The sequence below is a fragment of the Anolis sagrei genome, chromosome 3 (assembly GCF_037176765.1).
Source record: "Anolis sagrei isolate rAnoSag1 chromosome 3, rAnoSag1.mat, whole genome shotgun sequence".
NCBI lineage: Eukaryota > Metazoa > Chordata > Lepidosauria > Squamata > Dactyloidae > Anolis > Anolis sagrei.
Window position 1 is genome coordinate 79,425,075 of NC_090023.1, and position 72,089 is coordinate 79,497,163.

The window sequence follows — 72,089 nt, forward strand, 5'->3', positions numbered from 1 at the left end:
CTTCTTTCCATAGCCAGGATTTCACCAGCCTCCTGAAGGACAGGAGCAGATCTGATCTCAATCAGGAGAGAGTTCCATAGCCAAGGGGCCACCACAGAAATGGTCCTGTCTCTCGTTTCCGCCAGACGTGATTGCGAAAGTGGTGGGACCAAGAGCAGGGCCCTACCAGAAGATCTTAATTGTCTTGGTGGTTCATAGGGGAGAATACATTTGGACAGGTAAACTGGGCCGGAACCGTATAGGGTTTTGTAGGTTAAAACCATGCACTTTGATTTGTGCTCTGAAGCTAATTGGCAGCCAGTGGAGCTGGCACAACAAAGGAGTTGTGCGCTCCCTATAGCCCGCTCCCGTTAGTAATTTGGCTGCCGAACGTTGGACAAATTGCAGTCTTCAGAGGCAACCCCACGTAGAGAGCATTGCAGTACTCAATACGGGATGTAACCAGAGTGTGGACCACCGTGGCCAAGTGAGACTTCCCAAGGTATGGGCGCAGTTGGCGCAGAAGCTTTAATTGTGCAAAAGCTGTCCCGGCTGGGGTTCCAGGCTCAGCAATGATTCCAGGATCACTCCCAAGCTGCAAACCTGCGCCTTCAGGGGGAGTGTAACCCTGTCAAGCACAGGCTGTAACCCTATGCCCTGTTCAGCCTTATGACTGACCAGGAGTATCTCTGTCTTGTCTGGATTTAGTTTCAATTTGTTCACCCTCAACCAGTCCATTACAGCGGCCAAGCACTGGTTCAGGACTTGTCTAACCCACAATTATATGATCCTATTTTGGAAAATATAAAGAAAGTAGAAATAATTAAATATTCCAGTTTAAAAAAATATAAACATGATATCTATACTATAATTTAAAGTATTTGCCTGCTTGTTATGTCACACGAATTCACATGCTCAACTACAGAGTCACTAAAGTGTGTGGCCTGTTTAGATTATTGCAACATGCTGTATTTGGGGTCACCTTTGATGATGGTTCAGAAACTTCTGCTGGTCCAAACAGTTGCAGGCAAATTTTTAACTGGTGGAAGCTACAAAGAGCTCAAAATCCTCTTGTTGCCATGGTTCTGCTGGCTACCAGTTTGTTTCTGGGCACAATTTAAAGTGCCTATAAAGCCCTATATGGTTCAGGTACAGGCTATTTGGGAGACTGTATCTCTCTGTATGAATGAATTGTTTATTGTACTAACCATAGGCCATGACATAAAATATACAACCTTTAAAGGTACAATAAGAACTTTCCAATACAAATATTAAAACAAGTTCCGTATACTAGCTCTTTAAAATTATAGTAGTGACATAATAACAATTATCTCTCTGTATGAACCTGCCTTTGCTCTGAGACCCTTAGGAGATGCCCTTTTCTCGGCCCCACTATCATTGCAAGTGAGGTTGGTGGGAATGCAAGAGAGGGCCTTCTTGGTGGCTGCCCCTGCGCTCTGGAATCCCCTTCCCAGAGAGATCGGAATGCCCCCCTCCTTTGTCCTCCCGTTGACTGGTTCAACCTTTTTTTATCCAGACAGGCCTTTAAAGCAGAAAGGGCAAGGGATACTGTATGGTGTTTAAATTATTTTTAGAAGTTTTGTACTTATTTCTTTTTATGCTTTTCTTAGTAACAGGGCAGCAACCAGAAAGTAAACAAACCAGAGATTACTTTAGCAATAAAGCAGTAAAGAAGCAGCATTACAACTACAAATAGTTAATAATAGATAGGAACATTTTTGCTAAGGTACAATTACAGTAGCAATGTATATTTTGAATTTCATTTTTTCTTTATTTAAAAATAAAGCACATGTAGAGAAAATATACATTTTTCCTCAGGAATAGCACTTAACAATGAGTGCCACAGAACATTATCTCTGGTACTACTAACACATTCTCTCTTGGCTATTATAATAACTGTATCAAGTCATACCATTATTGTATAGTTTCTTCAGATATTTCCTGCATTCTCTTCCATAGATTCAGGGCATGCATTCAGTACAGAGATTGTCCATGGCTTTTTATGAATGACACTGGAGAAAGTTTCAAATATTTTTGTATTCCTACAGATAGTTAACTTCCTTGTAGGAAATCATGTTTATTCAATGCTGGATGGTTCTGTGGGTGTAAATTAGTATGGTAGAAACCACTGGTATACACTACAGAGAAACCTGCTTTATATTTGAAATTCAGCAAAGTCAAATACTTCCTCCCATTCCTTTGGAAGAATCAAGGGTAAAATATAACTCCCACAGGATCAATGCCTGTGGTGTCACCTATCAACGTCCACATCTCCAGGAATTTTCTAGGCCTTCCAGTTGATTCTATCATATGTTGCTAGTATAAGTTTCCATATAGACTTGCTGGAGGACCTAGCAAATTCCTAAAAAGGGTATTACTCTAGGATTTTTCTAGCCTCCCTCCCCCATGAGACTCTATGGTAATTTCTGGTGGAAGTTGTTTATTTCAATGAAGTTTGCTATTATCCACAGGTTCCTATTCCAACACATATCCTCTGCAAATACAGGTGTCATGCTGTATATTGAGGATGATGTCTTGATTGTAACTGTAACAGTTAATATGAGGTACCACCTCATCACAAAGGGCTAAAATCAGCAGCATGTGCCATTTTTAGCCTGGGTTACCCACGGAGTCAGCTGGCTCCCATCACATGATGCCACGCCAGCTCTGTGGGTGAAGGAAGACAGAGCTGGCGCATGCCACTGGCAGCTCCCGTGTTGCCATAGAGTTCATGGGAGAAGCTGCACACACCACACACACTCACACTTTGCCCCATCTGATTGTCCTCAGCTGGAGTCAGGCAATGTGAGGAGTATGGTGCCAGATTCCTCATGCCCCTTTGTGAACTGGAGCAACCTTGACGTCCGTCTGACAAAGTTGTAAGATATCACCCATTTATATCCAGTTGTAGGTGAGAAAGCCATATATGCCTATATCACAGACAGGGATGCTGTAAAAGAATCTGTTGTCTAGAGGACATGGTTGGACATTGGGACCAAACATAGCTTTGGGACAGAATGGTATTTCAGAAAGGTTTATAAAGCCCCCAAGGTTTGTGAGACAGATGTGGATCCCATGCAACTCAAACTTACTGATCCTACAAATTTATCTTAAAGTGATTGTGGTATCACCTTCAAAGTTGCTTCAATGCATCAGGGATAACAGTGGCTCTTCCATCAACTAAATCTTTGCTGGAAAGCTTTTGTCAGCTAATACATGACCACTGTCTTAAAGCAAGAGTTATGGCAAGAGTTAAGGCTAAGAAAACCAAATTGTATCGAGACTTCCAGTGTATCGACAACAGATCTCTAATATCCTTTTCTAAGGGGTTGGGGACATTTAAAAAAGCATGTCCCTTGTGTACTGTATCAAAATACTTAAACAGAAGGCATGTGGAAATGCTACTTTAAGCAGGCATTTTGGCTGATGTTAACAAAACAGATGGCTATGATATCTGTCCACATGACCATTCAGGTTGGCTTGGCTGGCAACTTATCCAATAGCAGCACAGTCTTTATGTCTAAGTGTAAACATGGAGCATTGGTATCTGCACATCTTTCAGTCAAATCATAGGTTCTGCCATTCTTCTGCAAAGAGTGGCAGAAGGGAAATGCCATACTGATAAAGCTTATCAGTTAGAGAAGAATTCTAATATGAAAACTTATTTGCATTTGTTCTGAAACAAGTGATTGCTTGTCCCATTGTTTTCATAATTAGTTTCATCCTGGATGCTTCTTCCTCCTCCAATGATTCAGGGTGCTAATAATTTTGCAACAGATCATCAACTCAAGGCAGTAGGAGATGTCCTGCTAAGCAAGGGGGAAGCATACAGAGTGTACCCAGAGCCTGCTGCCAACTGCACTTTAGGACAGTTTAATTCTAAAGACATAAACAGGACAAGGCAAATACAGCCCTTATGCCAGCTCATATTTCCAGAGAAAATAGATTGCCACTACCAGGAAGGTGGGCTGTATTGGTAATACGGCTCCAGCTTTCTGGTGAATCAGTGTAAGTCCCAGACAGCTATAGGCAAAACTTGCCACATTCAAATGAATTGCCACAACAATAAAAGATGGAGCCATAAGATAGTCCAATCATATTCATAAATCATTTAATTACCTACAAACACTGGGACTACTAGTTGACAACTGTCTGAATTAGGTTGTTAACAATGGTAGACACCATTGTCAATAGTAATCTTTTTTAGTAGTAATATAGACCTCCATTGAGCACATAGTAGAATATAGGCGGTTTATATAATATAGTAGGAAATAGACAATTTATAATGTGGTTCATCTGAAATATGTGTTGGGAGTAGGGATTGTTTCCATTATTTGAAACAAGTTTTCCCATCTTTGAAATCCAATTCATGGGTTTACGAGCCATTCAATCCAGCACTAATTTAGTAGTACTGTATATGCTTGTGTTGAATTTGATGAGGCATGAATGGAGAGTGAAAGGCAGAAACGTGTCAAGAGGAAGGTGCGTCAAGCCAACCTTTGTTGGGACCACCTTCCATCTGGAAACCGATGTCCTCACTGTGAAAGAATATGCGGATGAAGAAGAGGTCTCTATAGTCACCTGCAGACCAACCCACAAGACCCTACACTTGGAAGGCAATCGTACCCATGAGTGATAGCCTATGATGATGATGATGATGAATCAAGACAAGTTTGGGGCCAAAAGTTTGGATTTTGAAATGACCTGTAGATAAGCTGGGGTTTATTTTTGCAGAGTGAGAGCGGAAAGTGCCAGTGCTGGTTTAGGGTGTCATTTTCCCATCCAGGCATTCCAAAAGATCTTTCATCACTCTTCTCAGCTTTATAAACAGCACTCTGTACATTACATATTATCCTTATCTTATTTGCTGTTCATTGCTACTTTCTTTGCTGCATGGGCCACAAGCCATGGAATACCATTTCTGCTATTTGTCTCCAAAATATGTACATCTACAGTGGCATCAAGATACAGAACGTTTTTGGTCAGAGCCTTAAACTGGTCAGTAAGAAGTATCTTGGGAATCCGCTTTGATTCCCCCTAGGGGTGAGAAAAGCAGTATAGAAATACTGTAAATAAATAAAATAAATAAATAATCCGCTCTATTTTTTTCATTTAGAAATAGAGAGCTGAAACAGAGAAATTATTGGGTTGTTGTAAGTTATTTGCGCTATATGGCCATGTTCTAGAAGCATCCTCTCCTGACGTTTCGCCTGGATCTATGACAGGCATCCCCAGAGGCTGTGAGGTCTGTTGGCTTGGAACATGATTCCGGCCATGAAAGCCTTTGACAATACATTGAACATCTCTATAGGGAGAAACTGTTCCAAGCCAACAGACCTCACAACCTCTGAGGATGCTTGCCATAGATGCAGGTGAAATGTCAGGAGAGAATGCTTCTAGAACATGGCCTTACAGCCAGAAAAGACATTTCTCTGCACAGATTGTTGCAACTCTTCCCAACATGGACAAAGATAATTTAGAATGTTTCCTCCATCTTATAATGAGATGCAAGGGTTTTTTTTTTTTAAGTCTAGCACAGGCAGGAAGAAACTGGCATAAAATTAACAGAGGCAGATGGAAGAAGGGTCATATGCCAGATGAGTAAAACACATTAACTGTATGATCTGTATACATCCTAGCTTCTCTTTCAGGCTTCTTTGCTTTGTAATTTGTTTGGGATTGCACAGATGCAGGGATAATATTGTTATAATAATTATATGTTATTATTACCCTCATTATTTGTAAATCACTAAAAATGTCATTTCTCTGGGTGACTTGTAATTTAACAAAACGGCACAAAAGGATACAGAATCAAATGGGGAAATTGATATTTTAGGAATTATTAGTTCGATGTGATAAAGCTGAAGATTCTCTAGAAGAAGATGAAGCTGGAGTAGACAAAGGAGGAGGAGGAAGAAGAATAGCATAAGCAACTGGGATCCCTTTAGTGAATCACAGCTGTAAAGGAATCTTATTTTTGTTGAATAAAAAGAACTGTGGGATGATCTCAGAGCATTCCATTTGCTGTCATACTTACTTTTCTAGATAATCTGGGTATGTGAGTGGGCAGGAGAAAATGATAGCTCTCTGCTGATTGTAGAATGGAATTAAGCAGAAGCACTTTGCTTCACTTAGGCGATCCCTTTAGCCCGAGGATGATGGCCTTCCAAGTGTAGTGCCTTGGCGGTAGGTCCATAGGTGGCTGTGGAGCCCTATTCTTGATCCGCATGTTCTCCCGCAGTGAGGACATCGGTTTCCAGATGGGAGGTGGTCCCGATCAGGGTTGGCTTGATGTGCCTTCCTCTTGGCATGTTTTTCCCTTTTGCCCTCCATTTGTGCCTCTTCAAATTCTGCAGCACTGCTGGTCACAGCTGACCTCCAGTTAAAGTGCTCGAGGGCCAGGGTTTCCCAGTTCTCAGTTTCTATGCCACAGTTTTTAAGGTTGGCTTTAAAAGCATCTTTTAATCTCTTTTCATGTCCACCAACATTCTGATTTCCATTCTTGAGTTGGGAGTATAGTAACTGCTTTGGGAGATAGTGATTGGGCATTTGGACAATGTGGCCAATCCAGTGGAGTTAATGGCGTAGGAGCATCGCTTCAGTGCTGGTGGTCTTTGCTTCTTCCACCATGCTGTCATTTGTCCGCCTGTCTTCCCAAGATATTTGCAGGATTTTTCTGACGCAATGCTGATTGAATCGTTCCAGGCGTTGAGGGTAGTGTGAAGTAGGAGGGAGTGATCTTCCCTTTGCAATGTAACAATTCCTATACCCCAAAATCTGCTCCAGGGAACTGAGAATGTCGCTAGTAGCTGGTTGTTAGCCAGCTTTGAGAACTGTAGGGAACGGAAAGGAAAATCTTGTCTATAGCCTGGGCACTATCACTGGCATCATGTTGGAGTTATGCCAAGATATTAGGAGATATCATCATAAATCAAAAACTGAAACAATGTTCTGAAGCTAAGTAAAAATTTCAATTCACAAACTCCAGATTTTTTTAGTCCAGGCATGAAAAATGTTACCCTCCTAATTTTATTGATTACAGTTCCCACCACTCTCAGACCTCATGCCCAGAGCTGAGGATTGATGGAAGTTCTACAGTATCCCTTGAGCGACATTCCTGCACCTCCAATTTGCCCAGTTTGGCAAGAACAGCCCCAACTGAAACCCTGCCACCCCACTCTTCCAGCTGCATTTAAAATATTCCCGTTTTTCAGGTTTTTTTTTTTACTTTTCTGCTTTGCTATGAGAGTTTATCCATTGCTCCAAATTGAGTTCAAAGTACCGAAGTAGTTTATACTCACTTAATGGGAGGAAAAGAAGAAGAGAGGGCAAAATCTTGTCCTTCCTGGCAGACTCAAGTGAAAGCAAAAATGCTGCAGCTTCTTTCTGTAATGAATTTTGTCATCTTGACCACATTTTGATGTTGCTTGGCCACATTTTCCAGTTTTCATCTCTGAACTGTCAGAAGTTATACATTCCCCTACATTATTTATTTGCTTCATTTATACATGTATATTCTTGCAAGTTTTTATTATATCCATTACAGGTACAAGGTTTCCATAACCCACATGTTTGCTTCTTGACTTATGCTTCTTTGAAGGAAACCCCACATTTCTCATGGTCTGTCTTCGAGACAGTTTGATGTTGTTCTTATTATGTGCCTACAGGTGGGTGCCACCCTATCCTAGGGTTTTCTGGGCACAATTTATTCAGGGAGTTATTTTCCTTTAAGCGTGAAAGGGCATGACTTGCCCAAAGTTACCCACCCAGTAGGTTTCAGTTTAAAACTCATTGTCCCAAAGCTCTAGTCAAAAACTAAAACCATGGTACTATACTGGTTTTTTCAGGCTTAGGTAAAGATAAAGGTTTTCCCCCTGACATTAAGTCCAGTTGTCCAACTCTGGGGGTTGGTGCTCATCTCCATTTCTAAGCTGAAGAGCCGGCATTGTCCGTAGACACCTCCAAGGTCATGTGCCCAGCATGACTGCATGAAACACCGCTACCTTCCTGCCAGAGCAGTACTTATTGATCTACTCACATTTGTTTTCAAACTGCTAGGTTGGCAGAAGCTGGAGATAACAGCAGGAGCTCACAATGCTCCTTGGATTCAAAACTGCAATCTTTCAGTTAGCAAGTTCAGCAGCTCAGCGGTTTTACCCACTGCGTCACTGGGTGCTCCCAGTGGAGCAGCAACCAATACAAGGCAATTCAGGCTTACAGCAACCAATACAATTAACCTAGACTGGGAAAGAAGGTGAATAACCATAAACATTACAAAAATATTTAGAAAAACAAGCATGTTTTAAGCTAGCATTTCAAAGATGAAAATATCTTCACATACAACTGTATTATATAGCTGGGGATTCCCTTACAGGGAAGATCTTGTCCCCAGTTGCCACTCACTTAACACTCCCAATACTGTCAAAACTGTTTTATTAAATTATTCTAATCCCAAGCATTTGTATTTCCAAGTCAGACTGCAGCTCTTTTATATCCTAGCTGCAGTTTGTATTTAGTGTTACCTAACTGCTGAAATAGTCATAGGGACACTTTGTCATGTCCAAGCAAGTTTTATTCCCCAGATTTCAAAATATTAACCTGAGTAAATTACAATTGTTCTTAGAGTAATAAAGAACATGTTCTAATGTGTTTAAATCTTTAATCAAGTACCACTGAGTTCAATAGGCATTGCTCTCGGGAGCATAGGACTATAACCTTCAAGCCCTGAAGGAAAATCCTACCCATTATCTGGATAATTAGAACAACTTGGTGGACTGGAATGGGTTGTTTTTTATTAGCTTTTTCACTGTAAGCTCTTTCCAAACACTGAAACTGAGAGGTTAGTCATAGAGATTGAGTATCCAGCAGTGTCTTTTGGGATTGTTTTATTTCTCTGAATGTTGGACTACCTGAGTTTGCCTGTGTATCTCAAAATGGGATCTTAGAGATAGGGCCTAAACAAAAAATGCATTTATGCTTCATATACACCTTATACATATACCCTAAATGTATTTTCATACAATATTTTTAATGATTTTGTGCACAAATCAAAGTGTTTACACTGAACTATCGGAAAACAAAGGTCTCATTGTCTTAGCCACCCATGTGGATTTTTAGATTTTGGAGTAGTTTGCATTTAAAAATTCCAAATAAGAGATGCTCAGTGTGTATACATGACTGTACAGGTAGTCCCCAAGTTACAAACAAGATAAGATTCTGTAGGTTTGTTTTTTAGTTGAATTTGTTTGTAAGTCAGAACAGGTACATTTGGTAAGTGTAACTCCATATATCATATTTCTTTTGCTGTCTGTCCCCTATTTAGAAGATTTCGCTTCACTTTTTGTCCCTGTGATAATTGGATTTTGAAAAATTCGACTTGTGGAAGCAAGGATTGGTGAAAAAGCTTTAACTGAGACACCTTTTCCGCATGATAACTTTTTCAGGAGTGATTTTCTCTTCCGGGGGGTAGATTTCTCTCACTTCCTGTTGTCCCCCCCCCCCCCGTTCTTAACTATGAGTCATTTGTAAGTCAGATGTTTGTGAATCGGGGACTGCCTGTACTTGCTTATGAGATACATTAACTCTCACTCCTAGTTGACAACCACTATCCCCAATCCAAATCTCCAAAATCTGTGAAACTGATTTATTTTTTAAGATAAATCAGAGAGGTTAACATGGGTTTGTCTGAGAAAAGGATAATAAGCAAATACCAGGTATTTTTTAATAGACATCTAATCTAACCCTCTCCCATACAGAATACACAACTAAAGCAGCTTTGAAAGATATCCATCCAACTCTAAGGTTTGTTTGTGGCAATCTATTCCATTGTCAAATAGCTCTTACAGTTAAAAAAATTCTTCCTAATGTTTAGGTAAATACTTTTTTTCATAGTGGGTTCTGGGAGGATTTGGAAAAAGAACATAATACTCCTGAGGTACAGAATTGCAACTGAAGGGTGTTATTTGTTTCTGAGGGCCCTTCTACACATGCACTAAAACCTGGAAGAAACTGGGGGAAAGGGGGATGGTGCCTAAATGACGTTTTGTGAAAGAAAGTGCATGCGTGTTGTATCCCAGAGCAGGAACACCTCTGTCCTTAAACACCACACCAGTATAGTAAAATCAGCAAGCCGTTTATTGAAGAATATATGTAAACAAAGCAATAAAAATGATCGAAACAGTATAGTCCAAAATAGTATTTTCCAAAGAGTACAGATAGTCAATGAACTTCAGGGTACAAAGATCCAAAGATGCAAAACCCAAAAGAACAAGACAGCATGGAGATCCAATACAGCATGGAGATCCCAGAACAGGAACTTGGCAAAACTTGAAACATGAAACTAGAAATCCACTTGGAAACAAGACTGTCATGAAAATCCAACTTTGACAAGACTGAGCTAAAATCCTTTCCTCGTTTCATATAAAGCTTTTTCAGACCCATGAACTGAAAGGAAAGCATTCCGTTTGCCCTTACAACCAGATAAGGATTTCTTATCCCTCTTTTCTCGTAGAGAGACTGACCTTTGGCGATCTTGAGAACTTTGTCTTAAGCCAGGGAATTCTCCAGATTTTCAGCAAAACTTTGGAACAGTCATACACTCCAGGTTATCATGGATGGTAGACTTGTGCACGGATTCGTTTTGGCCATTTGCCTTCAGCTTCTTCACATTGTTTGGCTTGTCTAGATGGTCATAATGTTTTTAATGCCCAAAATGGCCCACATGGCTGCCTATTGCAGATACCTTCTCTTCTATTCGAGAGTATGCGGCACGCGGAGAGGCTACTGCAGGCTTGCACAGGGTTTTCCTGTGAGCACTGCCTATTGGGCAAATCAGAGTAGAAGAACGCTGTGACGTGTCATACACAAGCTGTTTCTATTTAATGGGGCAAGCACCTCTATTGCTCAGTTGCGTCCTAGCTCTGAGAGGTGCTGCTTCAGTCCATCCGATTGCCTTGCCATGCCTTCCCACTTGCACACACCTCTGCTTTAGCTTTTTGCTTGGCTTGGCTTCTAGCATTCAATCTTTTTTAAATTTTCTTCCCTTTATTTTCTTGATTCTTTTTATTTAGTGGGACTAGAAGTCGGAAAGTATGGGTGGGTAGGTGCGCATGTTTGAGGACCTGGGAGAAAACAAAGAACACATCTTGGGTGGGTGTGTTCTTAAAAATAAATATTAGGGTGGCTCTGAGCCTTGAGTCACCCTTTAGATTCTCCTCTCCTCTCCTTATATTTTTCTTCTCCCTCCCCTCCTTTAAAAAAACATTTAAAAGACTAATAATAATAATAGTAATAATAATAATAATAATTCCAGCAAACAACAAAGCAGAAAACAACTATCTACCTACCTAAACTTACCCAAACATGGCTGGATTTCCCAAAATACATTTTGAAACTCTCCCCCCCCCCCCCAAAAGTGGATCATATAGAACTGTTTTTCTAATAAGGAGACATGCTGCTTGCTTGGGGATGGTAGGCTGCTGGCCTCTTCCAGTGTGTTGTGAGAACAAAAAAAAAAATGCAAATTTCAAAAGCTTTGGAAGAAGTTTTTTTAATTAGTAAAGAAAGTGTAATAGTGGGTGGGCTGTGTGAGGTGGAAGTGCATTTCTGACATTGGACAGGAAAGAATGGTGCCCTGCTGCTGCTCCTGGAGAAGTTACAGGGTGGGGACAGCAGGGAAAACCTTTTTGAGAATCTTTAAAGGAGATATTATTTCTAGAAAGAAAGAAGTTCCCAAAAATCAGGGGATGACTCAAAGTTATGAAACTTGGTAGGCAGCAGGGGCAGATGTGTCCTCCAAGTGTGACCATTTTCATCCTGATAGCCCTGAAAATGATGGGAAGGGGAGGCCGTGAAGCCCCTCCATTGCCACCAAAGGGCTGAATCTAGCTGGATTTTCTGGCTGCGGACTGAAAATGGCCCACTTGTTTTTGGGAGGTGCCCAAAAACAAATAAACAAATATGCAGATTCCCCTGAAATCCAGATAGCAGAAATGGCTTGAGATTGAGCCAAAATGCACAAACCTAATGGATATCTGAACTAGCTCTAATTCCTGCTCTTTGGTACAGGAAAAAGCAGATATATTGAAGCCATATTATTCCTGTCACAGCAACAGCCTGTGAATTGCTTTGGAGAGCTCCTGGCTGTCACCAAATTCCTTTTGTTGACATAATTGCATGACCAGGGAAATGGAGGGTAGCAACAGTGGCAACAGGAACAACAGCCCAGATCTGAACTCCACTTCTCCCACTGCTGTGGTTAAGGAGCAGAGTGTCTGAATTTCTCCAGGTCCAGTATGAAGCTGCAGTGTTCTAGGCTGGCCCAGGATTTTAGTGACCATGTAGATGAGCATCACATAAGATCTTGATCTGATAGAGCTGCAGCGTTTTGAGATGCTGTTGTTTTAATTTCAGTAATGTATTGGCCACTGCGTAGTGCATCATTAGATAGAGCTCTGAGATGAAATCTCACCTCAGCAAATAATGAGAGCAATGTTTATTTGAGCAATGTCTATGTAACTCAAAGGAAGAAAGGCAACCTACTAGAATTTAAAAACAGCAGCAAGATATAAGGCAACTAGTAAATGGTGAAGAAGGCATTACTGACAGAAGATTGAAATTCCAGCTCCTATTTCCCACTCTGTTCTATATTTTAGATTGTGGATTGAATTTTAGATTGTAAACCACTTCAAGGAGGAACCTTTTCTCTTATATTTGGTATACCACCATTGAATTAGATAACACTGTATTAACAACAGCAAAAAGGAGACAATCCCAGCAATCATTCATTGTGTGGAAACAGTGTACATCTTCCAGAGGCAGAAACCATACAGAAATCTTTTTTTAAAAAGGCAGTCATTAACTTTTTGAATTTCTTGGTAAAGAAGCACAGAAATACAGAATAAGAACGCTTATGGGAAGAAGACATCTCATTTGGTCTATGAGAATGCTTTATAAGGGGAGGGCAGTTCATTTTAATATTTCCTTTTAAAAAAATCTTAAGACGGTCTGATGGATTTAGGAAACATCACTAGCAATGTATCAGAAGCAGCAACCTCCCTCAAATGAGGATCTAATTTAGCCATAATCAGATAAAAATGATATTTTCATTAATCCTAAGAACCTTAAAGGCATTGTCCAGTATGCTAGAAAAGAAGGTAAAGATGTTTGAAAAAACCATTAGATTCAAAATGATATTTAGGATATGCTTAATGAGTTTTAGCTAGCACGCTCAATAGAGAGATGTAGATAATTCAAAAAACTTAATTTAAAATGAAAGTGCCTTTTAAAAAGCATTCAATTGGGGGTTTTTTAAAAAAGAAAATAGGACAAGGGTACTGCAATTAATGCAATGTGGGAACTGTAGTAAAATTTAAAAAACACTTTCAAATTCCATTCTGCATAAATTCTTTGATATATGTATGCCAGTATGTGATGTGTGTGCAGCTCAGAGATGTAAAAGGTAAAGGTTTTCCCCTGACATTACGTCCAGTCATGTCCAATGTTCATCTCCATTTCTAAGCTGAAGAGCCGGCATTGTCCATAGACACCTCCAAGGTCATGTCGCCAGCATGACTACATGGAGCACCTTTACCTTCCTGCTAGAGTGGTACCTATTGATCTACTCACATTTGCATGTTTTCAAACTGCTAGGTTTGCAGGAGCTGGGGCTAACACTGGGAGCTTACCCTGATCCCCAATTTGAACAGCTCAGAGAATCACCTGCCAATTTATCTAATTTATCTGCCAGAATTGACCATTATTTTTAAGAGCAAAATAAATACTTTGAATCACTCATTCATCATTTCAGTCATTTAACAAGAACAAAACATAAAGAAGAAAAACACAGTGGGTGATATTACCACAAATCTTCCAAAAGTGCGTTGTTAAAACCATTCTCTTTGTGCTTATGAAGAAAATTTACATATGCATCAGTTTAGTCATTTCTCTGTTGCCTCATCTGTGTCTGCCTGATCAGTGGTAGTGGTTATTGCAGTGGTCACGATGATGATGATGATGATGACAATTATGATTATATAAAGTGATTTGGGCGGGGGGAGGCTATATCTCTCACAATCCCACAACTGCTAGTCACATTTGCTGGTGAGGATTCTGGTGGTGATGATGTTAATTATAATAATGCATAATTTATGCACATTCTTCATTATGAAAAATGAATGGATATGTCCCTGCCTCAGCTGGAGTCCCCAGGATCATTTCAACAATAAAGGCTTAGGATATTCTTTTTAAAACTTTGAGATCTTGCAAGGGAAGGGTGATTAGACCTGAGTTGGAATATTGTTTGATCCCCGTATAAAGCATCCACTTTAGGAGTGGGAGAAGAAGTCCTGTATTCAATATTAAATGGAGAAACCTCAATTTGATCACAAGATACACTTTATCATGACCATTGATAACCCATTGCCATGGTGTGATGGGTTAAATCCTTGTGCTGCTGAACTGCTGACCTAAAGGTCGGCAGTTCAATCCGCGAGACAGGACGAGCCCCTATGTGTCAACTCCAGTTCCTGCCAACCTAGCAGTTCGAAAACATGTATTTATTTATTTGCAGCACTTCTACCCCGCCCTTCTCACCCTGACGGCGACTCAGGGCGGCATACAGACTGGCAACAATTAGATGCCACAACATACATACATCAATTAAAAACAGTTAAAACACATAATAAAATCCATATAAAATCAATTAAACTATAATAATTAATGTCTTCCAGTTCAACTCCTTATCCTTTTGCATCGTAATGTGTGAGTAGATAAATAGGTGCCACTTCAGTGGGAAAAGGCAAAGAGACACTCCAAGCAAATCTTGCTGTCCACACAATCAGGAGATGACAACACAGGCTGCTCAGCTTGAAAATAGAAGAAAGCACCTCCCAGAGCCAGAGATGAACACTGTCTCCAGAAGCCGGAAATGAAAAAAGAGAAGCCTCTGCCTTTGTTTATATTTGTGTGTCTCATTGTTTATAATTGTAAAGGCACTGAATGTTTGCCTACGTATATAAATTGCTGTAATCCACTCTGAGTCCTCTAGGGGAGAAGGGCGGAATATAAATAAAGTGTATTATTATTATTATGTGCTTTCAAGTTGACTTATGGCAATGCCGTGTATTTCTTTAGTTATGCAAAGAATACTTAGAGGTGGTTTTGCCAGTTGCTTCCTCTGAAGCATGCAATTGCTGGCCTCCCAGCTAAGTAATAACAAGAGGTGACTGGTGCTGTTAGGGTATTTAAGTAGGCCAACCTGGCTATTATCACAGTCAAATCCAACTTTGCCCATGGCTGCTTCCATCACATACATTGCTACTGGGCATGGTACAGTAGGCCCTTGGTATCCACTGGGGTTTGGTTCCGTCCCCTGGATACCAAAATCTATGGGTGCTCAAGTCTTTACAAAAAATAGCAAAATCAATAACTGCTTTTTGTAATTTTTTGTTTGTTTGGATTTTTCCAATTCTTGAATGGTTGAATCCGTGAATACACAATACTTAGATATGGACAGCAGACTCTATCCATCTACACTCCAAACCACATAGCAATAGACAGGAGAAAGGGCAAAGAAAAATAAATGGTTAGCTCTTGTGTGTGAAGCAGCCCAGAGGAGGAAAGCTTTTGACAAAGGAGAGATTTGTCTGGATTACTGATGGAATCTCTTCCGACATTATGTTTCAATAATTCTAACATTCTTTTGCTGTCCTTTTCACAACACATTTTGCCTCCAAGGGTTTTTTTTTTTTTTTTGGTTCCTTCCAAACAAAGCTTCGCTTAAAATTCTTGAAACAATGAAGGCATTAAAAGGAAAATGTCATCCCCATCAATAACATGTCACTGTAACTGTGAGAATATAAATGCCCATGATGTCACCACTGGGAACAATTTTAACATTTCTCTAAGGGTGCAGAAGAAAGGGCTGATGAGAACAGAACCATCTCTGTTTAGTAGGGGGGTATCTTTAAGGAGAACTGAATTGGAAAACAACACCACTAGACATCCCCTCCATCCCTCCCCCCAAGAATCGTAGCTGAATTTGGAAGCTATAAAAGAAGGCCCTAATCCCACCCCACAACTCATAGAAATGTTCAAGATGGCACTTCCCTGAAACAGAGTTTAGACTACTCAAAAGATATGTTCACTCATGTTTTTAAGCATCTCCATCATACTTAATATTTTTATGTTTTTCTTCTTCCTCCACAGACAAACAGGCATTTAGTTCTTTTCCTATACAGAAGCAGGCAGACACCCAAACAATATCCCATTCATTTTAATATGCAGATTTTCCATCAGATAGACAGTGTGTTAAGTTGCTTAGTACCTTCAAAAGGACCCATCTCCAAAAGTAGCATGAGGCAACAGGTTGTTGCTGGGAAATTTAATTTGCATCGTGTTTTTCAGAATAGCCATAGTGTAACCCCCCCACCTTTGTAGGACCAATGTTCACAGTTTCATTTATCCACATCTGACAGATATGTCATCTCTAGGCATTTTGTAGAGCCCCCGGTGGCACAGCGGGTTAAACCACTGAGCTGCAGAACTTGCTGACCAAAAGTTTGGTGGTTCGAATTCGGGGAACAGGTGAGCTCCTACTGTTAGCTCCAGCTTCTGTGAACCTAGCAGTTCGAAAACATGCAAATGTGAGTAGATCAATAGGTACCACCCTGGCAGAAAGGTAACGGTACTCTATGCAGTTATGCTGGCCACATGACCTTGGAGGAGTCTATGGACAACGCCTGCTCTTTGGCTTAGAAATGGAGATGAGCACCACCCCCCAGAGTTGGACACAACTAGACATAATGTCAAGAGGAAACCTTTACCTTTACTTAGGCATTTTCTATGTCCTCTAATATGACTCAGTGATATTCTTAGGCCAGAAGTCCTTCATTTCAATAGGGTTCATTTCACATATCCATCCATGCAAAATCCACGAACACATCCCTCATGGATTTACTTACTTTTCTCCATTGATGACTTGTCATTTCTTCAATGTGACTGGTATCATAACTGACACAAATTGCACCTCTTCCACCCTGTTCTTGTATTCATAGTTGCTGTTTTCAAGAGGTCAATCCTCACTATATTTAGAGTGGTCCTTGTATGTCATACATGCAGTGCACAGCTTGATAAAAATTGGCAGCATGTCTTTTAATAGCCCAGAGTGTTCTCCATGCCATATGTGGCAAAGTAGGATTTACTACAGTTAGATTCTGTGGGAAAATACAGAGTAAATGGTGCTTTTGTTTGCGTTAAGTGCTGGTTTAGGTGTTTTTAAAAGCGCGGTGGTGGTAGTAGTGAGAGTGTAGGTGTGTTGTTTCGTGATGTGTGCTGGGGAAAGCATTTTATTTCATTGTACAATGTATAATGACACTAAAGTTATTCTATTTTAATCAAGCATACAATATTTCTCTTGTCACAGAACAAACGTGAATCCCAGCATGAGCAGCTACATTATGTTCGTATCAAAAGGCTGGGTGGTTTTTTTAATTTCAAGATCACGGCAAAAAAAACAAAACAAAAAAAAACCCAGAACAAAAACAGAAGAATTGTAAATTACACAATTCCAGTTTAAGGACATCCCTCCTCCTCCTCAGATGGGAGCGGGGAGCACAGGGCCTTTATGCTAGAACAGTAAGATTTTTGGAATATGCTTCCCTTTTTAAAAAGGAAGATCCATCCAGGCTTCTACAACCAATAGTGAACAAAGACATAGGGCCTAAAGGCATTATATCCTGTGAGAAACTAAACAGGCTCAGACCTGGTTAGTACTTGGATGGGAGACCACCAATGAAGATTAGGTGGTGTAGATTGAGATTTGGTTTGGGGTGCTGATTCAGAAAATTGCATTGGATAGACCACATTAGCTCTAGTTTCTGATACAGAACATATGGCAGTGACAGGGGAGGAGCAGAAATAAAATAAATAAATTTATTTATTTATAATTCTTAGGCCAGAATTAATAATTTATAATTAAAATTTATTTATTTATAAGGAAACTCACAGACCAGATTTTCATCCTCACAGCCCACTGGTGGTCCGTGGCCTACAGGTTAAGAACCACTGCCCTAATTTGAGGACCTGCAGATCTGCTTGAAAACTGAGATGCTTTGTATAAAGTCAGACCAGCACCTTTGCTAGCCCTACCTGGAATGAAGGTAGTGATGTGCTGGAACTGGGTATTTTGATATGCACACAGTATGCAAACTACCATACTTTCTACCTACCACTCTACTCATCCCCAGACTGTATTCCCAGGCATTTTAAGGTGACGTTTATCTCTGAGCATGCATGGATATTCAGTGCCATCTGTCATTTGTTATCCCATATTTTCATGTTTTCTATTTGTTTTTATTATTATACTATTGCACTATACATCATGCCATTATATTATGCAAATGCTATAATCAAACATTTCTGTTAGAGTGAAAAAGAAATTCAGCCCCACTCAGGTTGTTGTTGTTCATTCGTTCAGTCGTCTCCGACTCTTCGTGACCTCATGGACTAGCCTACGCCAGAGCTCCCTGTCGGCCGTTACCACCCCCAGCTCCCTCAAGGTCAGTCCAGTCACTTCAAGGATGCCATCCATCCATCTTGCCCTTGGTCGGCCCCTCTTCCTTTTGCCTTCCACTTTCCCCAGCATAATTGTCTTCTCTAGGCTTTCCTGTCTCCTCATGATGTGGCCAAAGTACTTCAACTTTGTCTCTAGTATCTTTCCCTCCAGTGAGCAGTCGGGCTTTATTTCCTGGAGGATGGACTGGTTGGATCTTCTCGCAGTCCAAGGCACTCTCAGCACTTTCCTCCAACACCACAGCTCAAAAGCATCAATCTTCCTTCGCTCAGCCTTCCCTAAGGTCCAGCTCTCACATTCGTAGGTTACTACAGGGAATACCATGGCTTTGACTAGGCGGATCTTTGTTGCCAGTCTGATGTCTCTACTCTTCACTATTTTATCGAGACTGGACATTGCTCTCCTCCCACTCAGGTACCTTGCCAAAAAAGCTGCTTTATTTGCAACTATTCTTTGCTTGATGGTATTGGTTTTGTGTGTGCTCATTTCTTTAAAATAACAAGCTTACCATATTTAAGAGCAAAGGATACATGAGCTCAATTATGAAAGATAGGCATCATTTTTCATGATAATTAAAAGGAAATCATAGGTTTGGCATCTTTATAAATGACTTGAATGACAGAACAGAAGGCATGCTTAACAAATTTGCAGATGACACCAAACTGGGAGGGATAGCCCCAGAGCATAGGATTAGAATTCAATGTGATTTTAACAAATTAGAAAGCTGGGCCAAAACTGACAAAAAGAATATCAGCAGAGAGAAATCTAAGATATTAAACGTAGATAGGAAAAATGAAATGCATAGATGAATACCTAAAGATCAAGGAATTTTTGTAGGCTACAAGCTGAACATCAGTCAATAATGTGATGAAGCAGCTAAAAAAAGCCAATCAATTTCAGATCCCATCAATAAGAATATTATGTCTAAATCTAAGGAAATATCAGTATCATTCTATTCTGCTATGGCCAGATCATCTGAAACATTGTGTCCTGTTCTAGGCTCTGCTACAAGTTGTAAACTGTCCAGAGGACAACAACAAAATAGACCTGGAAGCTATTTTAGCTCAAGGAACTGGGATATTCAACCTGGAGATGAGAAGAAGTAGCATGAAAGCAATGCTTAAATATCTGAAAGGCTATCAAACTGCAGACTGGGCAATTTTGTTTTCTGCTTCTCTAGAGACCAGGACATAAGGCAAGGGATTCAAACTACAGGAAAAGATATTCCACCTAAACAATAGGAAGGACTTCCTGATGGTAAGAACTCTTTGACAGTGGAACAGATTACCTTGGAGGTTGATTGTCTCCTCATCTTTGGAGGTCTTGAACAGAGTTTGGATAGGCATCTGTTGGGAGTGCTTTGACTGTGGTTCCAGAATGACAAGTGGTTGGACTGGATGATCTTTGTGGTATCTTCCAACTATATGATTCTGTGATTCTATTGCTGTGGCAGAAACCATCAAGCTGTCAGTTCTGTGTCTGTTCATACACAGAATTCACAGACAAATGCACAAATAAAAAGTGTGACATGAACTGGATACCTTCAGCAAGAGCCTGCAGAACAAACAGAAGGCTATGGAGCAAGGGAGAGTAAGAGATGTAGAGGAAGCATGTGGATGCTAGTATGTTGTCTATTCCTCATTTGAACAGAAGTTCTGCAAGGAGAAAGGGTTATTCAGAAGATGAGTCAAATAAGCAATAAGCAGAAACTATATTATGAGCTCATGCTGCAATGAAACATAGTCCCTCTTGACTAACAATATGGTATGAAGAATGTGCACTGAAGAAACTGAATACATCATGTTGGAAGAAAAAAAACCCTGCTCAACCTTTAACTAAGAAGAATCTGTAATAATTCACATGATGTTTATGGACAGCTTCAGTGTAAATTAAGTGGGGAAGCTTCTTCAACAAGAAAGGTGGTGGAAAATAAGTAACAGAGGAACGTGTATTTCTTAGCACAGAGCTGCCTTTTTTAATGATGTCTTTGTTTCTATGTATCAGTTTATGTACGTGCATTTGTTTTCAAACAGATCTTTTAAAAATGATATATTAATAAAAAACAAGGAAATGCAATGGCTTTTAAAAAACCTGGTTAATTTAAGATCAAAGACACATTTATCACGTGTAAACCCAAGCTCACAAAGCAAGGAAACTGAAGGTCTTAACAGACTGAATATATGAGTGGGAATTATATTATTGTTGTTGCTTATTCATTCAGTTGCTTCTGACTCTTCGTGACCTCATGGACCAGCCCATATCAGTGCTCCCTGTTGGTCGTCACAACCCCCAGCTCCTCCAAGGTCAAGCCAGTCGCAGTACGGCAAATAATCTCTGTTTACAATTTATTCTTCATGCACTTCCGCCAACATGTGTTTCCTCAAGTTTTAAGGCCCAAATCAAGTTGGGGATAATGGCATGCTATTGCAAAGATTCCAGTGGTTGTCTTGGTCCAAGATAGTTTTAGGAAACAATCAAGGTTTATTGTATTCCTAGAACAAGTGGTCTTCCAGATGGTGTTGGACTGCAACTCCCATTAGCCCTCATAATTGCTTCTGCTGGCTATGACTGGACTGGACACTGTCAATTGCAGACCTCTATAATCAGACCTATGCTGTCATTTGCTGTAAAGATGTCAATGTGGATGTTCATCTCTGTTAGTTAGCATTGTTTGAATTTCCTGTTTTCAGAATTCCTGTTTGTTTACCTTTCCCTTGTACACTGCCTCTGCATCACTATGTTCTCCAGCCATTCTTTCTCTTCCACCTCTCTCCTCCATAGGATACACTGATTAATGATTCACAAATAGTTTGTAAGAGAAGCTATTGCTACATATTTTACAAAAAAATACATTTGCATATTTCTTTCTCTGCTAGAATCTGTGGAGTGTTGATTGTGTTGATTGTGTGTGTTGATCAGCTTCTGCCTTTCCAATTTGATTATTTTGCTTAATAGATCCAGTAGTACATGTAACATTTCTTAATTGGCCCAACCTGTATTATACTGCTCAGATTCATTGCTAGATGTGACATTTTCTGAACATTTAACCTTGAAACAGCAGTAATCAGTCATATTATGAGTAACAGAGAAGGGCGGGTTCAAATTTTTTCTGCCTCTGAAACTCTTTAGACAGCTTCAAAGATGGCAAAAAAAATGGCCCTGGAAAACTGAAAGAAAACCAGAATTGGTTAGAAGCCCACTCCTGAGATTCAAAAATATTGAGGTTTAACATTTAATATGTGTGTTAAATTATGTAAGGAGGGCATGTAACCTATTTAAAAGCTGAACTGTATGCTTTGGAAGTCTTACAAGGATTCTGTTAATTCTGTTTAAAAAAAAAACCCTACATGTGAACTTTGAACAGAATAAGTTCCAAACTATGAAGATTCTCATCAGTTCAGAATTTCCTCACACTCAAGAAACACATCTTGACCAATGATTTGAATATTTTAAAATATTATTTGCATCTCTGTATGATCAATTTCTCAATCGGAACTTAGCCATTTTAGTCCACTCTGTTCTGAGGGAAAAAAACCCATAATGTATTCCCCTTCCACTTCTTACATAATTTCTTATACATATCCAACTCCATGTCCTTATACTATAGTCTCCTTTTAAATATTTTCGACAGATGTCATTCTGTTAGCCTTTTCCTGTATTGTTTATGTCATAATGTTTTTTTTAGTCTTTAAGTTGACAGAATACCCTTCTTTTCTTTATCTTTGAAAATGTTTTGAGTTGCTTCCCCTTAGTGTTGTGATATTAAAATTGACAATAAAATAGATGTTAGGGTTATAGTCATAGACCCTCTCTCTGTAAACAAGCTGTCTGAGAAGCTTTTCTTAAGACTTCTTTACCTTCAGGCTACTATAAAATTACCCCCCCCCCCCCAAAAAAAAAAAGAGAAAGAAAATCTTATTCTTACTAAAAAAAATCAACAGGAAACTCTTGTGCATCTGGCAAGGGAGGATGTGGCACATTATTCAAACTCAAGTATGATATTGCATGCAACGTGAGTGTATCTTTCTCTTGATATATCAACCAGAGATGGCTGGAGAACTATATGGAACTATGGAAAGAAAGGATAGAAAGGAATTTACCCTTGCCTTAACCTCTTTTCTGGAATGCTGGTGGTCCTGTGCAGAACCCAGAATGTGTAGGAAGTCATAAATATCAAGAGAGAGGACAAATATGCAGTCAATTCCCTGTCAAAAAAGGAGTCATCTCAACCTTCAGTGGGCCTTGAAGCAAAGGTTAGTCATTCATGTAATCCAAATCTGTATACTACTGAAATCTACGTGAGCAAATTGACAGTCTTGGCACAGCCAGTGATGCTCTAGGACTGCATCTATACTGCTATATGATGCAGTTTGCAGTATAGACCTATATACTTCAAACTGCATTATATGGGTCTACACTGACCATGTAATGCAGTTCATACTGCACTATATGACAATGTAGATCAAATCTAGTGAAATAATAATGCCCAAACTCTGGTCTCCTCAAACCTAGTGAAATAATAACTCACGAGCTCTGGTGTTTAGGTCCTCAGCTCCCAAAATCTTTGATCATTTGCCAAAGTCGGTGAGGATTCTGGGAGTTGAATTCCAAAACACTTGGAGGACCAAATTTTGGGAAAGTTACTTGTAGTAATCTGTAGAAACAAATTCATTGTAACTTGTCCCACTGTTATAAAGCAATTTGTATTGCTTGTTGTGTTGCTTGCTGGCATGTTGTTATTTTTCTTTGAGGGCACAAAACTGGAAGGAAACATGGGACTCTTATTTCATGAGAAAACAGAACATCTTTCCTCATCATTTTTCATTATTAACGCATAAGACAGGAAGTGTTTTGATTTCAGAATTATTTTAAACTGGCTTGGGGACCCTGAGTTACTTGAGAAAGGCATTGTTTGTTTTGGGAAGTTTGATAATTTCTCTGGATGCAGAGTGAACTATAACTCCCACGCGCGTGGGTCATTTTGTGGAAAGTGTGGTCCAGATGTTGGTTTCATTTTGCTCTCTGGATGTAAGTGAAAGAATTCTTCCAAAAAGCTCTTGTTCAGTTGCTGATCAATTCCTGTTTGCTGTATGCCATAGAAATGGGTAGAAAGGGGTTAAGTGAGAGGCAGTGGGCGGGGTCATGCAAATATGGAGAGAGAAAGGAACCAGGGATGTCCATTTTGGAGAAAAAAAACAGAACTTCTAGGATGAAATGGTCCCTGAATGAAAGCAATGTTTTGTGTATACTGTTTTATATGCTTGGATGTTTTATATTTTACTGTTATGTTGTTTATTTGATTGCAATTTGTATTGTTATATTGTGATTCTTGTTCGGGCTTGGCCCCATGTAAGCCGCTTTGAGTTCCCTTTGGGGAGATGGTGGCGGGGTACAAATAAAGTTTATTATTATTATTATTATTATTATTATTATTATTATTATTAAATGGTGTTATATTGGTGTTTGGGGAGGACACTGGCTGGGGTTGGGCTACATAACCTACAATGTCAGTTGAGGGAGTGGCTTTGGAGGCTTCTCAACACTTGGAACTGTAGCCTGTTTGTGGAGGCCAGAGGGTATCTGTGTAAATGGACACCTCTGCCACATACATACCTTTTCACTTTTATTATGTGTATAGATAGATGTTTCAGTTCCTGTATTTGCACATATACACATAATAAAATATTCTGGAAATGCAACCCAAATCTAAATATGAAATTCATGTATGTTTCATATGCATCTGAAGTAATTTTATACAATATTTTTGAGGCTTTAGTCAGTGAAGCAAAGTTTATGTACACAGAACTGTCGAAAAACAAAAGTCACTTTTTCAGCCACCAATGTGGACAACCTTGAATTTTGGAAATCTGGATAAAGGATGCTCAATCTGTAATATTACTCTTTGTGCTTAAAATGCATCTTTTTTCTGGCCATCTTATTGGTATTAAAATTGTATTTCCTTCATATAACTTGAGAAACCATTGAGTAAAAACAATGGTGTTTAAAGTCAACATGTTATTTCCAAGTTGTGCTCTTCAGCAACATTTTGCTCCTAGCTCATTTCTTCTAAGCTTTGAGTAAAATCAATTAAATTTTAAACATTAAATAGGTTTCTGCATTTTAATGCTGCTGTCGGATCTGGATCTTGCTGCAGTCACATGGCTGTCAGAATGCACTGTTTCTGGACAGAAGTGAAGACAAACCATAGCACTGAGTTGAATTTAAAGTGTCAGAAGTGAGTTGAAGGTACAGTTAAAATGCATTTAAAAACACAAAGTTTCAAAAACTTGGCATTATGCTAAATGTCCTTTGACCAGAAGCTGGCCACTTGGAGTGCCTCTGGCATCACTGAGAAGTTCCTCCATTGTGCATGTGGCAGGGCTCAGGTGGCATTGTAGTAGGTGGTCTTTGGTTTGCTCTTCTCCACACTCACATGACTTGCAGCATAGCACTGAGTGATACTCAAAGAATTGCTTACTACTACATGTACTATGCCCAGAAGTTAACAGAGTTGGAATAAGGAAGGGCCATGTTGCAAAACTGGTTTTGTGCTATCTGAAGCCTTAACTTCAGATAGCACAAAAATATAAGAAATAACTTCATTTTTACTTGACAGATCTAAAAATCTTCTTCTATCTGCTACTTACCGAAGATCCTGTACAAATGGTATCTAACAATGGAGTGGAAATTCTTTGATGTGTTTGGAATGAATCCATGGCCTTTCTTGCCATTTCTCACATCAGAGAGCCAACTGGTAGGCCTTCTAGTCTGATGTTCTGAGAAATTGCATGGGAGATTTTCTTTGACACCTGAAAGTGATTTTTACATTTGAAATAACTATTCAGGCTCTTAAATATTAATGAGTGATGTCTTCTTCTCTGTGCTTTTCTCTGGATTTGAATTACAGAATTTTGTTAGGTGTGAATGAGAAATATGGGTTTTAGTTGCTCACTTTCTTTTAATTTTAATTTTTCTGGTTGTTTCTTTTATCCTGCCCTTTTATCTTTTAAATTATAGAAGAACATACAAGGGAGACGTCACAATGCAATGGGCAAAGAAGACTTCAGGTTGCAAGTTCAGAAAGGAAATGATGCTGGATTGTAGATCATGTTTGGGAAAGTCAGTATATGGGGAAATTATTAATGAAGTAGTACAGAGAAGCTAGGTGATACTTCAGTAGTTTGCTTTTGCTTGAACCTACTGAAAAGAGCAAAAGTCTCCTATCCCCTCATGAGTTAACTGAACGCAAACTACTTTTGCACTTTGACTTTAATTTGTAACAACTGAAGTAAGCCAAGGACAAGAAGAGAATGTTGAAGGAGTGGATTAAAACTAGACATTTTTAAAACTCATGAAAGGACAGTTAGAAGGTATGTGTTTTTGGTCATGCTATCTGGAAAGTTTTGAGGGATATGTAGTTTACAAAACTAATTTTTCTAAGTTATGAAGTACAGTTCTCTAACCATGCACTCACTAATGTTTTAATATGCCTGTGGCAAGATGAAATACCAGTGATATTATTATTTACAAACACATTTCAGTTCATCTCTAAGCAAAATCCACAGAGAGGTAAAGAAAATACAAAGAAAATTCATAATTGTTTTTTTTCTGTCTTGTTTCTTGGTGAACAAGAAAAAAGGCAGATGAGATCCATATAAACTTCAATTTAGGGATAAGCAGAATATGCTGACTTTAATAGAGAGCTGTCCAATATAGATAAAGTCAGAATGAAAGACGTTTGCTATACAACAGAAGGTCTGACTCATTTAAAATATCGAGGTTATTTAGAAAATAAGTATGAATAATGTCTTGTTGTCCATGCTTATCTTCTGTTTGTGAATCCATACCCTTCAACTATCCCAATTTGTCAAGGACATCCTGATTAATCCTTTGTCTTCCCATATTTTCAGCTTGTCCAAAGGAGCCGTGCTGGCGCAAAAGGTTAAATTGGTGTGCTGGCTGAACTGCTGATCTTAAAGTCAGCAGTTTGAATCCGCAAGACAGGGTGAGCTCCTGTCTGTGAGCTCCAGCTTCTCACACAGGGACACGAGAGAAGCCTCCCACAGGATGGTTGCCCAGGGGACATCCGGGCGTCCCCTGGGCAACGTCTTTGCAGATGGCCAATTCTCTCACACCAGAAATGACTTGCAGTTTTTCAAGTCGCTTCTGACATGATAAACAAAACCTTGTCCAAAGTCCAAAATTCAATTAATTTGCATTCTGGGAGTAGAAAATTGCATTTCCCTGGAGATTCAGGCAAAAGTACACTCCTGCAGAATATCCTGACGAGAGTGTTCTTCCTCAGTCATCTTTACGCAGTTTTGATGTGGCTTAGGTACACATTCCACTGTTATTCTTCATGAAATGTTGGCAGGTTTGTGAATCTTTTAATTATCTCTCTCTATAGTATATGTTTACATTTATAGTCTTGGTTTCTGTGCATAGGTCTTTTTCCAGTAACAATCAGTGTACAAATCCACAAGGAAGGCCTCTTGAAACCTTTCTTTGTTGGTGGACATGCTGTGTGTGAGATGATTGTCAGTTTCCACTGTGGAAACAGCCTTCGTATAATCGAGATTCTATAGATCTCTCCTTGTAGATAACTGAGAAATCCCAAAATAAATAATTAACTATGAATGATTCCAAGGTAAGTGTAAAACAGAAGAGTGAAAAGGGTGGAACGAGTTTTACTAAGCAAGGGTTATAGATTCTAAACACAATTTATTTACCCCTGTAGAAAATAATCTCATGGAGTAGAGAGAGAAAACAGGAGGTGGATGCCAGACATGCCTGCCAAGGGCACAGGATTTAGACAGAGAGTGAGTCAACAAGAAGCTATGCTCAGGGAGGAGATGACTTGGGAAGCAAGTAGAAACGTGATGCAACGCCATAAAGCCATAGACGTGAGTCAGCAAACAGCAGGGGTTTTGTCATGGTGGCGGGGGGGGGGGGGGGGGAGTTGCTGTTATGAACACACAATACCGGGCCTTTTTGATACCAGCAGTGGAATCTCTCATCCCATATATGTTCCTAGGACTGGGTATTATGTTTTAATGGTTTTATGATATTTAATTGTTTTAACTGTTTATTGTTTTAACTGTGTATTGTATTGTATTTGTTATTGTTATTTGTTATTGTTATTGAATGTGTAGCATTGAATATTGCTGTTATGTATGCTGCTCTGGGTCCCCTACAAGGGTGAGAAGAGTGGCATAGAAATATAGTAAATAAATAAATAAATGTAACCTTTTTAGAAATGCTCATAATTTTGATCTCACATATGGCTGCATCCACACACAGTTTACTCTAGCACAGGCCCGTAGCCAGGATTTTGATTCGGGGGGGGGGGGGGGGTGTTCAGGATCTACCCTAGCAAACCTTTTGTATCGTTATCCCAATAACCCCATGCATGTGGGATATATTGAGCATGGTGATCAGATCATGATATGAATAAACATAACTGTTTAAATAATGTACCAGTAAGGCCTTCTCGTGGAGCACCCTGAAAATTTCGGAGGGGGGGGGACTGAAGCCCCTCAACCCCCCCCCCCCCCCCCCGGCTACGAGCCTGCTCCAGCATATATCTGGAGCAGCCCTGGATCCAGCACATACATGCTGAATCTCAGGCTAGTGCCAGACAGGCCAGGATCACAATGACCTTGTTGGGCTTTCACCCCAATCTCCATGTTGCTGCTTCCCCCATACAGAGCTTCGTATGAGCACCTGTCCATCATCTGTTTTATTTATTTATTTCCAACATTTCTATCCCATCCTTCTCTACCCCTGAAGGGAGACTCAGGACGTCTTACAAACCAGCAACAATGCAATGCTACCAACATACAACAAATATGACAAACACTTTAAGACAATAAATAACACATTAAGTTAAAAAATAATAATTATTATCAAACCAAGTAGCCATTTCCAGACTAATTCAACAACCAAAGACCCGATTTAGAGCCTTACCATAGTCTGTAGTGACTATATTGTCAAAGGCTTCCATGGCTGGAATCACTGGGTTGTTGTAGGTTTTTTGAGCTATATGGCCATGTTCTAGAAGCATTCTCTCCCGATGTTTTGCCTGCATCTATGGCAGGCATCCTCAGAGGTTGTGAGGACCTCACAAGTGCTATCAATCCGTCTGTCAAAATGCCTGATCCTGGAATCATGATTTTAACTTCTTCCTAAAAGAAAAAAGGGAAGGAGCCACCTAATTTTGCTGGAGTTCCACAGGCGGGGGACCACCACCGAGAAGGCCCTGTCCCTCGTGCCCACCAGCCATGCTTGCGAAGCTGGTGGGACTGAGAGCAGGGCCTCCCCGGACGATTTTAAACTGTGAGGTGGGACGTAGATGGAGATACGTTCGGACAAGTAAGCTGTTGCATCTCCTGTTGTAAAAACAGGGCACCCATGTGATCAGCAAGATAGAAGAGAAATCAATCCATATTTTAATCAGTCTGGATGTACATTGAATGAATTGTAGGATATTTTCTGATCTCATGAGAATTTCAAAGTATATAGGGATAGTCGTAGGCTAGCATTAGAATTAAGATAGTGGAAAACTTTAATGCACAATTCTTGTATTTCATGAAACCACTGAGAATCCCAGTGGCCCCTCCCCTGCCCCGAATGACACCTAGAGTAAATCACTTCTGCTTCTCAACATCATGGTTCCCTGAAAAATGACACAGAACATTTCTGACCCAATGCAACAAAAGTAATGTTACCTTGGCTGGGATGAAAATTTATTCTAACAGGAAAAAAATCATTAGATTTCTTTGATCAGTTTTTGCCTTTCTGCATTTTGACTGCGAAAAGAAAAATGTATGCAGTGACCAGCTGAAATTTGAGATATTTGGCCTAAATCTGATGCTAGTATCAACCAAACCAGACCTAGTGAATGAGTTACTAAGTGGTAAATCAAGATGTATGTCAATTCCATTCATTTAATGGACATACTCTAGTCCAGTTGGAAGAGCAGGTGGATTTAAACAGCTATCTACAACTCTTCAGATGAAATGCCATTAAATGCCTGTATTATAATTTTGTTTTGGTGTAGATTTTGCAACAAAACCTCTCTGTGTGACTCAAATAGAATCCTGGTTCATGTGAGTTAAAGATGCAGCTAAACATACAACATACTTTTATGTGTCTATCAGAGAAGCACTACTGAAAGATTAGTTCACACAGAATGATTGCATTTGAACAGTAAAACAGCAACTGACCTAAAGATACTCCTTGAGTAGAAATGCTTTCTTTCAGGCCTGAGACATGATTCAGAAGAGAAGCATTGGTTTTAAAAGCCATGTTTGGTGCTACCTTTAACCCTCTTTGTTTCAAATAGTTGTAATTTTGATTATTATTCCCATAAACCTCAGTACGCCCAGATTGGAGTTTCAACCATCCCCATGGGACAAGCTTCCTCAGGGCAATAGGAGCTTTAATCTAACACATTTGGGGGATAGAAAATGATGGAAGGATGTCTTGAACAGAGAGGTGAAGACTATTTGTCTGATCTTTTTTCTTACTACAGTAGAGTCTCATTTGTTCAACCTTCACTCATCCAACGCAGTCTGCCTCCTACCCAAATCCACAGCTGTTTTAATACATTGCAATGTTTTGGTACTAAATTCGTAAATACAGTAATTACTTCATACTGTTACCTTGTATTGAACTAGAATGGCTCCCACCCCTCCAGAGGAACAGTGGGCATGATCTTCACTGCACGACAGCTCCAAGAAAAATGCAGGGAACAAAATCAACCACTGTACATGGCATTCATTGACCTTGCAAAGGCATTCGACACAGTGAATTGCAGCACTCTCTGGACCATCCTCCAGAAAATCGGGTGCCCTAACAAATTTGTGAACATCCTGTGGCTCCTCCACGATGACATGATGGCAACAGTCTTGGACAGCAATGGCTCCCAAAGTGACCCATTTAAGTGGAATCAGGTGTCACATAGGGATATGTTATTGCCCCAATTTTATTATCCATCTTCATCGCTATGATACTTCATCTTGTTGACGGGAAGCTTCCCACCAGAGTAGAAATCATCTGTCGGTCACATGGCAAGCTATTTAATCTCAGCAAACTAAAAGCCAAAACCAAGGTTATAACAACATCTGTTATAGAATTCCAATATACTGATGACATTATCATTTGTGCTCATTCAGAAGAAGACCTACAAACCACTCTAAACACCTTCGCAGAAGCATACAAGAAGCTCAGCCTGGTCATTGAACATTGAGGAAACCAAAGTACTCTTCCATCAGTCACCAGCCAATCCCTCTCCAATGCCAGATATACAGCTTAATGGTGGCTTCCACCTCTCCACAAAAGTCAACATTGACACTGAAATACAACACTGCCTGAGCTGTGCGAGTGTAGCTTTTTTCCAAATGAAGCAGAGAGTGTTTGAGGGTCGGGACATCCCTAGGGATACCAAGGTGCTTGTTTATAAAGCTATTATCCTCCCAACCCTGCTATATGCCTGCGAAACAGAACTGTCTACATTAACCGGGGGCTGGGGATGATAACTTGGCACCTTGTGAAACTAAAACTGCCAGGATCCTGTGGCATTGAGCCATGGTCATTGAAAATGGTGTCAAATTGGATTAATTCAGCAGTGTAGTTGCACCATTTGTGAGCCTTGGTGTTTTTTGTTGAATGCACATGCTGAGGCAACTATGATTCATACTTAAGCTAGTGTGATTGAGGACATTATCAGAGTCTACCCCTTGTGACATCACAAGGAGTTGACACTCAACCTCAAGTTTATGTCAGGTCCCAGGATAGTCCTGACCTGTCAACCCACCTGTGAGCCTCTGTAACTGGAATGTGAACAAGGCGGTGTCCTTCACCTTAACTCCATGCAGTAAAATGTCTTCAGCCACCACTACTTTTCCCCTCCTGTCACATCATTGACATTTTTCCTGCTCTGCCTCTGGCCTCTCTATTTGCATTTATCTCTGTGACCACAATGCACTGAACTGTTAGTAGGAGTGAGCAATTATATGTTTGCACAGGAGTTTGTCCTCATAATCGGTTTACTTTATGTTTAGATGACATTTTTGCCTATGCACCTGGCAGAATTAGAAATCAGTTTATGCCTGGAAAATTTGTATTCCTAAGTCCGTGAATATATAATAATATCCCACATATACAGTCATGTATCTGGAAATTACAACTGACATGTTACAAGTACAGACTCATGGAAAAATCTGGAAGATTTACATTAGCAAAAAAAAAAAAAACCAAAAAAAAAAAACCCCCACACCAAAGAACAGTTCTAAAATATTAACCATGGTTTGAACATGGCTTTTTATTAAAATAATCCAGCTGCCAGAACTGCAACTGAATACAGTGGCTTGTTATAATCCCAAATCCGTATTTTTAAATTACTATTCTCAGTTTATGTGTTTCATGAATAAGAAACAAATGATCTAGATACCACCCCGGGAATAAAATATCAAGCTACATTTTTACAGTTGGTTTCTGGAATATTTGTTTAAGACACGGTTATCTAGTTAGTCACAAAACAAAACAGAGGTGTGTCTTACAGCCACAATTCCCCAGTTCCTTCCTTGTGAATATCACTAGATGAAAGTGAGGGAAATTAACTCAAGGAGTGGGAAAGATACGAGGGACAGAATTTTGCCCTTCCCTGTAGGCTCAGGCAAACTGCAGCAGCTTTTTCAAGTTTGTGTGTTCTTTCTCACAATTCATTTGTCTTCTTGACCACACTGTGATTTTGCTTGGCCTCATTTGTTCTGGTTTCTATCTCTGAAATGTAGGAAGTTATGCCCACCATAACACCAGCTGTCTGTGGTGGTAAGATTGCATGCTGCCACAAGACAAAAGGTTGTGTTGATGCTAGCAGCATAGCAGATAGGCTTTTGCTGAGGAGCCTGACTAAATCTACCAAACAGCTACTGGGCAGCAGGAACTCTGAAACAAAGAATGCTTGTTAGTACTGCACAAAAGAAGGTAATGGTAACCCACTCCTGCAGTCATTTACCTTGAAATGAATTCTGTGAAGCCAACCGTTTGCTCATATTAATACATTCTTGAATCAACCAAAGAGACAACTGTATACATGATCAATAGGTGGTTAATATAGTAACCAGATAGACCATATGGTTGGGAGCAGAAGATAGAAAAGCTTCATTCTTTTTACTAAAACAAAGCCAGGAGCAGATTGTGGCACAGAGCATGAACTGCTAATATCAAGAATTAAAGGTAAAGAAGAACACTAAATCAATTATTGTGCCAAAATACATCCTGAAGAACAATCCCTTAGAATTAAAAGATAATATAAAGATAATTTGCTCTCTGAATAGAAGCCAGAAGAACTCTGGACATAATGCAGGGACACCACTAGAGAAGAATGTATAAAGACACTATCTGCCCCCCCCCCCCCAAAGAAGGCTCACTAGATGATAGGTTAAACTTTTCAAGCAGCTAAAAACAGAAAAAAGCAACAGTAAAAAAATACCAAAATAGGGTTGCAACTCTGAATGCAACCCTTCAGTGATTTGTTTGCAGGGACAAAGATGACTACTATAATAATCAGTGTAGAGAATCAGAAGATGGAGAAAAGATAGGGTGAGAGAACTCTTCCTCAAGTCCTGAGAATTCAAAGAAAATTTTGACTCAAGAAAGGGGATGCTATATGACCACCAGGAGAACACATTGAGTGATCAAGAAGAAACAAAAAGATGGTGGAAACAATACACTGATTAATTATACAAAAGAGATGAAATAATGAGATGTTGATTCAAGGAAAAATACATCCATTTGAAGAGGGATCCACAACTTTGGAAAGTGAAGTGGAAGCAGCACTCAACACATTTGGAAGAAACAAACTGCCAGAAAGAGATGTCACGCTAATTGTACGGTGGCAGGCTACAGAGACAGAATGCCGTCAGATTTAACTAATTTCTGTCAGCAAATGTTGTTAACAAAAAAAGATGGGCCAAAGACTGGAAACTCTCAATGTACTTTCCAGTCCCCCCAAAGGTCACACCAGGACCATTACATCAGATCATTGTATTAAACCAAATAATTTCAGAAGAAAAATCTGCTCTTAATTTGTAGATTATAGCAAAACCTTTCATTGTGTGTAAATTATAACAAACTTTGAATTGGTCTTAAATAAATGGGTGTGCCACAACATTTGATTGTTTTAATGTGTCATCTGTACACAAGACTGAAGTCAGGACAGAATACAGAGAAACTGAATTTTAATTGTCAAGAGATCAGGTGCTACATTTTTATAACCCTGTTTAACTTGTATGCTGAACATATCATATGTAAAGCTGGACTAGACTCTGAGGAAGGAAGCATGAAAATTGGAGGAAGGAACATCAACGGCTATGGATATACAGCTGAGAACTATACTACTAGGAAATAGCAAAGGCTTGGAATGAATATTGAAGAAAGTAAAGGAAGAAAATGCTAAGGCAAGCTCAGTGTTGAGCATTAGTAAAACAAAAATAATGACCAAAGATTGCTGGCATAACTTTAATGTCAGCAATGATAAATTTCAAGTTACTATTTTCACTTTGTCTTCAATGAAAATGCAGGCTGCAATCAAGAACTCAGATAAATACTAGGACTTGGAAGAGATACTGTCCTATGAAGGAACTAGACAAAATTCTGAAGTGTATAGAATTGAATACCAACATCACGATTGCCCATGCTGTTTCTAATTTGTATATATGGTTGTAAAAGCTGGGCTGTGAAAAAAAAATGACAAGAAAAGAGGAATGTCATTTGAAATGTGGTGCTGGAGGAAAGTTCTGCAGAAATGTGGTGCTGGAGGAAAGTTCTGCAGATAACCTAGACCGCCAAAATGAGAGATAAATGGATCCTACAGCAAATCAAGATGGCTAAGCTGAAATGACATTGCTCACTAGAAAAGACAATGATCCTTGGCAAGGAAGAATGCAGCAGGAAAATAAGAAGGCCATACTACAGGTGGATAAACCCAATCAAGTTAGCCACATCCCTGAGACTGCAATACTGCACTCACAAAATGCACTCTGCCAATGCATGCTGCATTGGAAGGCTGAGCAAAGGAAGATAAGGAAGATTGAGCGAAGGAACATAGACGCTCTTGAACTGTGGTGTTGGAGGAAAATTCTGAGAGTGCCTTGGACTGCAAGAAGATCAAACCAGTCCATCCTCCAGGAAATAAAGCCCGACTGCTCACTGGAGGGAAGGATATTAGGGGCAAAGATGAAGTACTTTGGCCACATAATAAGAAGACAGGAAAGCTTAGAGAAGACAATGATGCTGGGGAAAATGGAAGAAAAAAGGAAGAGGAGCCGACCAAGGGCAAGATGGGTGAATGGTATCCTTGAAATGACTGGCTTGACTCTGAAGGAGCTGGGGGTGGCGACGGCCAACAGGGAGCTCTGGTGTGGGCTGCTCCATGAGGTCATGAAGAGTCGGAAACAACTGAATGAATAAACAACAACAACAATGCATGCTGCATATGCATTAAAAGGAATTCCAAAGTCTCAGGAAAGTTGCTGCAGCTTATCCGAATATTTTCTAGATCCAGGGTAAAATCGGCTCTTCAAAACGTGGAAGGCACTGTAGACATTTGACCCTGTTTTCTGCACATTATAGAATCCAGAACAGGGGCTGCCCAAGTATGATTTGCAGTTTAAGAAGAATTTTACAAACCCCAGGATTCTGTGGGTCACAGCTATGGCAATTAAAGTGTGTGGCCTGGTAGGGTCCCATGTCATCATCCTTCTCATTTTTACTAGTTCAACAAGATTGACTGCTTTACTGAGAATGATATTATCTGAAGCAGTTACTTTGGCCAAAAGCCATGGGTTAGGCTGAATGGGGCAGGGTTTATAGGCATCGTAACTGCTTAGCAACAGAGCAGAGATTGCATCAGTTAGAAGGGAGGGGGAGAATAAGATGACTCAAACTGTGGTGAACAAAAGTATTATGCACAGTGGGTTCACTCTATTAGTCAGCTTCTACAGTAGAACAAATTTGGCATCCTGTTGTATGGTTATCTAGAAGCAAATGCCGGAACAAGGAATAATAGAGTTCAGTGAACTGCATTATATGAGTCTAAACTGACCATATAATGCAATTTTTCAGGTTAAAAAAACCTGGTTTACTCATGAATTTTAACTAGTTAACCAAATTCCCATGCTAAGTCTATGAGACGCAAAAAAATTAGGAGTCCCTCCAGAACTGCAAGCAGTATCTCAAGCAAATATTGACAATTTATTCACACTGTCATTACTTGCAGCAATAGCCGATGTAGCAAAGCAACCAAGTTGGGGGGGGGGGGTGTTGAATGCTCTCATTAAGGAGGCCAGACTTGGTGGAGGTGGGTTGACAGGGGCAGAGCTGCAGACTGTTGAAAGCTGCTCTGCCCCCTGCTGTGCTCTTTGCTTCAGTGTGAGCTAGGAGGCAGGTTTCAATCCTCGCCCCCAAATTTTCAACCCTCCCCAAAAAGATTTTCTGGCAACGGCCCTGGTGGCTAATGCTGCCGTAAGTCTGATTATGTAAATACTTACAAGGCATTTCAGAAAAGGGAACATGGGTAAAACTGCAGCCCCTCTTGACCCACATTTTGGTTTGGATGTGGAGGTATATCTGACTGAACAACTAGGGCATTTAAGGCAAGTATTTAAATCTGAAGAGCAATATGATGTAGTGATCATAGTGCTGGAGTAGGATTTGGGGACATCAGGGGCTGAATACCTCCCCAGCCATAGAAAACCCACTGTGTGTCTAAAAGAAAGGCAATGGCAAAACCCTCTGAACAATATTGTCATGAAAAAATCTGAGATAATGTCATCTTAGGGTCACCATAAGCTGGAAGTGATTTGATGGCACACAACAACAACAGCAACATTACAGTTGACCTCAGCTCCATATCTGCTGTCTGGGGATAAAAGGATGCCAGGCATGCTGGAAGAGTTCTCTCACCAGTGAAGTCAGGACACTATAGGAAAACATATGGAGAGGGCCTTCAAGAACATGGCACCCCAACTGTGGAATGTGCTGTCACAGAATCATAGAATCATAGAGCTGGAAGAGACCACAAGGGCCATCCAGTCCAATCTCCCTCTGTCATGCAGAAACATGCAATCATATAATTCCCAATAAATGGCCATCCAGCCTCTCTTCAAAAACCTCCAAAGAAGGAGACCCCAACACACTCCAAGGCAGCATGTTACTCTGCCAAACAGCTCTTATTGTCAGTTCTTCCTAATGTTTCAATGGAATCCCTTTTCCTTTAATTTGAAACCACTGCTCCATGTCCTAGACTCTAGAGCAGCAGAAAACAAGCCAACACCGATGCTGGCTTCTTTTCAGTGCCAGTTTAAACCTGGCTTTGTATTAAAGACTAGCGATCCCCTGCCATGCGTTGCTGTGGCCCAGTCTGGTGATCTGAAAAATAAAGTAATGAGAAAATGTTGGTTTCTAATATATGTGATTTCTTTATGCTTTGTGTTGTTGTTCATTCGTTCAGTCGTCTCCGACTCTTCGTGACCTCATGGACCAGCCCACGCCAGAGCTCCCTGTCGGTCGTCACCACCCCCAGCTCCTTCAAGGTCAGTCCAGTCACTTCAAGGATGCCATCCATCCATCTTGCCCTTGGTCGGCCCCTCTTCCTTTTGCCTTCCACTTTCCCCAGCATAATTGTCTTCTCTAGGCTTTCCTGTCTCCTCATGATGTGGCCAAAGTACTTCAACTTTGTCTCTAGTATCTTTCCCTCCAGTGAGCAGTCGGGCTTTATTTCCTGGAGGATGGACTGGTTGGATCTTCTCGCAGTCCAAGGCACTCTCAGCACTTTCCTCCAGCACCACAGCTCAAAAGCATCGATCTTCCTTCACTCAGCCTTCCCTAAGGTCCAGCTCTCACATCCGTAGGTGACTACAGGGAATACCATGGCTTTGACTAGGCGGATCTTTGTTGCCAGTCTGATGTCTCTACTCTTTACTATTTTATCGAGACTGGACATTGCTCTCCTCCCAAGAAGTAAGCGTCTTCTGATTTCCTGGCCACAGTCTGCATCTGCAGTAATCTTTGCACCTAGAAATACAAAGTCTGTCACGGCCTCCACGGTTTCTCCCTCTATTTTCCAGTTGTCAATCATTCTTGTTGCCATAATCTTGGTTTTTTTGACGTTTAGCTGCAACCCAGCTTTTGCGCTTTCTTCTTTCACCTTGATTAGAAGGCTCCTCAGCTCCTCCTCGCTTTCGGCCATCAGAGTGGTGTCATCTGCATATCTGAGGTTGTTAATGTTTCTTCCAGCAATTTTCACCCCAGCTTTGCATTCATCAAGCCCCGCACATCGCATGATGTGTTCTGCATACAAGTTAAAAAGGTTGGGTGAGAGGATGCAGCCTTGCCGTACGCCTTTCCCAATCTTGAACCAGTCTGTTGTTCCGTGGTCAGTTCTTACTGTTGCTTCTTGGTCCTTGTACAGATTCCTCAGGAGAGAGACAAGGTGGCTTGGTATGCCCATCCCACTAAGAACTTGCCACAATTTATTATGATCCACACAGTCAAAGGCTTTAGAATAGTCAATGAAGCAGAAGTAGATGTTTTTCTGAAACTCCCTGCTTTTCTCCATTATCCAGCGGATATTGGCAATTTGGTCTCTCGTTCCTCTACCTTTTCTAAACCCAGCTTGAACATCTGGCAACTCTCGCTCCATGTATTGCTGGAGTCTTCCTTGCAGGATCTTGAGCATTACCTTACTGGCATGAGAAATAAGGGCCACTGTACGGAAGTTTGAGCAGTCTTTCGCATTTCCCTTTTTTGGTATGGGGATATAAGTTGATTTTTTCCAGTCTGATGGCCATTCTTGTGTTTTCCATATTTGCTGGCAAATGGAATGCATCACCTTGACAGCATCATCTTTTAAGATTTTAAACAGTTCAGCTGGGATCCCGTCGTCTCCTGCTGCCTTGTTGTTAGCAATGCTTCTTAAGGCCCATTCAACCTCACTCTTCAGGATGTCTGGTTCTAATTCATTCACCACACCGTCAAAACTATCCTCAATATTATTATCCTTCCTATACAGATCTTCTGTATAGTCTCGCCACCTTCTCTTGATCTCTTCAGCTTCTGTTAGGTCCCTGCCATCTTTGTTTCTTATCATGCCAATTTTTGCCTGAAATTTACCTCCAATGTTTCTAATTTTCTGGAAGAGGTCTCTTGTCCTTCCTATTCTGTTGTCTTCTTCCACTTCCATGCATTGCTTATTTAAAAATAGTTCCTTATCTCTTCTGGCTAACCTCTGGAATTGCGCATTTAACTGGGCATATCTCCCCTTCTCCCTGTTTCCTTTTGCTTTCCTCCTTTCTTGGGCTACTTCCAGTGTCTCAGCAGACAACCATTTTGCCTTCTTGGTTTTCTTTTTCTTTGGGACGTACTTTGTTGCTGCCTCCTGAACAATGTCTCGGACTTCTGTCCATAGTTCTTCTGGGACTCTGTTTACTAAATCTAGTCCTTCAAATCTGTTCTTCACTTCCACTGTATATTCGCTAGGAATGTTAGTGAGATCATATCTAACTGGTCTGTGTATTTTCCCTGATCTCTTTAGTTTTATTCTAAATTGGGCAATAAGAAGTTCGTGATCTGAGCTACAGTCAGCCCCAGGTCTTGTTTTCACCGACTGGATGGATGTCCGCCACCTTTGGCTGCAAAGGATGTAGTCAATCTGATTTCGGTGTTGACCGTCTGGAGAGGTCCATGTGTAAAGCCGTCTTTTAGGTTGTTGGAAGAGAGTATTCGTTATACACAGCGAGTTTTCCTGGCAAAATTCTATCAGCCTGCGTCCCGCTTCATTTTGTTCTCCCAGACCATGCTTGCCTGTGATCCCTGTTGTCATTTGACTTCCCACCTTGGCATTCCAGTCTCCTGTAATGAAAATAATGTCTCTTTTTGGTGTATTATCCAGTAGTTCCTGCAGATCCTCATAGAACTGATCTACTTCTGCTTCTTCAGCAGCTGTGGTTGGGGCGTATATTTGGATCACTGTAATGTTGAAAGGCTTTCCTTGCACTCGAATTGAGATCATTCTGTCATTTTTTGGGTTGTATCCAAGCACCGCTTTAGCGAATTTCTTATTAATTATGAAGGCTACTCCATTTCTTCGATGTTCCTCTTGTCCGCAGTAGTAGATCTGGTGGTCATCTGATGTGAAGTGGCCCATTCCAGTCCATTTCAGTTCGCTGACCCCCAGAATGTCTATCTTTAGTCTTGACATCTCACCAATAACAACATCCAATTTGCCCTGGCTCATAGATCTTACATTCCAGGTTCCTATGGTGTGTTGATCTTTAGAGCATCGGATTCGTCGTTCACCTCCAGTACCGTCGGCCGCTAGCCTTCCTTTATGCTTTGTGAGTAAACAGTATTTCTTGCTGTTTCTTTGTGAGTGCTGATGTAGAGGTTGTCTGGTTTGCCTTCTTTGGAACAGGCAGCATATAATTGTCCTTCTGTAAGGGTCCCTTTCAAATCTATGATACTATATCTGTGTGTGTGTGTGTGAATCATATCTATCTATATCTATGGCTGGATGGCTCTTTGTCAGGAGGGCTTTGATTATGTTTTCTTGGCCTGGTAAAGGGAGTTGGACTGGGTGGATTTAAGTATTTTCTGTTGGTCATGGGGGTTCTGTGTGGGAAGTTTGCCCCAATTCTGTCATCGGTGGGATTCAGAATGTTCTTTGATTGTATGTGAACTATAAATCCCAGTAACCACAACTCCCAAATATCAAGGCTATTTTCCCCAAACTCCATCTGTGTTCATATTTGGGCATATTGAGTATTTGTGCCAAGTTTGGTCCAGATGCATCATTGTTTGAGTCCACAGTGCTCTCTGGATGTAGGTGAACTACAACTCCCAAACTCAAGGTCAACGCCCACCAAACCCTTCTAGTGTTTTCTGTTGGTCGTGGGAGTCCTGTTTGCCAAGATTGGTTCAATTCCATCATTGGTGGGGTTCAGAATGCTCTTTGATTGCAGGTGAACTATAAATCCCAGCAACTACAACTCCCAAATGACAAAATCATTTTTTTAAGTGATGGTCACTCCTTGGGTTAGTAGGTGTCTTGTGGCCAAATTTGGCATCAATTCATCCAGTGGTTTTTGAGGTATGTTAATCCCACAAACGAACATTACATTTTTATTTATATAGATTTTGTAGCCCTATTGATTTATTCCAAAAGTTCAATGCATAGGTTGTCTTAACTTGTTATAATTTGCTTAAATTCTTGGTAATATTTTGATTTGTTAATATTATTTTTATATTTTTATTATTTTTATATTTTTCAGCAATTTATTCAATTTTATTTCTACGAACCCCTCCTGTGTGAAATCTCATGATATGTGACAAGATATGAATGTTTTAATGAATAAATTAAATTATGAATATGCCTTGCAGGAATGTTGTAAAAGTGGATGCAAAAGAAGTGCTGAAGAAATGTGAAACATTATTATCTGCTTTTTTAAAGGCTTTGCATTCCCATTCAGGCTTGATATGGAGGGAATAAAATGAATGGAGCTAAACTATTTTAAGAAAGTGTGTTCTGAGTTTTGGAAATAAATCTTGCAAAAGCACTTGCTAACTGATTCACAACCTATTTCTTGATACTGTAAATTTAGATGCTTCTAAGTTTTTGGTGGTTGCTGCTCACTTTCCAAACAAATATACTTTGAGGTTGACTGCAATTCTATACGTGTTTGAGTTTTGGACTACGACTGTGAGGTTCGGATTTCCACTGGGCCAGCCACACACTCTCAGCATCAAAGGAAAGCAATGATAAACGCTTTCTGAACACATCTTGCCCAGAAAACTTCACAATAAGTCCACTTAGGGTTGCCACAAGTCAGGAAGGACTTCAAGACCCATAACAGACATGCATAAGATTGCACACTAATGCTTTAAAATGTAACCTACAAATAGCTAATTACAACATAGTCTTAATTTCCCCTGAGTATATATATCTGGCAAATCACTTTTGGCAAGTTTTCCAAATGCTTATCTAGGAAATTAAATAAAAATGCATCAACCATGCTGACAGATAAGTTTCTACACACCTTCAAGTGTTTTCCTGAGATGCATCCATCTTGAGGTCTTCTATTTTCAGATCTTTGACTGGCTCAGAATATTGAAAGGATTTGCTAGTCTGCTCTCATGCTATCACAGGTTTGCTAAGCTCAACATCCTACTCTATCTAATCTATCTAATATTAGCATCTAAGTCATGGAAATGTCTTGCAAGTGTCCTCTAGACCAGAGCTTTCAAAACCGTGTCGCGATACATTAGTGTGTTGGCTGCAATGTGTAGGCGTGTCACGCGAATGTAAGAAGAAACCTCTGTGTCTATATGGAATAAGCAATAAATCATATATTTTAAGAGGTTTCATGAGATATGTTGTGCCCCCAACTACATTTCATTTTTGCAATTTTTGTACATGTTCGTATTTCTTATAAGGGGTTGGTTTAACCTCCAGCTTGCTAGTAAAACCCAATTATTGTGTACTGAAATGATGCATGCCATAAACATAAACATTACATTTTATGCTCTAGACATTTCTTCTTTTTACATATTTGAAGCCAATGTACCTAATAAGCCAAATTAAATTGAAAGAGGTGGCATTTCTGAGGACTAGTGGAGGAACAATCCAAGCAAATCTGATTTTAAAATAGCTGTATTTTTTAAGTTTGTAAGGAATATGTGTGTATGTGTGTGTATGTATCTCCTACATCTTGTAATTAAAATTTGAAAATATCATATTTTGGGATATAATTCCCAGAATGCACTGGTTATCATGACTAATGACTAGATATTCTGAGATCTGTAATCCCTTTCCAAGATCTGGAGTGCTTTGAATTAGGTTAGGATCAAGGAAGCTTATGTTAAAATCCGCACTCAGTCATACAAGGTTGTATCCAGGGGCTTCATTTTGGTAGACCAATATTTCTCCCGCTTGTGAAAACCCCATTTTAATCATCTTGCAAGTGTCAAATCCAATGCTTTTCTTCTCAGTGTAGCCTCACTGCCGCTGGCAAGACACATAAGCTACAGTGAAACAAGGTCACTTCCTTTACTTTTTCAGCAAGCATTACCTTGGATATAATCTGCCAAGCACAGGACAGCCTTGGACAGTCACTATCACTCAGCCTCACCTGCTTCAGGGTTATTGTAAGGATAAGATGGTGAACAGGTAACAGCATGTCGTCTCATCTAGAGAGTCTGAGCTCCCTGGAAGAAGGATTGCTAAACTGAACAAATAAATAACACATCTATACACCTATTCTATCGTTTGAACTGCCTGAATTATCAGCGCTTGATGGAAATTCTCCTATTCTTTCTGCCACACAAGTCTTCACTCACCAATATTATCCACTCTTTGTAAGGAAATAATCTTTTCAGTGGTACAATTATATTGTCTTAACTAAACACGGGGATTCGAAGACCAGACAAACCTCTTGCTAGGGGTTACTTTCAGAGCTGCCAAACTTTCAAATTCTTCTAAACTGTGTTTGTGCAGGAATCTTCACAATTCCTGTCCATGCATTGACAATTGCTGGTATTATGCACACATATTCCAACTAGGCATTATTTTAATGTGTATTTTAGTTGTCTGCAAAATGAAAATAAAATATGCAGCATGAAATATGGCTTTGGCAATATAGACTTTAACCAGGAACAAGACTGGGGCAGAGCAGGGTGGGGGACCCATAAAGAAATTTAAATTTAAAATGTTTACTGTGACTTTTCAGACTTTAGGTGCATCTACTCTGTAGAATTAATGTGGACTGATATCACTTTAACTGCCACATGGCATCCTGGGATTTGTAGTTTATGGTCAGGAACCAGCATTCTTTGACAGAAGGCTAAAGACCTGTGATGCCACATTTCCCATATTTATTTATTGTATCAGAAGCGAACTGAGGGTACAGTTGTAATGTATTTAAAAAAACCCACAGAAACAAAGTTAAAAATTATACTTGGCATTATACTAAATGTCCTTTGACCAGTAGCTGGCCATTTGGAGTGCCTCTGGTGTTGCTATAAGAAGGTCCTCCATTATGCATGTGGCAGGGCTCACATGACTGCATTGTAATAGGTGGTCTGTGGGTGGTTCTTCTCTACACTCACATGTTGTGGACTGCACTTAATGGCCTCATTTCTTAAGGTTGGCTCTGCATCTCGTGGTTCCAGAGTGCAGTCTGTTCAGTGCCTTCCAAGTCGCCCAGTCTTCTGTGTACCCATTTCCTATTATTTTATAGCACTGACCTTCACACTTACAGTGGTGTGTCTGTGTCCAAGGAGGATACAGATTGAAGGTATTTGTAGCTGACTGGATTCAAGAGGGTTGCTGCATGCAGATATTGTTAACTGCATCAGCTTTCCTTTTATGTCACAATATCAAAATTCACTGGAACCTAGATAATTCTGTTTTTCATCACCAGTTTTTGCAATAACTTTCAACATTATGCAGATTTCCTGTGATCCATAGTGTCATTATATCTTAGGGGTGTTGCAAATGTCCGGGAGAGACTATGTCATATTGTCCCCAAATGTACTCACACAGAATGCATTGTCATAATCAGGAGAGGGATTTCTCAGCTGTTCATTTACACAGGGAATCTTTGTCCTCAATTATTCTCTCTCCCCCCCCCCCCCCACGCACACACCCTATTTTTCTCTCCCTCGTTCTTGTCAGTCTCTTCTTGATTCATTTTTCTTTTCCTCCTTAAGAGTCACCACCTTTTTTGCAATTAAAAATACAAACAGGACACACTCATATTATTGGAAATCTCATACTCGCCCTAGGAGATGAATAGAGGATGCTTAACCCGCTAAAACTGATACTGTGCATTCTTTCATGCACCTATTCAGAATGCGGGCATGATCTAGCCTGGTGTGCTAAAATAATAATAAGAATAATAAACTTTATTTATACCCCACCTCCATCTTCCCGATGGGGACTTGGGGGCGGCTTACATGAGGCCAAGCCCAACAACACAATACAATAAATAAAATCAAAACACTCACAATAACTTGATAAATTTCATAAAACATAAAAATACAGCAAACAATATAAAATTAAAATCAATCATAACACAGTGATTTTGACAGTGACAGTGAGCGGGCCGCATGTACAGAATAAAGTATTAAATCTAAGAAACTAAAATCAGGGGTGAGATAGGGATGGAGCAGATTATTTGTGAAGGAGAAACTCTTTAGACATGAGGTCAAGAAAGGTCTTCATACAGGAGAGGAGGAGGTATACTCTAAGGACAAATGTTGAGGGGTAGCAGCAATATCAGATTATATGGTTAATCACCAAAAGCGCAACGGAAGAGCCTGGTTTTGTGATTCTTCTTAAAGCTTTCTAAGGTGGGGGCTCGCCTAATCTCATCGGGCAGTGTATTCCAAAGTAGAGGGGCTACTGAGGAGAAAGCTCTCTCCTTTGTTCCCACAAAGTGGGCCTGAGATAATGGCAGAGGTGAGAGGAGAGCCTCCCCTGAAGATCGAAGGGATTGAGCAGGTTCATGGAGGGAGATATGGTCATGAAGATAGGCGGGTCCCAAACCGTTTAGGGTTTTATAGGTGATAGCCTGAACCTTGAATTGGGACCAGAAAATGAACAGCGGGCCAGTGGAGCACCTTAAAAGCAAGGAAATATTGGGATGTTTCTGACTAAAGTATACAAGACAGCCACAACAAGCATTATTACAACATAAGTGATTCTGGTGAACTGCTTGCACAAGCTAAAGCCATAAAACCTCCACTTTCTTCTGCTTTTGCCAGTAAGTGCATTGCCTTGCTAAATAACATGTGGTATTGGGCATATTGGGAATAAGAGTATGTTTTAGTGTTAGCTTTCCTGCTTCTTTTGCAGTGGGGGAAAAGGCTTGGAATAAAATGAATTATCAAGTGGATGTTCTTTTGCAGCTGACAAGGCAAGTGCACAAATATGAGGAGGATGTCGACTCTAAGGAGGGTGGTTTGAACTCAAAAATCTTTCAATTAGAATATAATATAAGCAGTGGCTGTGGAATGCTCCCTGACCAGTGTATGGAATGGAAAACCAGGAGCCCTTTTTCTTACTACACAATTAATCATGCTATGATTCCACTTTTACTGCCATAGTAAATCCTATGGAATTTCGGGATTTGCAGTTCAGGGAGGAATTCTCAGCCAGTCTCCCCAAATTACCAAATGCAGGATACAATCATGGTAGCTAAGGTAGAAGCATAGTACTGTTATTGTACAATATGAAAGAGACACAAGTTGGAGAAAATGGAAAAGGATGTCCTGAGAGGACAAGGTTAGCAGAAATGTTATGGAGGAATACCTCACCCTCCTGCTGTCTTTATTTCCCTGTTTTGCAAAGACCCTACTTGCACGAAGGGTCATAGGAAAGCATAGGAAAGTGGCCCATAGTTAGATGAACTTCCCTTGTACTCTTTGCAGTCTTTTCTTCCACTGCAAACACTAGGACTCTCATTTATCCAGCTACCAACCTGCTCAGCCATGATAATCTACTAGGTGGCCCTGGACAAGTCACACACTCAGCCCAAGGGAAAAAAAACTAGGATCACTATACATGAAAAACTATTTGAAGGCGCACAACATCTGATCAGCTGCTGGCTGTTAATGCAATATTTATTAAGAAATCGTATTGTTTACCCACATAAGCTGTAAGTCACACCATAGCTTTCTAAAGGAAGATTTATTTATAAAGCACCATGTGAACTTATGGTGCTTTACAATAGTTATGTGAGGACCCTAACCCAAGAGACTTACAATCAAAGAGTCCTAGGAAAATAATAGAGGGAGGAGGAAAGAGAGACATGGAAGTAAGTGATTTCTCAGAATTCGTTAGGCTAGACAATAAACAAGGGGGTTTGGAACCGAGTTTAAATTATATAACATTTCTGATCAATCAACAAGTGTGCAGTACTTTGTGATCTTTGGGTTTCTGTAATAAAAGTTATTTCACATTTAAAAAATTATCATTTTTCTTTGGGCCAGTTTTGGATTTCACCCCACTCATTTGTATATATGTAGATGAACATCAGTACATGGGATCCAGCCAGGTATCGTATCCTCTCCAGGTCATCTAGAAAGGCATTTTGCCTATGTCATGTATTTTTCTCTTCTATTAATGCTAGTCTTAATTGCACAATTCATAAATATTGATATTAAACACAGCCATAAGCAACCTATGGTTTGACCAGATGTCTGAGCAAGCAGGTTGACTGTTTCCACCCATTTTTTCATTAATAGAACTGACCTTGATCATTTGTTAAACCTTTTGCCTTGTAAAATGACAGCATACCCAGGAATTTATCTCACTTATGTCTGTGTGTCTTCAATTTTAGTGCCTGGAGATCAATAGTAGACTACAGTAGGTGTAGCTAGCTGTTGATAAACAACTATTGCCAGGTGGCTAAACTGCTGAGCAGGATTATTCGAAGTTTTCCTCCCAAGCAAAATACAATGCTACTATGAAAAGTGAGCAACAAGGACAAAAACAAAAAAAAATCAACACGATCAGGATAAAAAAAGTCGTTTTCTAATCTCAGAATAACATGTAGGGAGGGGCTAAATAAAACGCTGTTTAACTGATGGCAGCTTACCAGCAAGAAGCATGGTAGTTTGCATACCCCACAATTCATCTCTAGCCAATTAATAACCGACATATTGGGACAACATGGAACATATACGGCCCTATTGTGTCCAATAGTGGATTTTTTTTAAACAGATTAACAGTGTCTACACAACAGTTCAGGTCCATTGGTATAATTGGAGTTTACACCCATAAAATTTGGTCTAGAATTGAAGCGTCTGAAGCTTAGTTCAGGTTTGTCATATTCATTCCAATCAACTGACTTATGACACTGGTGTAGTTTTCCTGGCAGCACTTTTTGCCATTGTCTCCCTGCTGGGAGAGCATGACATACCCACAATTGGTTTCCATGGTTGATTGGGGACCAAACCCTCGTTTCAGTCCAAAAGTCAAATCACTGGACTTCACCAGTTGTTATCAGAGAACAGGGGTCGATTTGAACACACCGAAGTGTTGGTCTCCCTGGTTCACATACTTATAAATCATTTATTTTATAAAGCCACAATGAAAAGTAATACTCATTTATATGCTTGGATTTGTGTGATACCGTTGGATGCTTGAGAAGGGCTGAGGCAAAAGGTAACTGCTATATAAGTTTTATAATTCATTTTTAAAAGCTCTGCAGATACTTATCAATGTTTAGGGGGAAATCTCACATAATGTCATAAATTACAAAATCTGCATCCCTGTGCTTCATGATTTTGCAGATCTATTAGTCTTTGGGTTGAGTATGGACTTACCAGTTAAACAGCTGTATTTTAATAGGAACCAATTGTTACATTTAGGCTCCAGCTTCTAGAACTAATAGGATGCCAACAAATTTGATACTGTGCCAGTGAAATAAAAAGGCTGCCACCATTAAGTCATCATTCTTTAGAATGTTTTTAAAGGACTATATGGATAACCTTTTAACAAGTTTCTTTACATTAAATGCATATTCAATTTCAAATCATATTTTTAAAAAAGAAATACACCTGGTTTGTAAAGCAACAAATATTAAGAACAATTAAAATACCCCCCTCCCCCGCCATATTTATTAATGCAACCTTTTGGTGAAGGGTGTATTTAACATGCCCTCCCTCCCAGCTTCTCAATTTAAAATGCAATCCAAAGTAGTGAGGCATTTGTATGCCGTGGCATGATGCTACCAAATAAGAGGAAACAGAACTTGGGTGAATATTTATTACCCTTGCATTTGAATCTTAATCATTCTCCAGGTAAATGGGCCATTTTTGGTCTTCAGAACTGTAGTTTGTTGCAGAACCCACACATAACGACTTAGGAAGCTGTTTTGTTATTGCAGCATTGCCTCCTCAAGAATGTACAAATGTTGTTTTGTGATACAAAAATGGCTGGAAGAAACTTATCCCAGTAAGTCTACTGCTTTTATGTTGCTTAGTTTTTTGCAGAAGAAGAAAAAAGGAAGTGGGTGGAGAGCAAGAGGACTGGCAGCTATTCAAAAAAAATTCCACCTCAAGTGATCATTCATTTCCTGGCTCTGAGCATGTGGGTATTGAAGTACTTTATAGCCTTGATTCTGCATCCACAAACACTCCTATGGACTTGGGGGACTTTTATACACAGCAATGCACTTTAATTCTCATTGGGGCCACAAAATACTCCAGATTAAGGTATTCAGTGTTGTTGTTTTTTTAAAAAATGCCTGAACAAGGGTTAGACGAGTTTACATCATTATAGGGTATTTCTGGTTTTAAAAGTGCAAGATTTTAAGCTTTAAGTGTAACCTTGAAATGGACCAATCGACAACTCAGTTGTGAAAAGAAGGTTTAAGAGGATTGTGGATTAGGCAGGCTGTGTATTAACATAGCTATACTGGACTGAAAGGGTGTTTGTATTAATATCATTCATATAATATGTCTTTTAGCACTATTTCAAGTACAAGTCAAAATAATACATCCTGATTTAAATTAGAAAATCCTCCACATAATGGAGATGATTCCAAGACTCACGTAGTGGAAACACTTCTCCTAACAAAGCACATTTATATAGTTCTGGCAAATTACATCTGATTAATTATAAAGCATATATATTTTAATGTTGTTGTTGTTGTGTGTATGTATGAATGAGAGAGAGCTAGTGTGGTATAGTGATTTGAGCATTGAAATGCAATTCTGGAGACCTGGGTTTGAATCCCCATGTGGTCATGAAACTCATTGGATGACTTAGGGCCCTTCCACACAGCCCTATATCCCAGAATATAAAAGCAGACAATCGCACATTATCTGAGTGTGGATAACCCAGTTCAAAGCATATATTGTGCGATGTTCTGCCTTGATATTCTGGAATATAGGGCTGTGTAGAAGGGCCCTTAGAGCAGATTACACTCTCTTAGGGCCCTTCCACATAGCTATATAAACTCCCACATCTGCCTTGATATTCTGGGTTATTATGGCTGTGTGAAAGGACCCTCAGACTCACAGGAAAGCAAGAAAACCATGTGATAAGATCACTACAGGTCAGATACTACTTGAAGGCATGCTACAAATATCCATATATTATATATAAACATCCTGTCAAATTTCTGACTTGAAGTTTACTGAGATACTGTGTCCTCTATATATGCTATTTTTAAAAGCATCCATCTGTTTGAGATGGATTGGGAGCCTGTGCTGTAAACAAGTGACATTTACCTTTTACTTATCTAATCTAGTATGGACACAGCAACCATATATGTGGACAAATTGGCATTTATATTTTTAATAAAAGTGCTTGGATTGTACCCAGTGAAAGCAGTTCAATCTTAACATGGGTGTAGCAGTCATACATAATGTATAACTGAATACTAAGTTCGCAAGCCTTCAAAGAGCCAAGGGGATGACCAAGACATGCATGTTGTTGCCACTTTGCTGAGCACAACAGGTCTGGATGTGAAAAATGCTTGCACTGAAAATGTCCTAGGAATTCTTGGGACATCACCTTGAATTCTATGGCAAATGGAATATACATTATTAATTTAAAAGAAAAATGAGGACATATTGGAGTTCTTACAAGAGAAAAAGGAAAGTGAAAAACACAGGGCTGTTTCTGCAAACACTGCTGCTATAATGAATTGGATCAAGCCCCTTTCTTTTAAAGTGGCTTGAAAAAAATATATATACTCACAACCTGTGTGTTGTAAATGTTACCATTTAATTCAAGTAGAGGCACAGTATAAAAACAGTTACGTCCATTTCAGTCAATATATTTGCTTATTTATTTAGAATATACTCTACATCTGAATAAAAAAGTTTTAAATAATCTTCAATGCATGTACAACAGTGAGACCCTTTACCCATCCATTGAAATATGGATACGCATTAATGAACTGGTTCCATCCTCTGCAATGGAATATAAATAGTTCTTCAATGACATACTTGCAGATTCATATTAACCAGTTGTAGGATATGGAAAGGAAAGTGCCTTTATGGAAGAACAAAAACTGTTCACCCTGCCTGTTAAAAAAAACCCAATTTTAACTAGTATTGATGAAAGTTCATCTTCACGCACTGATAAAAAAATCTGATGCTTGAAGCTCCAAGAGCATGAAAAGAAGAGAACCCCCTGGGCTTTATATACATATATATTATTACAAAAGTAGTGCAAAAACAGAAAAAGGAGTGATGCAATTGCCACTACTATTGCCGCCGCCGCCACCACACACATGTGCACTCTGCTTTCCAAGTGACTACAAACACACTCTTTCAGTAACTGGCCTGAGCCACTTGTACCTCATACTGTGCCCTCCAATCTGGGTTACGCTATAGTTGGCTGCCTAAATTTATGCCCACGATGCTTGGGCAGAGATGATTCACCCTGCCCCCCTGAACATTCACAGTTGCCAACCACAAAAAGTCACAGGATGTGCCTAGCATGGAAATAACGTCTCTCTTCCGTGTACTCCGCATCAGTTTTAACTCACTCACAATTGACCTTGCAATATTTTTCTCCATGTCTTGCAGACCATAGAAGAACATCTCTCCATACACATGCAGAAACCACTCTCACACACAAACTCACTCACAAACACTACATTTTGGCCAACACTTCACCTAGCCAGTGGTTCTTAACCTGTTGGTCCCCAGATGTTTTGGCCTTCAACTCCCAGAAATCATAACCGCTGGTAAACTGGCTGGGATTTCTGGGAGTTGCAGGCCAAAGCATCTGGGGACCCACAGATTGAGAACCACTGTTAGACTTTTACAGCCTTCGACTTCTTGGCTCTGCAATATTCTTCTCCACCCATTTCTTCTTGCAGACCATAGGAAGACATCACCCAAAATCATTCACACATACATAACTTCTGCCAACATTTGACCTTTGCCTTTTCCAACCTCCTCCTTTCCCTCCTCCCGGTGCTCTAATATTATTTTGCACATCATAGAACAGGCATGGGCAAACTTTGGCCCTCCAAGTGTTTTGAACTTCAACTCCCACAATTCCTAACAGTTAGGAATTGTGGGAGTTGAAGTCCAAACACCTGGAGGGCCAAAGTTTGCCCATGCCTGTCATAGAATAACATCTCCCCACAAATCTCTCATGCATACATTGACACCCAGGATTCACTCTTGTCAACATTTGACCCTGGCCCTGTCCAACCTCCTTTGTTCTTCCTGACTCGGCAATATTCTTTTGCTCCTAATTTCTGTTGCACATCATAGAAAAATATCTCTCCACACATCTGCACAAATATCTCACGCATACATTGATACCCAGGATTCACTCTTGCCAACATTTGATTCTGGCCCTGTCCAACCCCCTCCTTTGCTCTTCCTGACTAGGCAATATTCTTTTGCATCTCATTCCTGTTGCACATCAAACAACACCCCCACATACACACAAACTACTCTCTCACACACACTCTGTTTTGGCCCCCACTTTCCCCTAGCCCTTTCCAGCCTCCTCCTGACTCTCTGGCCCTGAACAGGAGAGGCAGTGGCCGGGCAGGCGGGCGGGCAGGCAGGAGGTTGCCCCCCATCCCCGCTGCCCTCTTCAGTGGCCCCAGCTGTTGCCCCCGATCTCCTGCTTGTATCGGTTGGTGAGCACGTTGGCCTTGCGGGTGAGCTTGCCCAGCACCGTGTGGAGTCCGCTGAGGTGGTAGTGGAACTGCTTCTCCAGGTCCTCCTCCACCTCCTCCTCGTCTTCTTCCTCGTCGTCTTCGTGGCCCTCGGGGGCGCCTCGGCCAATGTCCAGGGAGCCCCCCTTGTCCTTCTTCCGGGCGGGGGCCTCCTCGCCGGCGCCCCCTTGCACCACGCCCCACTCGATGTCGTTGCGGATGGACTTGAGCAGCAGGTAATGGCTGTACATGTCCCGGCAGGAGCAGTAGGCGCCCACCACGCCGCCCCCGCCATTGGGCCCTCCGTGGGTGCCGTTCAGCTGGGCCTCGGCCTCCTCCACGCCGCCGCCGCCCGAGTCCAGCTCCTCCAGGAGGAGGGGCACGTCGCGGAGCAGGCTGGGCACCATCACCGTCTGGTCCATGTTGTTCACCGCCCCGATGAAGCGGTTCATGGCGTTGAAGAGCGAGTGCTTCTGGCTGTACGAGTCGTAGATCTGCATCATCTTGAAGGCGGAAGGCAGGCGGGGGTTCCCAGCTGGCCCAGGGAAGGAAAAAGGGTCAGCCGGACAGGCGACGAGGAGGCCGCCTCAGGTTTCCCAAAAAGAAAGGCACGGCGGAAGGCTTCCCGCTCCTTTTCCTCAGAGTAAATAATATGGCTCCACAGGTTTCTCCTCAGGGAGCTGCGAAAGGAAAGGGGACAAAAGATGGCGGTGAGGAGTAGCCCCTTCGAGGCCTTCCTTCCTGGCTTCCCCTCAGGACCCCCTGCCAACCGCCAGCATCCCTCTCTTCCCCTCCACGCCGGCCTCTCTCTCTCTCTCAGCACTCGGGAAAAGCATTCGCCCTGGCCCTGCTCATATTCGGGGGGGGGGGGGGGGGAGGGGCGCGCGGAGGCCTGGCCGAGGCCCCGCCCCCCTCGCGCGCGCTCCCTCCCTCAGGCGCCCCGCGCGGAGGAAGAAGCCCGGCCGGCTCCCCAGAGACTGGCTCCTGAGCATACGCAGAGCGCCCCAGCACTCCATTCGCGGCGGGCTCGGCTGATTCCTCTGCCCCATTGATACTCCTTCACAGCTGAACCCGAGCCGGCTCTCCAGAAATGGGAGCACACGAAGCACACAACCTCTGAGGATGCCTGCCATATATGCAGGCGAAACGTCAGGAGAGAATGCTTCTGGAACATAGCCATACAGCCCGTAAAACTCACAACAACCCACACGAAGACTACTCCTGAGCATAAGCAGAGCGCCCTATCAATGATCAGGCTGGATCTTCTGACCCATTGCTACTCCACATAGCTAAAGCCCAGCCGGTTCTCAGTAACGCCATCACATGTGGAGAGTACTCCTAAGCATAATCAGAGCGCCTTATCAATAACTTGACCTTATCCTCCCTTTCTCAGAGGCTTGATCTGCTTCTGACCAATTGCTACGTCCCCACAGCTAAAGCCCAGCCGGCTCTCAGTAACGCCATCAAGATCAAGTATAGTAGTATCACATGTGGAGAGTACTCCTGAGCATAATCAGAGCGCCCTATCAATAACTTGACCTTCTTCTCCCTTTCCCAGAGGCTGGATCTTCTTCCGACCCATTGCTACTCCACACAGCCGGTTCTCAGTAACGCCATCACATGTGGAGAGTACTCCTGAGCATAATCAGAGCGCCCTATCCATACTTGGCCTTCTCCTCCCTTTCCCAGGAGCTGGATCTTCTTCTGAGTCCCCACAGCTAAAGCCGAGCCGGCTCTCAGTAACGCCAGCACATGTGGAAAGTACTCCTGAGTATATGCAGAGCGCCCCATCAATAGGCGGCCTCAGACCCTCAGCAGCTCCATCCATTCTCTCCTTCTGACCCGGTGATACTCCTCACAGCTGAAGCTGGGCCGAATTCCCAGGGATGGGAGCGCGGGAGGAGATCACTCCTGGGCATAAGCAGAACGCCCCAGAAACCTTGGGTGGCCTGAAGGCTCACGCCAAGAACCCGGATCTTGTTCTGAGCCCCAATTCCTCCAGAGCCGCCATCCGAAGCGGAAAGGAAACCGGCATTGGCTCGAGTTTGGGGATTGGTTGCACTAAAGCGGGGCGGAGAAGAGGGCAGCTGGACCCCTCTCTTTTTCTGGTGGGCGGGGGGGGGGGAAATGGGGGGGGGGGGTCCTTGTGGGGAAATAAAAGCACGACGCGAGCCTTCTACCCCCCCCCCCCAATCCCATCCCCCGAGCCGCGTCTGGCCATTCAAAGCAGCGAATGGAAGGGAGCCCAAGCCTAAATGAGGCCACTTGCTAGCACTCACCGTGGGTTGCAAATAGGGAGGACAATCCGGTTCTCCTCCTCCTCGCTGCTGACTGTCGCCTTGCTCTGTATTTATAGCGTGTAGGTTAAACCGAGGTGTTTCCAAGGGCCACCCCCTTGCAGTGCGGCGAGGAGGGGAAAGGAGAGCGGGGAGGAGTGACCGGTTTCTGCTCCCCACCAAGCAGCCCCGCCTGCTTGCCTGCCTTCCACCCACCCTGCGAAAAGGAGCCCGGCACCCAGACTGGTCTCGAGCCGCTTCGGGTTTCCACGCAGCCTCCCTTCCTCCCAGACGTCAGTTCTGCATCAACGGCTGGGATGCAAGAGGCGTCGGCTGCCGGCAATAAAATGGGCTTGTTTGAACCTCTCCTCTTCCTGCTGAAGCCTGGAAAGCAAGATCCGGACTCAAAGCGGAGGGAGGGGCTGGGAAACCCAGAAGGATGTTGTTGCACACAGCTTCTTGGAACCGGTGCCCAGGTTTTCCCAGCCTTCGCTGCCAAAGCAAACGAGAAGCAGAAATCCCTGGCTGAACTTACAAGACACGAAAAATGAGGGCTGGAGGCTTTTCCTCCCCTCCCAAGACTTTGGAGTGTATTCTGCCGAATTTGTGCCCAGTGATGGGTGGATGGTTACTTTTCAGGGCATTTCACCACTTCTCACTCCGGAGCCTGTGTTTTTTTTAAGCACCAGCCCCAGGACTCTTGAGATGAGAAGAGTGACCCTGAACCTGTACAGCAGTGGTCCTCAACCTTCTTAATCCCACGACCCCTTAATAAATTCATCATGTTGTGGTGAGCCCCAACCATAACATTATTTTTGTTGCTACTTCACAACTGTAATGTTGCTACTTTTCTGAATCCCAATGTAAATATCTGATAGGCAGGATGCATTTTCATTCACTTGTACAAATACCCAAATTTGAATATTGGTGGGTTTGGGAAGGGGTTGATTTTGTCATTTGGGAGTTGTAGTTGCTGGGATTTATAGTTCACCTACAATCAAAGAGCATCCTGAACTCCACTGATATTTGAATTGAACCAAACTTGGCACACAGAACTCCCATGACCAACAGAAAATACTGGAAGGGTTTGGTGGGCATTGACCTTGAGTTTGGGAGTTGTAGTTCACTTACATCCAGAGAGCACTGTGGACTCAATCATGGATCTGGACCAAACTTGGTACAAATACGCAATATGCCCAAATGTGAACACTGGTGGAGTTTGGGGAAAATAGACCTTGACATTTGGGAATTGTAGTTGCTGGGATTTATAGTTCACCTATAATCAAAGAGCATTCTGAATCCCACAGATAGAATTGGGCCAAACTTCCTGCACACATGACTAACATAAAATATGGTGTTTTCTGATGGTCTTTGATGACTCCTCTGAAACCCAGGTTGAGAAACTCTGCTGTACAGAGTGGATTAAATGCTGCCTGGTCCCTGTCAATCAGATGACCTTACCACCAAACAGGACCCATGTGTGTCTCCTTTAAGAGAACCCAAAGAAAGAACCAAGGGGCATCTACATTGTAGAATAAACACAGTTTTGACACCACTTTGAAGTGCCATGGCTGAATGCTATGAAACCATGAAGGGGGGGGGGTGATCATTTTTACATGTTACTCTTCTCTGCTGGTGCCTCATCAAACCACAATTAATCTCAGTGAGCCATGTCAATTAAAGTAAGTAAGTTTCTGCACCGTTCAAAATTTTCAGTGTGATCTCTAAATTCAGTATATTCTATTTTCTTGATAGATCAACTTGCAGTGAGCTTGAGTCTATGGTTCTTCTCACTTAAAGAGACAGCATCAACTCTAACAATATTTAACCCTTTCTCTGCAAATTGTCTCCCCTGCTTTCATTTCTTCGGGGAAAATATTTGATGCCAACAAACAAGATACACAAACACTTGATTCTTTTCATCCTTATTCTACCCAAGACATGGCAATATTGTAATACTGTGAAGTAAATTGGAGCCCATTGTATCTGTACATAGGATTTCCATTCCAACACTTTACATTACATCCACAAAAAGCAGTCTGAAAATTAATATTTAACCCTTTCCTTGATCTGTGTAGTTTGAGAGAGCCAATCTGCAAATTAAGAGTTTTTTCATAGTCAAAAATAATACTAGCAGCAAGAGAAAGACCTGTAGATAGGAAATGTCTTTGTCTGGTTTTTGTTTTTTTTACCACACAACAAATAACTTACATTCAGGTTCAAATCTATGTCCAATTGTTTACTTGGCAACAAGGTCTTTAGTTCAGTATGTTTACACTACAGCCTGGGCCTCAGATCAAGCCAGCTGGGGCTTCTGGAAGTTGTAAGGACATTGTCCTCTGAATGTGCCACTGTGCACCATGAGTATAACAAATGCATGTAAGAGAAGTTACCAAATCATCACACTTCCCCATTATCTCTAGTTACAAAGAAAGAACACCTCCATTTTCATTTCTGCTTAAAAAGGTACTCATAACTATGTGTTTTTGCAGTTTTAAATTATATTGTATCCATTTTACTGTAAGCCACTGAGGGCCCTTCCGGACAGGAGTATATTTCAGGATGTGATCCCATGTTTTCTGCTTTAAATTGGATTATGTGAGCCCACGCTGCCAGATAATTTGGGATAAACAGAAAATCTGGGATCAGATCCTGGGATATAGGACTTGTCTGGAAGGGTCCTGAGTCTCTTTTTGGGAGAGAAAAAGAGTAGTAGTAGTAGTAGTAGTAGTAATGATGTCATCACTGTATCCACTGAATTTGGCCATCCATGACTTGAAAATATTGCCTTCTCCATCCAAAAACTTTCAAAAGGCAAGCCTTGATTTTTCCATTTTACAGAAGACTATATATATATATATATATATATATATATATATATATATTGCTACACCATTTTGTGTAATGAGAACTGAACACCCAGGTGGCCCCCAAACCAGATAGCAAAAGTGCAAAACCCATATAAACAGGTCTCTTTCCGTGAGGGGTGCATCTACATTATAGAATTAATGCAGTTTGGTACCATTTCAACTGCCATGGCACAATGCAATGGAATTAAGGGAGTTGTAGTTTTACAAAGTCTTTAGCCTTCTCTGCCAAAGACTACTGATAGCTCACCAAACTATAAATTCCAGGACTTTATCACATCAAGCCACAATAGTTAAAGTTGTGTTAAACTGCATTAATTCTACAATTGGGATGCACCTTAAATCAAACTTTTTTTTCCTCCAGAAGATTTGGCCTTCCGCTTCCAGTACTGTATTCCCAACTCTTGGCCAAGCTATCTGGGAATTCTGGGAATTGAAGTCCAAAGAACCTGAAGGAGCAAAGTTTGGAGGTTATTATTTTGAAAGAGTTGTGCATAAGGTTTCCTCCGCCCCGCCCCCTTCTTTTTAAATTTGACAGGCTCCTATTTTGGAAGTCTAGAGTGCATCCTGGGTGAGGCAGGTCGGCCTGCTCGACATTAATGGGGATATCATGAACGGCGGGGAGGCCTTTCATGTCTCCGCCGCGTGAACAGCCGCTTTGCCAACGTGGCCACGCCGGTCCCGCGTGCTCCCCCGCCTTTCAAAGCGCACACCGGCAGGGAGGAGCGTGTCTGGAGCCCTCATCCGCAGGGAAGACCAATTAAAGAGCAAAGGAAAAGGCGTGCAAAGCCCGGGACAGGCGCGCGCTCCGCCCCTTCGGGCAAAAGAGGTCATAGGCTCAGGAGCGCGAGTGCGCGCGCCCGTCCTCGAAGCTCTCGCGCGCCGCCTCCCGGAGCTCGGCTTGGCTCGCGCTCCGGCCCAAACAGAGTTCGCCTCCTGTCGGGATCACCCCACAGCCTCACCTCCAGCCTCAGCCAATCGGCTCGCGCCCTGCCAAGTCGAGCTCCGTCCTCATATGCTAATGAGCGAGCCTCGGAGAGGCCCAATCAGAAACAAACACTTCTTAGTCTCTTTTTCTGCTCCGGCGCCCGTGGCAACAAAGGAGTGGCAGCTGAAAGAGCAGCGCGAGGATCTCGTGGCGGAGGGGGAGAGAATGGCAGCCGAGTGCGTTGCCCTGGCAACCTATCAACCACAATAAGGCCTGGCGGAGGGACATAATGGGCCCTTATCTAGCCCACTCTCTCTGCGCTGCCTCTCTAAAGAGCAACGAGCGCTCTTCTATGACTTGCAGCCTGTTCGCTTCATGTCATCATTTTACATTTTCCTTCCAATCAATATCAGAAAAAATACGCCCTCAAATTGCTTGCTGTAACATATTACCTTTAGGTTGCCCACCTTCCATCAGAGTTAAGGCATCTAAAACTCAACTTTTGGGGTGGAATCATAGTCATCCAGTTCTCTTGTGAAATTAATGCGCCCTGCAGATTGTAGATGATGATGATGATGATTTATATTCCACTTTCTTCTCAAGGAGACTCAAAAAAATAGGATTAGCAACATGTAATATGTCAAAGTAGCAGCCAATAGTGAAAGGACCAAGGCAGAGACATCTCCAGCTCATCCCCTGTTTGGGTATCAGCCAGCACGTCAACGACTTAAATCTAGAAATAGTTTTCTAAGATCTACAGAGACACTCGCTGGAACACCTCAGCAAGCGAGAGTCCAAAAGTGGCAGGCTCAAACCCAGAACCTCAACCAATGGCTGATACCAAATGAGAGACTCCCCCCTGGGCACACAGAGGACTGGGCAATTTGGAAGGTGTTGAACAGACTGCGCTCTGGCACCACGAGATGCAGAGCCAACCTTCAGAAATGGGGCTACAAAGTGGAATCCTCAACATGCGAGTGCGGAGAGGAGCAAACCACTGACCACCTGCTGCAATGCAATCTGAGCCCTGCCACATGCACAATGGAGGACCTTCTTGCAGCAACACCAGAAGCACTCCAAGTGGCCAGATACTAGTCAAAGGACATTTAATCAATTACCAAACTTACAAATTTTGTATTTTGTCTGTTTGTTTGCTTTGTTCTGTTAGAAATGTAATATAATTTGACTGGTTGTCCTGACACGACAAATAAATAAATGACAATTTTTTTGTATTATTATATTTCATGTTGCAAATCCCCGGTGGCACAGTGGGTTAAACCACTGAGCTGCTAAACTTGCTAACCGAATGTTCACAGGTTCGAATTCTATGAGCGGTGTGAGCTCCCGCTGTTGGCCCCAGCTTCTGCCAACCTAGCAGTTTGGAAACAGGAAATAGGTACTGCTCCTGCGGGAAGGTAACGGCGCTCCATGCAGTCATCCTGGCCACATGACCTTGGGGGTGGCTACGGACAACACCATCTCTTTGGCTTAGAAATGGAGATGAGCACCAATCCCCAGAGTTGGAAACAACTGGAATTAATGTCAGGGGAAAACCTTTACCCTTTATTATGTCAAAATACTGTTTGTATATACATGTTTGCATGTGTCTACCTATCTTGAATAGTGAAAGCCAGTGAAATCTATAATTTAGATGTGGACACCATCAGGACATTATTTTGTCTATTGTGATTCTTTATATCTTATTTCTTATTGTAAACAGTACAATGCTGAAAATAGTGGCAATGTGATGTTGCACTTCAACTGTGGTTTTGAGCTTTGAATATGTTTTAATTAATTTTAATACTGTTTTGTTTAATTCTGTTTTAATGTTTAAATATTTGTATATTTTAAATTATGTGATCATACTTTTAATGTAAGTTGCTTTGAAACTCCTTCAGGAGAGATAAAGCAGGGTATAAATAAACATCATCTTAATAATGATGATGATAATAATAATAATACAATTTTGGAGACCAGACCAGCATTCAGCTTGGTTTAGTGACTTTGGGTGAATCACGCTCTTTCAGCCTCAGAGGAAGATCATGGGAAACTCCCTCTGAACAAATCTCAGAAAATAATGATAATGATTATGATAGTGATGATAATAATAATAATGTTACAAATACTACCTGTCCAGCAGTAAAGAATTGGTGGGATCATAAATCTGCAAAAGTGGTGGAAAGTGAACATGCAAATATACTGTGGGATTTTCAAATACAGACCTACAAAGTTTTGGAATACAATACACCAGACATCACAATTGTGAAAAAGAAAAAAAAATGGATTATTGATGTCGCCATACCGGGTGACAGTTGTATTGAGGAAAAACAACAGGAAAAACTCAGCCATTATCAGGACCTCAAAATCGAACTGCAAAGGCTCTGGCATAAACAGGTGGTCCCAGTGGTCATCGACCAAAAGATCTCTGCCAGCATTTGAAAACAATAAACATTGACAAAATCATGATCAGTCAACTGCAAAAGGCCACCTTACTTGGATCTGCGCGCATCATTCAAAAATACATCACATAGTCCTAGACACTTGGGAAGTGTTCGACTTGTGATTTTGTGATACAAAATCTAGCATATATATCTCGTTTGCTGTGACATACTGTGTTTTTGTGTCAGAATAATAATAATAATAATAATAATAATAATAATAATAATAATAATAATAATAATATACTTCATTTATATTCCACCCTTCTCCCCTAGGGAACTCAGAGTGGATTATAGCATTTACATACATAGGCAAACATTCAGTGCCTTTACTATCATATACAATGAGACACACAGACACAAACAAAGGCAGAGGCTTCTCCTTTCATTTCCAGCTTCTGGAGGCAGTGCTCGTCTCTGTCTCTGGGTGGTGCTTTCTCCATTTTCAATCCGAGGAGCTGCATTGTCACCTCCTGGTTGTGTGGCCAGCAAGATTGCTTGTCTTTTTATCTACAGCAAGATTGCTTGTCTTTGTCTTTTTATCTACACACATTTGCATGTTTTTGATCTTCTAGGTTGGTAGGAGCTGGAGCTGATAGAACCACCACGGATTTGAACTGTCAACTGTCAGGTCAGCAGTTCAGCAGCACAAGGGTTTAACCCATTGCGCCACCACGGCCCTTAAAACTCTGTGATAGGGTCACTGTAAGTTAGAAACAGCTTGAAGTCAGACAACAACAACAACAACAACAAGGCTGAATGCTACACATCCTTAAGATTCGCTTTGTTGGATCTGGTTCATTTTCTAGTTCTAAATGAGAATAAAATTCATAAGCTGATGTTCAGGTTTGAAAATCAGGAAAGTTTATGAGTCAACTAAGGCAATAACTTCTGCTTGCTCCTTCCCTTCCCTTCTAAACTCAGCCAGAGAGCAATTGATTCAAGTGTCTGTGTGTCACAAAGTCAACATCCCTCAACATTTTGGAAGGAAAATGTTATTTGGGAAAAGTGCACAACGGTGATGATCCTAGAACATGGCCCTATAGCCCGAAAAAACCCACAAGAACCTGATGATCCTTAACGCTTGGTTTGTAGAGCAGTGAGGAAACTCTAGTATTACGGGCCAAGTCACAACATTATCTGGAGATTGTTTTTAGCTGGAAGACTTTGAAGATTGCAGAGTGTTTTTTTTAATGATTAAACTGCAGGTACTGAAGGACAAACTGGGGACATATTGACCTAGGAGCTTCCTGCACTCCTAATGGGATGGAAACAGTCTGATTTACAACAAAGGGGTAGTGTAGTGCAAGTCTAATCTTCATATCAAATAAGCAGCAGAGGTCCTCTTGTTGGATACAAGGGGGAGGGACCCAAATCCTGATAATACCAAGTTTGAAAAGCACTGTTAAGGTTAACCAACCAAAAGGTCACAAGAAGATTTGCAAACCTTTTAGGCCATCAGTTCTCTTTGTCAGGTGAGATATTAATAAAATCAAGACATGGGAAAGAAAGGAGGGATACTTGAGCCATCTGAAGAAACTGACATGTAGAAAACTTCAACACTGAGGCCCCCATCAGTTTCTTAAGTCTTATATAAAATTGATCTATAGAGGCATCAGGAACATTATATAAGTTCTGTTTGTTCAGGGGTTATACTTTCGTTAAAACTAAGAATTTGATTTAATATTGATTGATTTTTGTTGTTCTTTTTTACCTGCAGCTATTGCTGTATTTCACTTATTTTAACCAGGGGGCTTTGTGAAGTGAGATATTTAATATGTTGGCTGTTACTGTTTTATGTTCTTGTTTTTGCAATTTTTGTCTTGTATGTGTCTGCATCTTTGAGTGCTTTGTAAGCTGCCCTGAGTCCCTCAGGTGGCAGGGTATAAATAAAGTTTATTTAATTTTTGAGTAACAGAGCTCGGAAATCTGGTTGGTGCAATAAACATTTGCCACAAAATGAACTTTTGACAAAAATTTCCTTTAGAGCAGTGCTACTGAAAGTGGTGGTGTAACGGATTGACTTATCTTAAAAGGTTGGTGTAAAATGCAGAAACCAGGCCCAGCTTGCTAAAGCTAAGGGGAGCCAAGAGGAGGAGCAAACAGACAGCCTAATGGCTAGGAGTGCAGTCTGATTGGCTGATGAAACTGGAGGGGAAAGCTCAGCCACTGGAGATGGGCGGAGCCAGAAGGAGAGAAGAAGCTGCGGTGGCCATTTTTAGAGGAGTTAGGAGTTTGGTGGGGAAGAAGATAGAAGTTTTGAGGGGGGAAGGAAGGAAGAGTTTGTGAACTGTTTATGGTTTTAATATATCTCTTTGAGGATAATAGTTAATAGGCCTCTATAGTGATTAGAGTTCTGTGGGAGGAGGGGAGATTCAAAAGGTTTTAAAAGATCCTGTTTGGATTTTCTGTGTGTGGAACTTTGTTTTAAGAAACTCAAGATATAAGTACCATCCTCTGTAAGAAGTAAAGCCTGACAAGATATTTGAAACCAGTACCCATATTGACTGTTCACAATAAATAATATAATCTTGTTTAATCTCAACTGAAGAATTAGAGTGGCTTTTTAAACATTCCAGTGAATGAGGTGGCCTATTAAAACAATAAACTGGTGGCAGCAATATAAACATTTAATAAGTAATAGGAGGCAGCAAAGGCAAAATATAAAAAAACAGTGGTGGCTTCCCACTGTCTGATCTTGTGTGTGTGAGGGTGTGTGTGCTCTGATTCCCTCACGGCCTTGCCTTGGGCCAGACCTTGTCGTTTGTCCTTTGTCCTCCATTTTCTGTGTGGTTATTACAATAGGTGGCAGTGGTGGCTGACCTGCTGTTGTCGTCCTTTTTGTTGCAGGTGGTCTGTGATGACCCGTACCATAGACAAGTGTCCAGGAAAGAAACTATTGTAGCCATGAGGCAGTCTGGTGAGGAAATGCTTGCCTGCCACATCCATTAGCATGAAGAGTACTAATTTTAACTCAGTATAGATTCAGCTATTACAGAGAGTTCCACCAGCTTCCTAAACAAGTGTTTTAGCATACCCAGCTGGCAGTGTAAATCTAAATAAGTTATAAAATAATTGGATGCGATTCTGCATCTTTGAGAGCCAGTGTGGTATAGTGGTTTGAGTATTGGTCTATAACTCCTCAGTGATGGAAACCCATTAGGTGACCTTGGGCAAGACATGCTCTCAGTCTCAGAAGAAGGCAAAGGTGACACTATCTGAACAAAGGTAACACCATTTGAACAAATTGATGCAGATCTGTGATAGAATCTGCATAAATTGGGAACAACTTGAAGGCACGCAACTACAACAATAGCTTGCATTACTTTCTGACATACATTCTTCCTCTGCTTCAGAGATACTGAATAAGAACTTCAGATAATCAGAAGTGGAAAGTTCTGCCCAAAGGAGCTGAAGATGCTCTGAAATAGCAAAGCAGCTCACATGTGGTTGGATGTGCCTAGAACATCATACTAGAGAAAATATCAAGGGGGATTTCCTCTGGGTTGCTGACAGTTTGTTGCTGGCACCTTAAACAGCTTTTCCCAGTGGACCAGGGTGAGCTTCGGTCCAAATTATCTGGAAGGAACCAGGTTGAGGAAAGCTACTTTAAATTATGCCTGGATTAAGCCTAAAATTTGGAGATCTTACATTTTAGACTGCATACTTTCTTAGCCAGCATGGTACCCAAAATAGTAGGGGATTCTGAGAGCTGAAATGCAAAATTGACACTTCCAGGTTCTAATGCTAATGCATAACTAGGTTGTAGTGTGCTGTACTGCTGGTCAAAAGCAAGCAGCATTACCACAGTCCAAGCATATGGTAAAATACTGTTTCATCTAAAGGTATTGCAGTTCTAAAAACATGAAGATACTAAGCATTTAGAACAGAGCAGTTGTGATCTGAAGAGATCCATAGATTCTCTGCTCTTCAGGTTTGCAATTGTTGGTCATTCCTCTACAACATTGACACGAGTATTATTTGATTGCTGAATAAGGTAAAAACCTGGACTGTTTATTAATAAATAATTGATAATGAATACAGAGATGAAGTGTAAGGAAAATTTAAAACTAGTGATCAGGTGCCAGCCTATTAACCTTTGACTACAATTAGCCATTTTCTAAAATGCAAGTGAAATTAAAATCTCTGTGGGAGCTTGAATCCATTTCCTTCCTAATTCTAATTCTAAATATAAATGCAATAAGACAGAAGTTGCTGATTTCATCAAACTCTGATTTGCATTGCTTTTCTGTCTAGATATCCTTCCCTCCTCCAGCAAAGGGTCACCGCCTTGTTGTGGCGCTGGAGCTTGAGCACCTCAATGATGTCATGAGCGAAACCGTGAAGGGCCACCCAAGACGGGACGGTCGTGGCAGAGAGGTCAGACCAAGCGTGATCCCTGGGGAAGGCAATGGCAAACCACCCCAGTATCCTTGCCAAGAAAACTAAATGGACCAGTACAACCAGCGATATGTCGGTATGCCATTGGAAGATGGGACTCCCAGGTCGGAAGATGGCCAAAATGCTACTGGGGAGGAGCAGAGGATAAGTTCAACTAGCCCCAGATGTGATGACGCAGCTAGCTCAAAGCCGAAAGGAAGGCTAGCGGCCGACGGTATTGGAGGCAAACGACGAATCCGATGCTCTAAAGATCAACACACCATAGGAACCTGGAATGTAAGATCTATGAGCCAGGACAAATTGGATGTTGTTATTGGTGAGATGTCAAGACTAAAGATAGACATTCTGGGGGTCAGCGAACTGAAATGGACTGGAATGGGCCACTTCACATCAGATGACCACCAGATCTACCACTGTGGACAAGAGGAACATAGAAGAAATGGAGTAGCCTTCATAATTAATAAAAAATTCGCTAAAGCAGTGCTTGGATACAACCCAAAAAATGACAGAATGATCTCAATTCGAGTGCAAGGAAAGCCTTTCAACATTACAGTGATCCAAATATACGCCCCAACCACAGCTGCTGAAGAAGCAGAAGTAGATCAGTTCTATGAGGATCTGCAGGACCTACTGGATAATACACCAAAAAGAGACATTATTTTCATTACAGGAGACTGGAATGCCAAGGTGGGAAGTCAAATGACAACTGGGATCACAGGCAAGCATGGTCTGGGAGAACAAAATGAAGCGGGACGCAGGCTGATAGAATTCTGCCAGGAAAACTCGCTGTGTATAACAAACACTCTCTTCCAACAACCTAAAAGACGGCTTTACACATGGACTTCACCAGATGGTCAGCACCGAAATCAGATTGACTACATCCTTTGCAGCCAAAGGTGGCGGACATCCATCCAGTCGGTGAAAACAAGACCTGGGGCTGACTGTAGCTCAGATCACGAACTTCTTATTGCTCAATTTAGAATAAAACTAAAGAGATCAGGGAAAATACACAGACCAGTTAGATATGATCTCACTAACATTCCTAGCGAATATACAGTGGAAGTGAAGAACAGATTTGAAGGGCTAGATTTAGTAAACAGAGTCCCAGAAGAACTATGGACAGAAGTCCGCGACATTGTTCAGGAGGCGGCAACAAAGTACGTCCCAAAGAAAAAGAAAACCAAGAAGGCAAAATGGTTGTCTGCTGAGACACTGGAAGTAGCCCAAGAAAGGAGGAAAGCAAAAGGAAACAGGGAGAAGGGGAGATATGCCCAGTTAAATGCGCAATTCCAGACGTTAGCCAGAAGAGACAAGGAACTATTTTTAAACAAGCAATGCATGGAAGTGGAAGAAGACAACAGAATAGGAAGGACAAGAGACCTCTTCCAGAAAATTAGAAACATTGGAGGTAAATTTCAGGCAAAAATTGGTATGATAAGAAACAAAGATGGCAGGGACCTAACAGAAGCTGAAGAGATCAAGAGAAGGTGGCGAGATTATACAGAAGATCTGTATAGGAAGGATAACAATATCGAGGATAGCTTTGACGGTGTGGTGAATGAATTAGAACCAGACATCCTGAGGAGTGAGGTTGAATGGGCCTTAAGAAGCATTGCTAACAACAAGGCAGCAGGAGACGATGGGATCCCAGCTGAACTGTTTAAAATCTTAAAAGATGATGCTGTCAAGGTGATGCATGCCATATGCCAGCAAATATGGAAAACACAAGAATGGCCATCAGACTGGAAAAAATCAACTTACATCCCCATACCAAAAAAGGGAAATGCGAAAGACTGCTCAAACTTCCGTACAGTGGCCCTTATTTCTCATGCCAGTAAGGTAATGCTCAAGATCCTGCAAGGAAGACTCCAGCAATACATGGAGCGAGAGCTGCCAGACGTTCAAGCTGGGTTTAGAAAAGGCAGAGGAACGAGAGACCAGATTGCCAATATCCGCTGGATAATGGAGAAAGGCAGGGAGTTTCAGAAAAACATCTACTTCTGCTTCATTGACTATTCTAAAGCCTTTGACTGTGTGGATCATAATAAATTGTGGCAAGTTCTTGGTGGGATGGGCATACCAAGCCACCTTGTCTCTCTCCTGAGGAATCTGTACAAGGACCAAGTAGCAACAGTAAGAACCGACCATGGAACAACAGACTGGTTCAAGATTGGGAAAGGCGTACGGCAAGGCTGCATACTCTCACCCAACCTTTTTAACTTGTATGCAGAACACATCATGCGATGTGCGGGGCTTGATGAATGCAAGGCTGGGGTGAAAATTGCTGGAAGAAACATTAACAACCTCAGATATGCAGATGACACCACTCTGATGGCCGAAAGCGAGGAGGAGCTGAGGAGCCTTCTAATCAAGGTGAAAGAAGACAGCGCAAAAGCCGGGTTGCAGCTGAACGTCAAAAAAACCAAGATTATGGCAACAAGAATGATTGACAACTGGAAAATAGAGGGAGAAAATGTGGAGGCCGTGACAGACTTTGTATTTCTAGGCGCAAAGATTACTGCAGATGCAGACTGTGGCCAGGAAATCAGAAGACGCTTACTTCTTGGGGGGAGAGCAATGCCCAGTCTCGATAAAATAGTAAAGAGTAGAGACATCAGACTGGCAACAAAGATCCGCCTAGTCCAAGCCATGGTATTCCCTGTAGTAACCTACGGATGTGAGAGCTGGACCTTAGGGAAGGCTGAGCGAAGGAAGATCGATGCTTTTGAGCTGTGGTGCTGGAGGAAAGTGCTGAGAGTGCCTTGGACTGCGAGAAGATCCAACCAGTCCATCCTCCAGGAAATAAAGCCCGGCTGCTCACTGGAAGGAAGGATACTAGAGACAAAGTTGAAGTACTTTGGCCATATCATGAGGAGACAGCAAAGCCTAGAAAAGACAATCATGCTGGGGAAAGTGGAAGGCAAAAGGAAGAGGGGCCGACCAAGGGCAAGATGGATGGATGGCATCCTTGAAGTGACTGGACTGACCTTGAAGGAGCTGGGGGTGGTGACGGCCGACAGGGAGCTCTGGCGTGGGCTGGTCCATGAGGTCACGAAGAGTCGGAGACGACTGAACGAATGAACAACAATCCTTCCCTCAGGATTTTTGCTCCAAAAATCTTTGCTGTTGTTCTTTTTCTTCAAGCTGAGTCTGATGTGGGGGTGGAGGGGTGGCAAGATTTATTCAGCAGAAGTTTGCCTTCCAGTTAAAAGAGAGCATGTTGCCCACGGTCACCCAGTGGGTTTTCATGGCTGAATACAATTCAAGCATTGGTCTCCAGGAGTCCTGGCCCAATACTCAAACCACTATACCATGATGGTTCTCCCCCAAAATGTAGTTGTTCCCGCCTCTCAGAAAGGGAATGCTAAGAGGTGAGTGTGAGGGAACAATGTTTTATTAGGCTGGCTCTGTATTGTTTAATTAATGCAGTTTGACAAAAATTTAAATGCTATTGCAAAATACTATGGCATTGTAGTTTGATAAGGCAATAGCACTCTTTGACAGAGGTCACTAAAGACCTTATAAAATGACACCTCTCATGATTCCATAGTATATAGAGTTAAAGTGGTGGCAAACCGCATTCTTTCTGCACTGTAGATGCACACAAAGAGATTTCCACCACCCCTTCATTTTTAAAAGTCTTCCTAAAGGTTCTCATTCTTCTGATGATTGTGTAAAGAAATTGAGCCCTCAAAGAGAAAAAAAAACTCTCTGGAGGCATAACATAAAACTCAAGGAAGTCTGAAATTTATTTATTTATTGTCAAAAGCATCACATAAATTAATATAAAACTAATAAAAATAGGAGCACAAACGGTTAAATATTTTTTGACCAAAAACTAGCAATAGCGACTGCATTGTCTGTAGCTTTAAACAATTCTTCCTCTATACACGAGGCAGGACATTGTGGACAAGCATACAGGTACGGAGTTGTTTGTTCTGCTCCACAGGCGCACACAGTGGAAGGTTCTTCTAGATAGTGCCATTTTAACATGTTGTCTTTTGATCTGCCCACTCAACTTCTCGGTCTGTTCAGGGACTTCCACATTGCTCATTCTTGGTTTGCCCCTGGGGGCAGTCCCTCATGGGGGGGGGGGGCATCCAGTTGGGATTTCCTGGTTTAGCTGCCCAGAGGGATGCTCTTGCTGTTGCTGGGAGAACATTAAGAGGTGTAGTGGTTCTCATGAAGCTTTTCCTTGATTTGAGTCTACTGGGAAGAGGCTGATAGCCATACAGTGAATGGCTTTCACAGTGTTCAATCTTATTTCTCTTACAGTTAGCAGCAACTTCCCATCGCACACTGGGGTGGGGTGGGGGTGGGGGGAAACAATGCCAGTCTTAAGTGAAGGCCAAGAAACCAACATTGATTTGACCAAAGAGCCCTTTCTCCTGTTGAGAAGCAATAGTCATTAACAAGAGAGTGCCACTATGTCCAGCTTGTCTATATTTTATAGACCTGTAACCTGCAGAGTGTGAGGAGAGCTGTCAGATGCAAATATCTTCCCCCTCTCAAATTCCCATTTTATTATTTACTAGCTTGGGTACCCGGCGATGCCTGGGTTATTTGAAAAGGGTATTGTTTGTTTTTGGATGTTAGGTAATATCAGTTTGGTGATATATTACGCTGTGTGTTAAAAAAAAGTCTTTGCTATTGTTTTTGTTTTTTGTGAATGCTCCCATTTTGTTTTTTATGTAAACTCCATCATATTGCTCGGGTACCTGATGTTGCTTAGGTTAATTTGGTAAGGATAAACATTAGAAATAGTCATTGTTAGATTTTGGATTTTAAGAATAGACCTATTAGAAAATTCATAACCGTATAAATAGGGCCATTTATAAATTTGTACAGCTGATATGGTAGAACTTCCATCAGTGCAAGACTAACCTACTTATCTACTTACCAAGTAATGCATTTTCTACTGGTATGTATTAGATTTTTTCCATATACAGCTGTAGAAATTAGTCAATCAGAGAGGTGAAAAAAACATTTTATTGTTTATACTTTCTTTTAATATTATAATATTAATAAGTATTTATATATATATCTCGCTTTTCCCCCTCACAGGACCCAAAACAGCTTACAACATATTAAATTCATGTAAACAACAATTCAAACACATCAATAGTAAGTATAAAACATTATAAAATAAACAGTTTAAATATAACAATAATATACATTCATATTCTTGTGGCATCATGTCAGCTCATATTGCACTTTGTTCCAGTACGTAAGGACGAAACCAGTATCTTGAATTGGGCTCAGAAACAAATTGGCAGCCAGTACAGGTGCTGTAGCAGGAGGGGTGGACCACTCCCTGGTTCCAGCACCTGGAGGCAGCTCTTTGGGCTAATTGAAGTTTCCAGACACTTTTCAGAGGCAGCCCATTGCAGTAATCTAAGTGGGATGTAACTAAGGTATGGTCCATCAGGGCCAAATCTGGCTTCTCACGGTACAGGCGCAGTTGGTGCTCAAGTAATATTTTTAATTTATGGTTGTTATTGAAAAGTTCAGGAACAATAAAAATACATTTTTTAAAAAATGTCAACATCGCAAAATAGTGAGTTCATTGTAAAACCTGTTTATAACAACATTTTGGTTTTTCCACTTGGAGCATAAACTAACAAATTATTTGGAAGATCAAAACCAGCAACTTGAATTGGGCTCGGAAACATATTGTCAGCCAGTGCAGGTGCTGTAGCAGGAGGGGTGGACCACTCCCTGGTTCCAGCACCTGGAGGCAGCTCTTTGGGCTAACTGAAGTTTCCAGACACCTTTCAGGGGCAGCCCATTACAGTAATCTAAGTGGGATGTAACCAAGGTATGGTCCATCAGGGCCAAGCCTGGCTTCTCAAGGTACAGGTGCAGTTGGTGCTCAAGTAATATTGTAATTTCTTGTTGTTATTGAAAAGTACAAGAACAATAAAAATACATTTTTTAAAAATATCAACATGGCAGAATAGTGAGTTCATTGTAAAGCCTGTTGTAACGTCTTATGAGAGAGGAGGGACGATTTATTATTTATTTCTCTTAATGGTGCCACCAATGTGTGATGTGAGGTATTATTGGGAGATATGGCACACTGGACGCAGAATTAATGGAGATGAGGCAGTCTTCAAACAAAAGAGAACAAGTTTATTGAGCACAAAGCGTGTGGTTGCAAGTTGTAACTTTTCTTATAGAACTCAGAATAATGCTTGGTTAGTTGAATGTTACACTTTTTCAGGTTATACAGTATCTTCCTGAGGTGAAGCACTTATTACAGAACAAAGTTCCAATACAGGGATGTCTCCCTTATCTGATCCTCCCTTGATCAGATACTTAATAAGCTTATTCTTTAGCCTTTCTTTAGACTAACGGAATACTGGTTATGTTTCCCTTATCAGACTCTCTGGCTAAGAAACTTCCAGTAGCTTAATCTGGCTTTCCAAAGCCTCGAAACTTTGCTTCACAATTCACTCTTTTACAGCTATAACCTCCTAATCTTTCCTCTACCAATTCCTCACCCTCCAATCTTAACTCCTGACTGCTCACTCCTCTAACCTAAAACCTAACTCTGACTGAACTTAAACTGTCGTTTTTCAAACTCTCCCCTCTAAGCTCCTCCCACTTCTCTACAGCATCGTCTCCATGGTAACGCACTCCTCTCAGCTAGGCCGCTCCAGCATTAGTGCAGCCAATCTAAACACAAATACAGTTAAAGTCATACAATTTATAATCAACTTCTTTACACCTGTTTATAAACAACATTTTTGGTTTTTCCACCTGGAGCATAAACAAACAAATTATTTGGGGAACCTACTCTTGAACATGCGACATATAACTGTCCATGGGAAAAACACGGTGACTTTAAGTTAATACCACAGTATTTTATTGACTGGCCCTGTGCCTTGTTGATGGTTATCCC

At 41.2% G+C, this 72,089-nt stretch overlaps 1 protein-coding gene and 1 long non-coding RNA gene across 2 annotated transcripts; both read right to left on the reverse strand.

Moving 5' to 3' along the window:
* Nucleotides 1-10,190: 10,190 nt before the first annotated feature.
* Nucleotides 10,191-41,854, reverse strand: LOC137096626 (uncharacterized). The gene is made up of 3 exons (XR_010909557.1): nt 41,671-41,854; nt 28,538-28,755; nt 10,191-11,120 (listed from the first exon to the last, which is right to left on the reverse strand). It is a non-coding gene; the product is annotated as an uncharacterized lncRNA (long non-coding RNA).
* Nucleotides 41,855-50,412: 8,558 nt separating this feature from the next.
* MID1IP1 (MID1 interacting protein 1) lies at nt 50,413-55,017 on the reverse strand. Its single transcript, XM_060770176.2, has 2 exons — nt 54,555-55,017; nt 50,413-52,955 (listed from the first exon to the last, which is right to left on the reverse strand). Exon 2 carries the CDS (start codon nt 52,776-52,778, stop codon nt 52,212-52,214), a length of 567 nt encoding a protein of 188 aa, XP_060626159.2. The 5' UTR covers nt 52,779-52,955; nt 54,555-55,017; the 3' UTR covers nt 50,413-52,211.
* Nucleotides 55,018-72,089: the final 17,072 nt, after the last annotated feature.

Bases quoted from the DNA above. Each gene is read 5' to 3' on its own strand.
- MID1IP1 (XM_060770176.2), bottom strand. From the start codon at position 52,778: ATGATGCAGATCTACGACTCGTACAGCCAGAAGCACTCGCTCTTCAAC.